At 48.2% G+C, this 72,089-nt stretch overlaps 1 pseudogene; it reads left to right on the top strand.

Annotated features, from left to right (window-relative positions):
* The first annotated feature begins 52,885 nt into the window (after positions 1 to 52,885).
* Positions 52,886 to 57,494, top strand: LOC125757987 (uncharacterized; annotated as a pseudogene).
* Positions 57,495 to 72,089: the final 14,595 nt, after the last annotated feature.

Below are 72,089 nucleotides of genomic sequence, written 5' to 3'. Positions count from 1 at the left end.
CTTTAGGAATGCTAGCCTGTGCCACTCATGGCCATGGTGGCAGGAGTGCACATTCAACTAGCTTCAAGTTTGCATGCCACATTCATGCTGCAGTCAGAAAGCTGCGCCACCCTCTGCCACAAGTGGTAATGGCTAACACGTGCAGCGACAGACCTAACACATACACATGTACAAAAGAAAGTGGACGAGAAGACGGCTGATGCTGCCATAGCTGAAAGGGTAGAGCAGCACATGCATTATGTGGAAGGCACAACCAAGACTTCTAAAGGCACTGAGCTATCTTTTTCTCCACTTCACATTCTTTTTCTTCAGCATTTGCACAATTGAAATAAAAAAAACTGCAGTAATTAACTTTGTTTTCCCTGTTTCTGTGGCCTGTTCCCCTTCTGCTTATCTATGCTGCAAACACATGGAGTTCTGTGCTCAGGGAAGGCATTTCTTCATTTAAATACAAATCTTGCAGAAAACTTTGGGTAGCAAATAAGGGATGCAAGACGGAAAGGTAACCATGGCAAACGCATATGCAACCATTTCCATTCAGTCTCTCCTGCGCTATTTCACGTTACACTGTAGATCCATACTAACTGGAGCAGTCACAGTGCTGACACACCCTTCACTTTTCTTACCTTCAATCTCCACTCCTTTTCTATTTACAGATGCTAAAAGATATTCGGTTATGCTTTTTAGGAGCAAGCAGGTTAACTATATCATATTAACAATATTTTTCTACAAGCTTATTTAACCCGTAATGCACTGCCAAACGAATCTGCAATAGAGTTATTTATTGGAAAACGTATGGACAAATTCAACAGGCTCTGCAAAATCTGCAATGCCTTTTATTCCCTTTAAATGGTGTACATACAGAGGTCGTACACCGTCCAGAATAAGAGCGAACAGCTATTTTTACATCCACAGTAAGCGTACTCTAGCAGTCACCAAGTTCTAACCTTTTTTCACCACAGAGGGATGCCATAACATCTTCAATCTATGTCTTGGCAGTCCTACCGAAAATTTTGAAGTGCCGATGAGGAAAATTTCAAAATTTTTGAGCTGCTCAGGATAAATACTGAATAGTCGTACCACATCCAATGCTAAGAATTGTACTGTCGTAGTATATTACTTTACAGTTCATATACAAACTGTTCAGCACAAAAACATTTTAGTGAACTTGCTAATGCTTTGTTCTCTTTATATAGTCGCTATAGGCCTGACTGGCTGCCCAGGCGGTGCTGCGAAGGATGGATGGATGGATGCTATGAGCGTCCCCTTTGTAACGGGGCGGTGACATGTCTGCCACCAGGCTCGAAGAAAAAAAAAAGCTTCCTTGTTTTATGTTGGCCTAATACCTTATTTACATTGAATAAATCTATGTTATTATACCAAAAAATATAAATTCGCGGTCTATCTCTCTGCCTCTTAAGGCAGAATGACCCTATTTTTCCCCCCATTATATATTTTTGTTCTTTATCTCTACTTTTCTGCCACCAATACTCTAACCGTCTCTTACTTATTTCTATCGCGGACGTGTTCAGATTTCCATTGTTGTCCCTAAAACCCAAGGCTTCATGTAGACTCGTGCCCACACGTATACCTGGGTGAATATCGCCACATTCAATCAGTACATGTTCCATCGTTTCCTTAGTTCCTCCGCAGCATGTACATTGTTCTTCTTCGTTACTGAATCTCGCTTTATAACTACGCGTTCTAAGGCAGCCCGACCTTGCTTCAAACAGTAAAGCGCTTCCCCTTGAATTATCATAAAACCTTTCCCTCCTTATTTCGTTTTTTCCCTTTCGGTAGTTACTCAGAGCCGGCTTCTTTTCCATCGCTGCCATCCAATAAGTCCTCTCCGCCTCTCTGACCTTCCGCTTAATGCTCCTTGTTGCCATATCGCCCGCACTGCTAGCCGTATATTTACTGGTGAGCCTCCTAGTTCTTTTTCTCCACTGCGTGTCAACGCTTTTTCTATACAAATACCTGAAAACCTTCTCTGCCCATCTACTCTTATTCATTTTCCTCAGCCTCTCTTCGAATCTCATTTTGCTCTGAGCTTCCCGCACTTCAAAGCCTGTCCATCCCATATCACCCTTTACAGCCTCATTTGTCGTCTTCCCGTGAGCGCCCAACGCGAGGCGGCCCACCGTCCTTTGATTTACATCCATTCCTGATTGTACCTCTGACTTCATGCACACCACTGAGTACCCAAATGTAAGCCCCGGGACCATCACACCCTTCCACAGCCCTCGAAGCACCTCGTACCTATTGTACCCCCATAAAGCTCTGTGCTTCATAATGGCAGCATTCCTCTTTCCCTTTGCTACCGATGCTTTCTCTTGTACCTCCATATATCTATCCCCCTCATTTACCCATACTCCGAGGTACTTGTACTCGCTTACCCTCGGTATTTTTTGGCCCTGTATAAAGACCGCATGGTCTTCGTGATCATTGAATACCATCAATCCACGTTTTGTTGCACTAAATCCTAGTCCTAAAGCCTCACATTCCCTTCCGCATATATCTGCCAGTCGCTGTATATCATCTTGACTGTCCGCAAATAAGACAATATCATCCGCATAAAATAGACCTGGAAGCTTCTGCTCAACCATCGTGCCGACCTGTTTGTGTGACAAATTAAATCCAATGTTGCTACCTTCTAGCGCTTTCTCCATACTCACCATGTACAGCATGAATAACAGCGGGGACAAAGGACATCCCTGTCTCAGCCCCTTGCTGATTTCAACGCTGTCCTTGCTACTTATTCCTTCCCATTCTATACAAACTGTATTTTCTCGGTATATTTCCCTGAAAAGCTGTATACAGTCGTCACCTATGCCCACTTCTTTCAGTATATCCCACAAAATTTCCTGATTAACGTTGTCATACGCCCCGGTAATATCTAGATAAGCTACGTATAAGGGCCTGTTTTCTATTTTCGATATTTCTATACACTGGGTAAGAACAAACAGATTATCGTCTAACCGCCTGTCGATTCGAAATCCATTCTGAAGTTCTCCCAAAATATCATTTTGTTCTACCCACGCTTCTATTTTTATTTTTACTGCCTGCATCGCCAACCTGTATAGCACCGATGTAATGGTTAGCGGTCTATACGAGCGAATGTTATCATTTTCTCCCCTGCCTTTATAGATTAAGTTCATTCTACTTTTTCGCCAACTGTCTGGTATTTCCCTCTCCTGTAAGCACTTTTCTACGGCTTTCAGCAGTGCTTCTTTAGTGTTATGTCCGAGTTCGTTAATGAGGCTGACGGGAACCCCATCTAAGCCCGGTGTAGTGCGCCTAGGAATTTTTCCTTCGGCTTTCTTCCAATTGAAATTCTCTAGTACTACATCTTCGTCGGTTGCACTCCTTTGCGCACTTTTACTCACCGGGGGAATCCCCTGGTGCTAAAAAGCGCCCCCTACAGTAAGTTCTTTAGTTTCGAGTAGTCAGACTGGCGGCCGCATGCAGCACTAAGCTCAGATGCGCAATGGAGTCGCCGCTGTCGGTTGTGCTGCGCTTTGGATCTCGGCCAGTTGCTGGCGTGGCTGAGTTCTTCAGGCCAAGCAATCTGCGTAAACGCAAGAAGATCGTCAACGTCAAGTTTGTTTACGACGTGCAGAAGATGGAGGAAAGGAACCATTTCGGCGCGCTGGAACTCGCAAGTGCAGCGAATCTCATACGACGTTGAACTCGAGTTAAGTTTTACGAGGCATGCTCGCGCGATTAACGATAGTGCATAAATGAAAAGATTGCTGTTAAGAAAGCCGACATGATTTGCATTACACGACGAAACGGAATCAAGAAAGGTCCAGTGACGAAGGCTAGCCGTCGGCGGCCCGAATGAGCGCATTCGCGTCGTGTGCCGTTTTCTGGCGCATTCATTCGCAAACACACTTTTTCCCCATGCACGGTCGTAATTTTCAACATTTGCTTCTAGGGAATTCGTCAAATTCTGTCAGCGTGCGGTGGCGATCGAGAAGCGACGGCGCGGAATGTTTACAGTCGGCCGCTGGAAGCAGCCGGCTGTAAGCTGCCGGAAAAGCGTAGGCACGTACGCAGGGTGACTCATGGCATCTTTTTTCTCGTTTCCCACGAAATGCCGGCTGCATATCCCCGTGATCGCCGTCAGCAACCACGGCGTGCCGTCTGGACGGCACATAGGGAATATATACATATATAAACGCGTGCACGCGCGTACGAAAACTAATCAACACGTTACGCAAACCACGTTTTGCTCGCGTACTGACTTCACGCGTCGGACGGCACGTATCCAGCGGTTCCGTCGCTCTACTTCGTACGGCTTTCAGGGGAACCAGTAAAACCGCACATTAGGATCCTTACCCCCATGTTTGAGGGAATTATCACGCAACAATAACGGCGGCGACCGCGCTTCGGGACCGCGCGCTGCTCTGAGCCGTCGCCCAGACCACCTGCTTTGGGCACGGTTTGTTGAAACAGGGATCGCTCGTCAAATATGTCAAACTCTGCAGGCATAGCGGACAAGTTCCTGCGTACGTTTTAGGCGCTTTTTGAGCTTGAAAACTAGGCGCACAATTAAGTAAAACGCTCAAAGCAACTGAGAACTGCGTAACTCGCCGGTCGGCATCCATTTTTGACTACCCAAGCAACTTCGGCGCACGCCACCATGCTCCGCCACAGTACTCAAAACTCCAGCGCGTCAGCCCTATTTGTCTTAACGGTATCGAGCTGTAAGCGAATGTCCTTATACAAGCTTCAGCTGAAAGCTGAACACTTTCTCTACTAAGTGCAGATATCCTTGAAAGAAATATGTTGAACTGTTGAGACAATGAATTGAATTCTGCAAAGCTGCACGTGTGATAAAAGATATAAGGAAAAATAAGCTATGAGCTTATTGTTACATGATTGAAGTGCTACATACCCTAAAACATTATGCAAAAGATACCAATTCACCAGGCACCACTACATGATACTTCCCCAACTCTTCTGCTTCTTCTTAACCTGGAACAGTGCACCCAAGCAGCACATGGTGTCTACAATATATACTCGAAAAAGCAGAGCCATGAATTAGCCAATCAAAGCACTGGTGACAGTCACTTCTTATTTGAATGCTTTTTAATCATGCTATATATTTGAATCAAGCACATTTTTGCAATATTATCGTGACTGAAAAAAAACTACGCAGTATTTTTGAAACACATCTACCATGTTTTTTAAATGCTGATGCACATTGCTATCTGCATCTGCTATGCACCAAATTTTGTTTCTTTAGTTTCATATGGTGTGACACAGCAGTATGCATGACTCAATTATTCAGAAAGAGATGAAGTTTAGCTCCCACATTGTTTTTTACTGCTACACATATAGAAAAGTAGTCACAGCCATAGGCGTGCAAACGGGGAGGTGGGGGGAGGAATACCACCCCTAGTGACCCAGGGGGGCGGCGGGGTGGAATACTTTGACCTAGCAGCGGGGGAGAGGTGCGCTACGACAAACATTCCCCCCCCCCCCCCCCGCATGATCACACTGACCCATAAATTAGCTCCCAGAACTGGCCACTGCTTTATAAAGATGAAAAGAAGCCTATGTAAAAGCATACCAACCAATGCCTCCGTTGCCGAAAAAGTGAACAGCCGTAGAACAGCTGATGTTTGGTTATGAATCTGCATTTTCGTGCATAGGTGCCGCTGCTCAGCGTCAATTATATTTGTTGCAGCGATTTAGCTGCATGCTAACCTACAATATATTAATCTAATTCTGTAACACACGACAAAATTTACGAATTGCAGTTGCAACAAACACAGAACATACAGCATTCAACTGCACTGGCGTATTGCATTGCTTTCGCGCGTTTTAAATGACGATTTTGTAAGTGTCGCCAATTTGGTCCAGCTTGCTATGCGTGGCGATCGTACACTGCCTGTGCAAGGAGTGGTACGGGTCCATACAGACAGACGCTCACGATCACATTTACCGTGCCGGCAGCACAATAACGGCTCAATGGGCAGTAGGCAGCCGTCGCATGCAACAAACCGGAGCCGATTATCGCTCATTTGACCGTTGCACAAACCAGGAGGCTATGTACAAACACGCACGCACATGCAAAGAGAAAACTAAAACGAGCCGACAGCTGAAACCCTGACCTTTCGGTAGCTGTGCTCCCACAACGGAAGTTTAAAACTGCAGCTAGGGATCACATCCTCTTATCACATCGCTACAAGAACAAAAAAAATTTGCCATAGCCAAAAGTATGATATTGTTGATAGCAAACTTCAATGAGAGGAAACTTATTGAATCGCACAGTGTCAGCGATCGCAGGCTGCAGCAACTGCGCTCGCCGTGAGTTGACCGCCGGGCGAACGAAACACCGAGCGCTAACAGCATAAAATAAAAACACACAAAAATAATGCAAGAATCGTGATATCTCAAACTGCGATTCTGACAATCTGCCTAGGCAATCGATATACCAACTGCACATAAGCATTGCATACAGTACAATCTTTGCACGTACGCTCACACGATGGTAAGTATAGTTTTACGGGAGTGGATATTCGCCCGGCATCCAGCTGAATTGCGCGAGCGGAACTTGGCCGGCAGTGTCTCCTCATTGGCCGGCTGTAGTCACGTGGTTAATGCCGGCATCCTGTGGCAAAAAGCGCTTTGCCGGCACGGGTATTTGCCGAGTGTCATTTCGCGAGCGGCCGTCAAGCGAAGAGTGCCGGCATTTAGTCAGAGAACAATTATATGCCGGTAGTTCGACTTCCCCACGCCGTCGCCACATCTGAAAACGCACGCCGTGACGGCAACAGTTGTCCGGTTCTGGTTTGGCCGGCAGTTTGCTTTTGCGGCCGGCCGTCAAGCGATGAGCGCCGGCACTTAGCGCACGGGTATTTGCGAGTTTCATTTCGCGAGCGGCCGTCAAGCGAAGAGTGCCGGCATTTAGTGCGGGAACAATTACATGCCGGTAGTTTGACTTGCCAACGCCGTAGCCACGTCTGAAAACGCACGCCGTGACAGCAACAGAGTTGTCCGGTTGTGGTGTGACCGGCAGTTTGTTTTCGCGAGCGGCCGGCCGTCAAGCGACGAGCGCTTAGCGCGGAGACAATTATTTGCCGGTAGTTTTACTTATCCATGGTATAGCCTCCTCTGAAAACAGGCTGTGACTACTACGACGGCACAAGTCCTCCGGTTGTGGTTTGACCGGCAGTTTGCTTTCGCAAGCGGCCGGCCGTCAAGCGACTAGCGCGGAGACAATTATTTGCCGATACATGTCAAGATAGTGTGACGTAGTCCCGTCACGTCGGTGACAAACATGGTGAAATAAAGGGGAAAAAAATCACCGACGATTACGATACCACCTAATATTCTGAGCGCAACTGTTTAGGTGTTATCAGTGCCCTCAGTGATAAAATTCTTGAAGAAGATGTGGAAACAAAGCCAGATTTGCTGAACTGTGGTGTTTTGGATGAGTGCATGGACATCAACCTTGTAAGGCCCTTTTTCAGCAGTGATGCACGGCTCTCTATAACGAGCACAGTGAAGGTGAAACATATCAATGCACCAGTGGGAATGTGAACAGTGTCACGAAGAGCTTGAGAAGTTTGGCTCTATTTTTTGTGATTGGTGTCTCTGCTGGTACCATATACCTTGCAAATTGTTGAAGAGGCAGCCAAAAAAGAAACTGTGGCAATGTTCCAAGTGTGTGACTATTATATAGGTCAACATTGTGCATTGGCTTTCACGTCAACATTGTACAAACAACTTTGTTACTTGTTATTGATGGCTTGCATTGATGTCATTGAAAGCACCGTGTTGGAGCACCAGCATGTGGGGACGTGGTGTTTGCGATGCCACATTAATGTTATCAAAACATCACATGCATGTACTTTTGTTATTTGCACACAGAGATGTTCCTGCCATATGTTCTTTTCACATAGACGAAACTTGTTTGTCATCAGAGCCACCATCGTGCAGTGCCAGTTCATTGAGAAGCTGCGTCTATGGCATCATGTGCAAGCCATTCTGAAATGACCTTTTGTGTACCATGCAACAACAAAAAAAGTGAGAAATGTCATGGAGACAATGAAGGGTCTGACTGGCACTGTAGCTGGTATCATACCCCTCCATCTGATTTGAGGTAGCCAAAGAAGAAACTGCAATTTTCCCACTGCGGGTGACTTTTGACAATATTTATGTGCATATCTTCCATGTTAAAATTGTTTAAAACTGAGACGTGCTACTTTTTTATATCACCTGACGTTACCTTTTGTGCAGAGTAATTGACCTCTACTAATTGCCATTATCATACCCCTCCATCTGATTTGAGGTAGTCAAAGAAGAAACTGCAATGTTCCCACTGCAGGTGACTTTTGACAATATTTATGTGCATATCTTCCATGTTAAAATTGTGTAAAATAAGACTTGTGTTGCCTTTTATAGCGCCTGAAATTACTTTTTGTGTACCGTGCAACAAGAAAAAAAAGCAAAGTGAGGAGTGTGTCGTCAACATTCAAAGACAAATTCAGGATAAGATGGAAGCTTGCAGAGATTTAAAAAATCCTTGAAAAGGCATGTTGCTGGAGCCAACATTTCGACAGGTGGACTTGTTATCATCAAGGCTGCCCTGACAAAGCAGGCCCGTTTGTTGAAATGTTGGCTCCAGCGACATTCCCAGGCCAAGGACTTTTTAAATGCGAAGCATTTCTTAGCGAACCTCTGGCACTTTGGGCGTTTCTATCTACGTATCTATCTATCTATCTATCTATCTATCTATCTAGCCGCCTACGTCTGGGTGCTCTCATGATCGCCTCCTTAACTTGGTGTAGACCAAAATTTGCATGGGAGGGTAAGAGAATTTGACGAATATGATTGCCGGGTCATGACATGAATAACGTTAAAATCCTGCCGCGTACGTCGTCAAACCCTTTCCACTAGACACGTGTGGCACATACCAGTTTACCACGGACCGCGGTGTACGGGTATGCGCCACAGGTGATTGACAATTTATATCTACCCAGGAAGGGTGAGAACAGACGTTCGTAACTTAAATGCTAGAGCGTTAAGGAAAACCAACATCGGCAGCGTTGACTCAACGAATGGAAAGAATGAAAATTAGGGTCCCAGCAGGAATCGAACCCAAGCATTCAGCGCGGCAATTAGGTATTCTACCACTGAGCCACGCCAGGTCTGTAAAGTGGTTTGGAAAAACAGCCTACGCAGGCGTAATATCGGTGCAACATCAATTGTGGCTGTGGTGCTGGCTATCTAATTTTACAAGAAAGCAATAAACACTGCATGATACTCCTACGATACAGGCGTCATATCAGATTAACGTCTGTAGTTCCAGTGTTGGCTCCGCTTTTATAGCAGTATAATAAACTATATGTTTGTATTTCTATTATTCAGCAAGCTATATTGAAGCATTGCTCGACCCCGGAGGAATAAATCAACGAAAGTTACGTATGATATTCACATCATCGCACCGTAAAGTGCACTTAGACCGCCAGAACGACGCAGCATTTCTTAGGATCTTCATTTCTTACGAGGCTGTGCGATGGCCTCATGCTGACCGAGGACGATGCCAGATTGTCTGACAGCCGCTTGGTAGGCTAGGCTATGTAGGCCACATACGCCCAGGTATAGTCTACGAATACGACAAACATCATCCACTGATGTTGGTCTACGTACCACTATCCAGGCCTACCAGCCTCGACGGCCTATACCTCACCAACGCGAAGGGTGGCTTCAGGTTCCGACACGTCGCCGGCTCTGTCGACAGACAATTTGTCGACACAATGACCGAGGCATCCACGAATTCCAACAGCTCTACTGTACCACATACTTCACTACACATGGACCCCTCGTCACCACGATCACGACCGGATCCTATAACAATTCATGACCAGCTGCTGGTGCTCACTGATCACGGTGATGATGCCCTTCCCTTGTTCAAGAACTGTCAAGAACTTCTTTAACACATGCACACGGGTTCGTGAAACATGCGTGTGTTTTCGGGACACGTATAAGCACTACATATCAGCTTACCGCTTCTGGTGTTGGTAATACCCAAGTTGCCATTGGCAGCGTTACCCAACCATAAACAACTGGTTATATAACACATATGAGGCTCTTCAACATATATATGTGTAGGCGTATAAAATTTATACATATCTTTAGCGTCATTTTATAACGTGTCGCTATGTAAAAAACTTACGCCACAGTCACCTACCCGCCGCATGCTTCGCATAATATCGACTCCCGCGGTACGTGAGATCGGCCGAATTTTTCATCTCATAGAAACGCACAAGATGTTCAGTAGCGCCTTTGCTGATATCATACATAGCCCTTCCATATGTCATCAGAGGCAGCCAAAGAACAAAAATATGAAACTTTCGTGTGAGTATTGTGCATTTCAGAATTTTTCGTAACTTCTAAATGTATGACATTTATTTTGGCAACATAGAAATAAAAAATTGAAACACGACCCCCCCCCCCTTTCTTTTTTTCACTCCAATGTGCATTATGAAAGGCAACGGTACACTTGCGAAGTTCGCAGGGCATTCTAAGTGGAGGATATACTGTCAGGTTCTGACTGAGTTAAACGAAGTAACAGCGCAAATGCCGGTCAAACCACAACCGGACGACTTGTGCCGTCGTAGTAGTCACAGCATGTTTTCAGGGGACGCTATACCATGGATAAGTAAAACTACCGGCAAATAATTGTCTCCGCGCTGAGTGCCGGCGCTCGTCGCTTGACGGCCTGCCGCTCGCGAAAGCAAACTGCATGCCGGTCAAACCATGCAACTGGACGACTTGTGCCGTCGTAGTAGTCACAGCTGCCTGTTTTCAGGGGAGGCTATACCATGGATAAGTAAAACTACCGGCAAATAATTGTCTCCGCGCTAAGTGCCGGCGCTCGTCGCTTGACGGCCGGCCGCTCGCGAAAGCAAACTGCCGGTCAAACCACAACCAGACAACTCTGTTGCCGTCACGGCGTGCGTTTTCAGACGTAGCGACGGCGCGGGTCTAAATGCTGGCACTCTGCTTGACGGCCGCTCGCGAAATGAAACTCGCAAATACCCGTGCGCTAAGTGCCGGCGCTCGTCGCTTGACGGCCGGCCGCAAAAGCAAACTGCCGGCCAAACCAGAACCGGACAACTGTTGCCGTCACGGTGTGCGTTTTCGGATGTGGCGACGGCGTGGGTAAGTCAAACTACCGGCATATAATTGTTCCCTCACTAAATGCCGGCATCTTCGCTTGACGGCTGCTCGCGAAATGACACTCGGCAAATACACCCGTGCCGGCAAAGCGCTTTTTGCCTCAGGATTCCGGCATTAACCACGTGACTACAGCCGGCCAATGAGGAGACACTGCCGGCCAAGTTCCGCTCGCGCAATTCAGCCGGATGCCGGGCGAATATCCACTCCCTAGTTTTACACATCCCTGATTCTAAACTCGTCTCGAGCACGGCCAGTAACAGTACGCGTTTAGAAAGCGGGTACTGTCACGGAGGACACAACGGTTGTTCATAGATCGAAGCTTACTCTGCAGCGGGTTCAATGGCGCGCGCACACACAGAGAAATAACACACAAAGGTCATTCGGAATAACTTACCTCAGCTCCTCGGCTTCAAAAGTGCACGTGACCGCCGACTCCGCATGAATTGCGCGGCCGCCGGTCAAAATGGCTACCGCAAGCAACGGAACGACGCCGCTGGCCACTCGAGACGCACCACAGAATGACACAAGCGCGATGTTATTTCGCGCGTTTGTTGTCCCGTGTCGTTCCCTCTATGTAGCTTTCGTCTTCTTGTAGCGCGATAAAGTTTACACTATGAACACCCAACTGGCCCCTACCCTGGCACTCCTCACGCACGCTTCGCTCACTCAGTCCGGATGCTGACGTGCTCCTCCGCCATGCAAGTAGTTCGGAAGGCTATACGGCGCCAACGCGCGCTTAACACGCTTGCTCCGAACAAAAAAAGTAGAGTGATAACGCTAAGCGGGCTATTTCAAATGTGTGTGCAAAAATAGCTTTTGCGAATTCGACGCTTAGGCCAGCGCCTCCTCTATTTTTCAGTGCCTGGGGCCTGGGCGAACGCTCTCCTCGGGCCGTTGAGCGCGAGCTCCGTGTCCGCTCGCCGCTGCCGCGTAGTGGCGCTGTGCAAGTACACTACGGGAAGCAACGTTTCCAGAACCTGGTCTAGAAACGATGATGGGAAGCTGGCGCTGAACGGCCGCGCGTATCACGAAGCTCAGAAATTCGTGTATGCATCCGAGTTTAATTGCATTTGTGCTTCTTGCAGGCTTTCACAGGTACAGGGGGATATAAAGAAACGCGAACACAGCGGCGCGCTGTTTTCGTTACGCTCTAACCGTGGTGGCAATAAAAAGATGCTAGATGTTCTTTTATTGTGTCACGAATGATGTCACCTTCTCATCAATCATCGAGGCTATAACCACTTGGAAATAGATGTGAAACAGCAAACAATGCAGATGCCGCATGTTCTCGCGTCTTTTCATCCCCGCTGTAAGTATTCCGCAGGCAGACTGTCAGGCCGTGCTGCCGGTTCGACACTTGCCCTCGAGTTTGATAGTATTCGCGTTTTGTTTTCTACTTCAGTCTATTGCAACCGCCCCAATGCCTTAGTATGTCACACTGTTGTGTTCCACTCTGCAAATGGTACTGAAAGAAATCACGATTGTCTTTTTTTATTACTCTTTATTGATAAAGAAAAAAAATCTCACAGCTAGGGTCTTTTATGTATTCATCTAAGACGACTGAAAGGCGAAAGTCATCTTCTTTTTCTTCTAGTCAATGTACTGAACGTTTCCTGCCTCCCTAAGAGATGTTTCTGTGCCTAACGTGGTTTTCTTACAGCCTCAAGGATCGGAGGCAGTGCATGCTTTCTGCACATCAGCGGAGGCAGGCACTGCTTCCGTGATCGGACCATTTTGAACAAACGAAGATGAAATATGACGACGTCATGATCTGTGACTTCACATAATGACGTCATCACGTAATTATTTTTTGCATCACTCGTGCTGGCGCACCCGACGGTCAATTTTCGCGTTTGATGAGGCATCTAAGGCTTTCGCCTTAATACACTGTTCGGCTGTCGTTCCATGAAATTCCAGCTGCCGCCGGTGTTCGGTAGAGGTGGCTTGCAGTAATTAGGCGTGATATTGGTCTCCCAACCCAGGTAGCACACATGGTCTAGAAAACGTTTCTTTTAGGGATAAATGGGATAAAACGGATTCTAAACCAATTTCGACGTTTTATAAACGTCACAGAAAATCCGTATTATATCCGTTTTTGATAACGTCTAGAAAACGCATTTTTTAAGACCATTTTGGTCTGAAACGTATATTTCATGACGTTTCTTCGATTCTAAACCAATTTCGACGTTTTAAAAACGTCACAGAAAATCCGTGTTATATCCGTTTTTGATAACGTCTTCAAAACGCATTTTTTAAGACCATTTTGGTCTGCAATGTATATTTCAAGACGTTTGTTCGATTCTAAACCAATTTCGACGTTTCAAAAACGTCACAGAAAATCCGCATTATATCCGTTTTTGATAACGTCTAGAAAACGTATTTTTTAGGACCATTTTGGTCTGGAACGTATATTTCAAGACGTTTGTTCGATTCTAAACCAATTTCGACGTTTTAAAAACGTCACAAAAAATGCGTATTATATCCGTTTTTGATAACGTCTAGAAAATGCATTTTTTGAGACCATTTTGGTATGGAACGTATATTTCAAGACGTTTCTTCGATCCTAAACCAATTTCGACGTTTTAAAAACGTCTTGTTCGTGACGTCTAGAAGACGCACTTTATAAGACGTTTTGTCGCCCAGCAGCGGACTGCGCGCCACTTGGCCCATGCATGCATGGGCATGCATGGACCACCGCGAATTGAAATTTGAACTGGAGCCAGCGCACGCCATCTCTCATTGCGATAAAGAAGGTAACGCGCAAAAGGATATAGGCGTATGGTGTCTACATTGCATCAGCAATAATGAAGACTTCAAAGTTCGTTTACCAGTAAACTTCACGTAATTTACTGTAATTTACTCGCAGCGATAACCGTCTAACTTCCGCACGAAGGCCTTAGCGCTGACTGTATCCATCCGCGCGGCCGTTGCTTCTGCAATGTCAGTTAAACTCGCCGATTTCGCATGTGCGGTCGAGCTCACCGGTCATGCACTCTTTTGCTATATTTCGTGCTTGTGTCGTGGTTCGTGGAGGCTATAAACGCAGCTGTGAAGAAACTATACTTCGCTGCGTGTTAGACTTGTGGACCCGAATGCAAGTATGTCTGTGTGGAGCGACTGTTACGCTGACTGACGGTTAGAGTCCCGTAAGATTCTCTGTGGAAAACTTCACTCATCAGCTTGCGCACGGGACGCGCTCGCAACTTCTTTCTCTATGCTCGAGGGACGGGCCTGGTTACTTTGATGTGCGATTAGTTTTCTGTGGATTTGCGGATACTGTAAACCACGGGCTTCTGTCATTTTTGAAGGTAAGTTCATTTTTACTGCATTTGCGCTCAGTATTTGAGAACTATGACAAATGAAAAAGCGTGTTCCGTTGCATCACGGGCTGCATGTGTGACATGTTTCAGCAGTACGTGATTGCGGAATTTATTCAGCATACATGATAAGGCTGTCGAAACGTAAATGCACGTCATTGTTTCCGTCCATGTTCGAATGAACATGAGCGAAAACCGTATGTATATTTGTTAAATCAATTTCAGCACAATGACTATGTTTTTTTCTTGGCCGCTTGATGAGATCGTTTCAATATATACGTTAGCTTAAGCTACGTGTGCCGCGTAAGAAGCAGTTTTAGAATGGGGCACGCAAATATAGCGTTCGTTGGGCGCATATGCTATTTACGCCACTTAACGTGAGTACGCAAGAGGATGGCGTGCGACGCATGCGGAGTAGCCAGTTTTACAATGCGATACGCAGATAGCGTTTATTATGTACGTAGCGTATAATGCATGCGCAATGGCGATGAACGAACGCAAAGCTTTGCGCACCCAATTTTAAAACTGCATTGTTGGAAGTTACGGCATGTGTCATCTGTTTTATTGTGTCACTGAAGTTTGTGGATCCGAGAATCTTTGCAGCGACAGCGTACTGGTTAATGGTTTCTTCCACAGTACTAGCTGCATGTAACGAGAGGCTGGTCACGCTTCTCCGTTAGTTGCCAATTTCTGAGGGCATGAGTGTCAAAGACGCGTTTCACGGGAGGAGTTCGGCATTTTTTCTCAGTGCTGCCTTGACTATCTCGATGCGCTTTCGGATTTCTGATTTATGTTTCCCCTACTCTGTTAACCTCCTCCTTTCTCGGTAAAGCCTGCAGCTCTTAGCAGAACCAAGAGGTTCTCTTGCGCGTCTTTTGTGCCTGGTTAAGTATAGCAGGCTCGCTCTCTGTCGCCGTACGGTGTCATCGAGTTTTCATCTTTTCACACCGTTCTATTTTAGGTCTAATAGCAAATAATGAAATGATCGTTTCTTCTATTTATTGCAGGTGGTACTGCCCTAGATGTTAAGAGACGCACCTGGTTAAATATAGCAGGCTCGCTTTCTGTCGCCGTGCGGTGTTATCGAGTTTTCAACTTTTCACACCGTCCTATAGGTATATTAGCAAATAATGAAATGATCTTTTCTACTATTTATTGCAGATGGTACTTGCCCTAGATGTTTAGAAACAAAGGCTACACCAACTAAATTATTACTTTCTTCTTTTTGATGGGCTGACTGACAGGTTTTAGTATGAAAAAAGATGGATGTAAAGAGATTGACATTTTCCTCTTTTCCTTGGAAACTTTCAAAAACAAAAGGTCATAGTTTCTAAAGCAGTTAACTTTTTTGAGCGTCTTTGTTTGTCGGCATCTTCAAGAAACCGCACTAGGGCTATTGTGCTAAAATATATTTGACGTGGAACGCTCCCCCATGCTGCTAATGACACAACAGGGCTGGGCAGAGATACTCACAAAAGTATTCCGGAATACAGATATCGAAATACATGAACTGGAAGCCTAAAATACAGATACTGAGATACATTTGCCTTTAACGTAACGGGATATTTCGGAGATACTTTTGCAATAAGACGAAAAAAGTATTCCGGAATACAGTTACAGTGATACAGATACTGGAATACTTTTTTTATTTGAAGGATGCTCATACTGCGCAAACACACTTATTAGTGCAGCATAATGTTGTAATTAAAGTTACAGCGCATCGAAACGTTCAGTTCATTTATTTATTTATCACAGTACCCTCAGCGCCATTAAGACATTGCAGGGGAGGGGGTGGACAAAGTACATAATTAGTAGTAATGACATAATTACAAGTATTAATTGCAATAAAAATACACTATTTCACAGTAACAGTAACAAGGATTGGACACCGAAATCGACATATTTGGCGAACAAACTAAGCTATGCTAGAAATAGCACACTTTAAGCAAATCACTCGAATCACTAATGAACACCAGTGAATTGAGAAAAAGCACACATTTATTTTGAAGATCTGCTTTGCTGAGAAGGTTGCTGTGTAGGCTTCTCAAATAGGCTGTCTTCTAACAGCGTCGGTTCAGCCTCAGCACAAGACGCAGGAAAGAAAAAAAGTCTGCCTACCGCTGAAGGCGAGCACAAATTCGTGTTATAGTGAATAAATATCGCCTTCATAGCCGGATTGCCCTGCAGCGTGGCGGTATCTCTTCTCGGGTGATCTAGATACCGAAACGCTTCCGCCCTCACTTGGGTTGTTCTGACTGTTCAGAATCCGAAGTCTGTCCCCATCTTCGGAATCCTAAGCCGTCTGACCCTGTCGGCTTCAATGAAGCTGTCACCACCACCGACGCTACCAGCACCCATTTCAGAAAGCCGCAACAGGCGAAGTCGGCTCCGGCGGTGGGGGAGCCTGCTACCACAAAGACCGTTTCACGCATGTAATCAATTAGGAACGCACCCTGACATTGCAGAGGTAGCTGAAAGCGCGTCAAAGATAGCCATCTTCTAGTCACTTCCGCCGCGACTACGGGAACTGCTTTTGGACGTGCCGCCGCTTTGAGAACTGAACACACGCGAAGCATTGCAAAGCCTGTTCCAAGGCGGTATCCGCGCGGGGGGTATCCGCGCGAAGTAATTGCTTGCCACCCGAAAAAAATTAGGCGTGCTGCACTGACCTTGAGAGACAGCGACTTTCGTCGGCAGAGGCCGACAACACTGCCCCGGCAATTCTGCCGTCTGCGGCGTCGCGCGCTTTACCACATGGACCATTCTGTGCTTGAGGGGAAACCATCGCCGCCCTATCTGTCGGCGACTGGCGGCGCGCCTTTGCTTGTATTGGCACAAAAAAGAAAAAAAAACGCCATTCCCCCATTGGAAACACGCCTCAACTCATTTACGACACGAAAGAAAAGAATGTAACGAGATACCCGTGTCCTGCATAGTATCGCGATACAGGCGATACGTCGTAAATGTATTTCACTACTGAGATACAAATACATTTTTCAAATGTATCTCGATACAGAAATACAGATACTCAAAAGTATCTCTGAAATACTATCGCGATACTCTTGTATCGCGATACTGCCCAGCCCTGTGACACAACAACGTTCGTGTGTATGCTATTTGTAGTGTTCTTTGCAGACTTCCTGATGTGCCTAGTGATTCCCATTAAGTACCTGTCATGAAGCATGTGTTCAGTCTGACTTGCCACACATTGTGATATTTTGACACTGAGAAATGTGATGTACTAAGTGCAATACCCTGATCTGCCTCTGACAATACTGAGTTCACAGCTGTGTGCTTATTGAGTAAAAAATGGGAAAGAGTCCCAATTTCTTTAGCTGATGTGTCTTATAACATTATTTGTTCTTTTAGCCTGACATTTTCTAATACTGGGTATCATAAAAGAATCATGTTTTTTTTTATCAGGCTGGTATTTTCATATTCCTAATTTTTATTTTTTCATTTTAGTAAGTGGCTCATTCATTGTAATTTTTGCGGTCGTTTCGATTAGTTTTTTGTTCATACATTTTGTTTTCGCGCTACAGTTGGTTTAGTTGAACTTTTTGTTATATGTCGCTGTAATTTACAGTGCTCATATTTTCTGCTAGCCATGGCACATTTGAGCTTAACTGTGTGCTCTCTAAGGATGTCAGACTATAATTTCTGTGCTAAGTTTTGTACGCTGCATTTCCAAGCCTGAAACCGTTACTCCTTTAGTGGGCACCGTTGAAACGCGTATGCTGCATCCACAAATATTTTAGCTAACGTCTAAAATGGCACCTTTTGTTCCCAACGTCTATCTTTCTTCTGTAATGATGCCAGAGCTTTTTCCAAAAATTTTTTCAGTGAGAAATGTTCCAACAGAGGCATGTTGTAAGAACGTTCCTAAAAGTTTCATTTTGTGAGCAATACACTTCAGCAACAGTGATTTTGCAAGCAATTTACGTTCATTTTTCATTACGCATTCTTGGCTCGGTGGGCCAAATATTATTTTGCAGTTTTGTTTTGTTCTTAGTGATTTCAACACATTGGAGACGATTTCCTTTAACTGTGGTCTTAAGTAGCGCTACTGAACGATTGTTTTGAAACGAAGGGAGACACACACCAGGTGCTTGATGCATGCCTCCTTTCCTGCTTGGAATGCTGTGTTGGAGCAAGATGGCGAGTTGGGTTTGTTGGTTTACGTTCATGTTTGGAAAATTAGGTTGAAGCACACTGAAAAAAACAACGTGGACAGTAGAAGTGGACAGGAGTAAGTGCTGCCCTGTCCACTTCTACTGTCCATGTCTTTTAAGACGAAAGTGTTTTATGCCGGGGTCCACCAAGACTTTAGTGACGTATTTCCGTCACGGAAATGACGTCGAAAAAATATACACAATCAGATGGCAAAGAAAAAAAAGGTACCGTCAACGGGTATCGAACCCGCGACCGCTCGGTCCGCAACAGCAGATGCCGCGCACGCTATCCACTGCGCCACGGTCACAGACTCTGGAGGCCTTACGAAAGCGCCTTTTGTATCTACCACTCTCCCAGTCGGCTAGGTGGTGTTGACCTCTGGGAGTGGTAAGGTAAAGTACTTCATCATTACTGTGGCCTCCGCGACTAGCACCTGCAACGCGTTACGCGTCCGCCCCATTCGGCGCGTTTTCAACAGAAGTTCAATTTTGTCAATGCCTTAACACACCGCGAGGTGGCGACCTTTGCCCAGGCGTCTTAAAAGCGTCGGCCTCGCTCAGCATCACGCTAATACAAAGCAAAAATAGCTCTGCGACGCGCGCCTGCCTCACCTGGCTGTAACACGAGTTCCCCGCTCACGCACTCGCCCCGAGAAAAATCGCGGCCGGGGGGTGGCGCGACGCGCTTTGCGTTTCCCTCTAGTCCGGCCGTTGTGTTCAATCACATTTTAACATGCCGCGGGATGGCGATCAATTTCCGCGTCCAATATGCGACGCTCCTCTGGCTATCACACCTAGTTCTCTGATTACGCTTTCACCGCTAACTACTACAGGTACCAAAGGGTTTGTTTAATCTTTTAGCAGGGACGTTAGTCATCGGGATGGAGAGGTACCACCAATCACCAAATTGGGTGCATACACGTTAAATGGCGCCATTAGCTGCCACTCATCAATATACATTGTGCAAACTATCTTATATCAATGTACAGTAAGCATTCAGTTACTTCTGTAAGGGCACGCTTTACTTTCGTGTAATTCCGATACCTATGACGGAGGGATCAACCGTGTTTTTTTGTTGTGTTGCTGTGTTGGCTGTGGCTCGGTGTAGCGTATTCTCATTCACCTATCGGATTGGTAGGGCAGATTCACCAATGTGCGATAACTGCAACTGCATAGAGACTATCGATCATCATCTGTGCCGCTGTATGCTATATCAAACACATCGCCGGACTCTCCAGTGTGCCTTCAGGAGACTTGACGGTCGGCCTTTTCCCGAAGGAAAGATCTTGGGAGTCTGTCTTCATAGCAGATCAGCCCAGAAAACCACACGAGCCCTCCTGCAGTACTTCAAGGCACCAAACTGGGTGACCACCTGTGATACACTCCTCTGTGTGTGCGTTGTGAAATGTGTCTCTTTCTCTCTATTTTTACTCCCTCGTTCTCCTCACGATAAACGGCAGCGCACACCGGGTTAAGACAGAAACACAAAACACGAAAAAAAAGGACGACACAAGCGCTGAACTTCAACTGATTTTTATTGACCACCACAGTTGCTTAAATAGCATCTTGTTGCGCATGCGTGTAGCATCTGGCAGAGCAAGTTCAATAGACAATCCCATGAGCAACAAAACCCTGAAGCCGCGATCAAATCACAAAGCAAAAGCGAAAGAAAAATAAAAAACCCGATAAAACCAACACCAAAAACCAAACCACATCACGTGTTAATACCTAAAAACTTCCGCTCTTTTGAAGATAGAGCAACCGATGGGCAGCTAATGCAGTCTTCCCTCCTTTCCAAAATTTCTACCGCTTCTAAAATTTCACGTGCAATTTTACCTTTTTCCCTACACACCACCCTCGTGTTGCCCAACATGGGTGCGCAGCCGCAGTCCCTGCAGTGAATGGCAAGGTGGCCTGCATCTTTCTTGGAGCAGTGGAGGGAAGCATGCTCGATAAAGCACAGGAACCCTTACGTCACCTGCACCGAATGTGTCGTATATTCTATACCGCTGACGTGTGATAAGGTGTACGTTGGGCAAACGGGTAGATGCCTCAACACGAGGCTCACAGAGCACAGTTATCACTGCTCCAAGAAAGATGCAGGCCACCTTGCCATTCACTGCAGGGACTGCGGCTGCGCACCCATGTTGGGCAACACGAGGGTGGTGTGTAGGGAAAAAGGTAAAATTGCACGTGAAATTTTAGAAGCGGTAGAAATTTTGGAAAGGAGGGAAGACTGCATTAGCTGCCCATCGGTTGCTCTATCTTCAAAAGAGCGGAAGTTTTTAGGTATTAACACGTGATGTGGTTTGGTTTTTGGTGTTGGTTTTATCGGGTTTTTTATTTTTCTTTCGCTTTTGCTTTGTGATTTGATCGCGGCTTCAGGGTTTTGTTGCTCATGGGATTGTCTATTGAACTTGCTCTGCCAGATGCTACACGCATGCGCAACAAGATGCTATTTAAGCAACTGTGGTGGTCAATAAAGATCAGTTGAAGTTCAGCGCTTGTGTCGTCCTTTTTTTCGTGTTTTGTGTTTCTGTCTTAACCCGGTGTGCGCTGCCGTTGATCGTGAATATGACCAACCAACTAGCCCACAAGTACGTTTTAAGCTCCTCCCATGAGTAGGGTAGCAAACTGGACGCTATTTAAGCTCCCTGCCTATCCTCTGTTCCTTCTCCCTCTCTCTCCTTCCTACAAGAAAACAGTTCAGCGGAAGATGAAGCGTTGAGGAAACGTTTCATCATGAATGCTTGTCTTCGTCATGGCCCTGACGGCAGGCGCAGGGCAGGGGCGTAGCCAAGGGGTTGGGTGGTTAAACCCCCCCCCCCCCCCGAAATTTTCTATTTCGCTCATGTTTATATACACGCACACATACAAACGCACGCACGAACACATATAAAGTATGGTTGAACCCTTCCCCCCCCCACCAAAAAAAAAAAATTTCTGGCTACGCCCCTGCCTGACGGAAACTAGTCCCCTTGTGTAGGCGTTGGCTTCAGCGACATTCCCTTTTCGACAATTTCTGTTCACTTCATCTTTGCGTTTGATTAAGTAAAGCTAATGAGTCGACGCCTACATATTACAGAATGGCTGTGCCAGATCCTAAATTTTGTCATATTGCATTCTTAGTTGTTTGACAACAATTTTGCGAATGATGAATCATGCAACAAAAAGTGTTCTTGAAGGTTGGATACTATGTAGCTGCATTTTAATTACCGCGATATTGTGTATTCTTTTCCCGCTTCTGAATAATATTATATAGTCGCATGCTATATCTCATTTCGTGGTTTTTACGTTTCTATGCTGTACAGGAATCGTTGCTGTTTTACATAATAAATTATGACATGACCACTTTTGTCTGTGAATCTACTGAGCTCTCATTCTGTAATAGTAATTACGAAATAAAGTAACTGTAATTACTATAACAGAGGGGGCTTCCTAAAAACGTGCACTAATATAATTGCATGCGCAAAAACAAAGCAGCTAAAGGAAAAGAGATCCTGCATGACGTCTTAAAAACGTTTAGAAAACGTCTTTTCAAAGACGATGCAATGGGATATTTTTATTTTTAAAATGAGATTTTTTGCGACGTTTTTAAAACGTTCTCTAGATCGTCTTAAAAACGTTTACAAAACGTCTTTTCAAAGACGATGGAATGGGATATTTTTATCTCTTTTAAAAATGGGATTTTGTGCGACGTTTAAAACGTTTTTAAAACGTTTTCTAGAACGTCTTAAAAACGTTTTTTAGATCGTCTTAAAAACGTTTTCTAGATGGTCTGAAAAACGGATTCTAGCCGGACATTAGACGAGATATAAAACGTTTTCTAGACCTTTAGCTTCTATTCCGTGACGTTTTCTAAACGTTTTTATTGTCTCGGATAAACGTTTATAAAACGTCAATTATCCGTTTTGTGTACCTGGGAATACATCTTCAAACTACACTAGATTATGCAGCCGTCGTTTACGACGCGGAGATTTCATAGAATATAAGAAGCGACAGCTTACAGACTACCCTTCACGTTTGCAGCCAAGGTAACAACTGAATCAAGCATGGCAAATCCCTAAACGTGACCGTGTTGCGTCCGAACAGTCAACGAATGCATGTAGTACCAGTAGCAACGCTGCCTCGCGATCGCCGCCATGTGCATGCAGCGCTGAGATTATGTCCCGAAGCAGAAGAATCGGAGCCCATGGACACTGCATGCGCTACCGGCGAAACAACCGACAATCATTATGTACATTGTCACTGGAAGCAGCTTAGCGACATTTCATGCTATTTAGTGCATGAACTCATGACTTGCATATAGTGTGCTACACCAGTAGACGGTAGCACGCATCGGGGAACTTTAAGCGCCCAAGCATTCAGTATTAGCTCTTGGCAAATGCTGCTTTCGAAAATCGACTTTCAGACAGTCAATAACCGACTCTCAGTCAAGCGAACATAACGGTGACAAAACAAATTTCCGCGCATCACTGGCATGCGCTCTCTGGAATCGGGCTAGCAGACGACGCGCGAGCGTCTCGATCAAGGAGCCGCCAAAGACACATGCCTTCGAAATGGGCTGGATGCCAAGAACGACAAGGGCTTCATGATATCAGTTTACAAGTTTTCATTATACATTAAACAACGCGAATACAGCCGAAAACTGAACCATATAGCAGCTTCGAATGCAGTCACGGCATTCGTTTCCGTGAGCGACGACGCAACGGCTGGTCTACTTCGGTGGCGGCGCCCTGCGGCTAAGAGCCGCGCTAACGCCGACAGTCGGTTCCCATCGCGCTCCGCTCCTTCGCCCAGGCACAGAAAAATAGAGGAGGCGCGGCTTAGGCTGATCGTCACGTTGACCATGGCCGATGGCTCTGTTCGCTGTTTAGTTCGGGACCAAATGGGCGTGCCTCCCCTCTCTGCCTCGCATCATTATTTTTCATTCTGTTACAAGCATTTTACTTCGGCGCCACTCCCAAAACTTCTAATGCTTGACGATGAGGAAAAAATAACGGTTTGAGTCCTTTTTCCTCTTCGCCGCGAGTTCGAATTTCGGGCATGGGTGATAAAAAGGCGTGTCAGCAGCCAAAAAAAGCCCATCCTGGCTATGTTGTGTTTACAGTATAGCTTGCAAAAACACGCCCTCCGAGATCTGTATCTTCTTTATTTCCTCTATTTATTCTTTCCGTTTTTCTGTGAGCGGGTTCCCGTAATGTTCCGGTTGTGGCGAGAGTATTAGGGAGAAAGGAGAAAAGGAGTGCAGAGCGACGATCTGAGTAAATGAAAGCAATGGAAAAGGAAGGAAGAAACGGGACCTCATAGGCAACTTCCGATCTGCATCCTACAAACTTGCGTTTGTGATTCGTGCCGCAGCTTCCACTGTGCAGAGGAGTGGAAGCTGCGGCACGAATCACAAACGCAAGTTTGTAGGATGCAGATCGGAAGTTGTCTGCGAGGTCCCGTTAAGCTGCGGCAAGGTCTATGTGGGCCAAACTGGAACATGTTTATATAAACGCCTTTCGGAGCATTAGTATGCTGTAGCTTCAGACAGTGGGCAACATTTGGCGGTTCGTTGCAGATCCTGCGCTAACTGCATCCCACTTTTTGAAGAAACGAAACTGCTGGTGCGTGCCAGAGAAAAAAATTCACCGCCATATCCACGAAGTGAGCGATGTTAGAGGAGCTTGCTCGGAGAAGATCGGGTAACCCGCGAATGCTCCGTGCACATTCCTCTACCATCATATATAGACGTGACAACGTTGTTATATGTGCATTACATACACAATGTCTATTAATGTAAGGCTGGATGCTCTACATACATTTTGATGAAGTATATATACATTTCGATGAACTATAAACATTATATATACGCAATAGATGTTTTACGAAGTTCAAGAAGGGCGTCCCTCGATGAGTTCGGGGACTGGTTTCCCTTTAAAGATGATTGCTTTATGATGCATGAACTATATGCATTACATATACACAAGAGATGTTCTTTTACAATGTACAAGAAGGGCGTCCCTCTATGAGCTTGGGGACTCGTTTGCCTTTAAAGATGATTGCTTTATGACCAGTAAATTATGTTTCCAAAGGATCATCGATGATGGAACGCAATGGAAAGTTCGAGAAGGCAACATCGATACAGGTGCCCCTGATGGTGGTGGGACGTTTGCAGTCGTACGATACGCATCGGAGAGTGTAACGTGACATCATGTGTTGGCTGGTTATTGGCAACGCGAGATCTTCCCGAGCTGCTGCTGCGTTGCGAGCAGTTGCGAGCCATTCACGCTGCTGCCGTTCATGCTGCGGAGCGGCAACGAAGAGTGTTCACTTAGTGAGCTCCCGGCGAAGAGAAAGGAAGCCAGCGAAACGAGAGGTGCGTCCCTTGAGCAGTCGCTTGCGCCGAGCGTGGTGTGTGCCGCCTTGAGCGGCGGCGCCATCTAGTGAGCATTCTTGAAATCACCAGAGAGCGCAGCTGCCCCGAGCGTGGTGAGTGCCGCCGCGCCGACGGTCACGCAGGTGAGGACAAGGCGTGAGCATAAGAAGCTTGGCGAGCAAGCTCCTAAGAGAGCACGTGGACATTTGGAAGCGTCAGTGATCTGGAGGCTTGGTCCTGATAAATGCATTAGTGAACACTCCGTTTATCTGCATAACATAGAGTTGGCATTTTTAGCGTAGATAAAATGCTTGTACTATGGTGCGTGACATTGTCGAGAGAGCTTGTGCGCATGCACGTTTTCTGAAGTGGAAGATTTATGCTTCCATAAGTTTCACTTATTAGTCTGCGCTTGTTACTACTTCTTCTTGTGTTCCGTCAATCGCGCAGTTACTTGCCGTCCTCTTTGGCTTCTCCTGAAAGGACGCCGCTTGTGCTGAGAGACTGTGCTTTGCCGTGACCGTTGCCATTACGTATTGTCGCCGAGTGTCGTCAAATAAACACCTTAACAAATTGGTGTAGAGTGATGTGCTCCCAGTCGATGTCCCTGGAGCTTCGATCTCGTAACCTGTCATCTACCATGCCTCAAGACGCCGCCCAGCAAACGCCTCCTCCCACACCAACCACATGTCCCGGTGTCTCTCATATACGCGATCCACCTATCTTTACTGGCGCCGATGCACCGACGCGGAGGACTGGCTCGAAATTTACGAGCGCGTGAGCGTACCCAACAAATGGGACGAAGCAGGCAAGTTAAGCAACTTGGTCTTCTACCTCGCGGGAGTAGCAAGCTTGTGGTAGAACAACTGCGCGTCAGATTTTGCGACTTGGTCGGATTTCAAGACCGCCGTCATCAACGTTTTTGGCCGCCCTGCAGTTCGTAAGCTGCAAGCAGAACAGCGCTGACTCGAACGAGCTCAGCACGTCGGTGAATTTTTCACCAGTTATATCGAAGACCTCCTGGAGGACTTGTGTAAGAAAGCCAACGACACCATGTCCGAGTCTGACAAGATCCGGAACATTATGAAGGGCATTGAGGACGATGCCTTCACCATGTTGCTCGCCAAAAACCCTTTACCGTGGCCGAGGTCATAACACTGTGCCATAGCTACGAGGAGCTCCGCCGGCAACGTTCGATGACCCGTCGCTCTCCATCACGCGATGAAGAGCTTGCTGGCTTGGCGGCCATACCTGACCAGGCCACGCTGCTGGCAGAAGGCATTCGTGCGCGTGGAAATCGCACACCAGTTCTCTCTCCTGGCCTTTGCCCACCCGCCACACGTTCGACAGTCGTCGACGAACCTTGTTCCTCTTCTCCGCCGAGCGATTGAGCGCGAAATCGCGGAGGTGATGCCTGAGTACCACCAGCAACCTCCGGCTCCTGCGCCACTGAGTTACGCTCAAGTTGTCGTCAGGACGCACCAGGCAATCCCTGCGGTTGCACCATTGAGTTACACCGAAGCCGCCGCTAGACCTCCGTCCTTCTAAGCGGGCGTGCCGGCTACGTACGCTGCCGTCATCCCTAGGACCGACTGCAACCCACCATGCAGTCATTTCAGCAGCCGCCCCGTCAATCGCATCCTGCGACATGGGTGGGACCTGCCCCGGCGAACCGATGGCGCACACCCGACAACCGGGCCATCTGCTTTGCATGCGGTTATGCCGGTCACGTGGCACGTTACTGCCATCGCGTGCAGCCGGCTCGAGTCGCGTCACCCGTCACCAGCCAGTCCAACCGTGCATTCTACGACCCGCCTATGTCACCAAGCTCTATCCACTTGCTGCTCTCAGTCTCCACGACGTCGCTCACTGTAATCATTGCGGCCACGTTCTGTCGCATGAGAGCAGGAAAACTTGTCGTCGCAGTCCACGAGGCAAGGGCTGCGACGCTATCGAACTGTAAAAGCCCTCAGCGAAATCCATCGAATGTCATAGACGTGTTTACGGACGGTGTTTGCGCATCTGCGCTTATCGGCACTGGAGCCGCCGTATCCGTTACGAACGCAATACATGGCCGCCTACTCCGAAAAGTGACGACGCCACTTTCTGGGATATCTCTCCGTACCGCCAGCTCCCAGAGTATTAGGCCTCCAGCAGTATGCACTGCTCGCGTCGTCAGTCAGGACGTTCTGTACGACGTCGACTTCATCATAATTGATGCATGCTGCCACGACGTCATCTTAGGATGTGATTTGCTCTACCGCCACGACGCCATAATTCACTGCGCACCAGCCGCCATCAAACTCTCACCGTTCTCATATTTGACGCTGGCAGACATTCCATAGGCATTGACCAAGATCCTCGTCAAGGACGATACAAAAGTGCCTCCAAACTCGTCGATGGCCGTGCCAGTTTACTGCGCCGGTCTCTGCGACCCCTTTGCACTCCTTTCGCCGTCTAACCGCGTTTGCACTAGGAAACGGATGCTGGTACCTTTCGCGACCATGCAAGTCACTCAGGGTAGCACCGCTTAGTATCGAAGCTTGGGCGTGTTGGTTAGACATCGGAGGGGATACAGCGCAAGAGAAGACGATGACAAGAAAGGCGACGAACACAGAGCGCTGACTTACAACACTTTATTGGTAGAAAGGGAAGGAAGAACATTTATACACTTCGCTGACAAGCGCCGCAACCGGGGCAAATGACGATTTTTTTTAACATTATACATAGAGCAACCACCACTGCGCACACGGGCAGTGGTGGTTGCTGCCACCACTGCCCGTGTGTTTTGTAGCACCGCTATTTTTGTTGCCAACCCATCCCTGCACATTGTATCGTTGGTGCGAGGGGAATGTCTCGGCAGAGTGGAGCCCCTCGAAGACGCACAAGTTCTGGACGCACCCGATGGTTCGCACTGCACCAGTTCCCGTACCATCAGTGCCGTTTCCACGTCTGATTCATCACCCGCGGATGTATTTGGGCCCTCCATTGCTGACAACCTTACGTCGGTCCAGTGTTCCCAGCTTCTGTGCCTGTTGGAAGAATTTCGTTCTTCTTTCGATGTCGGGCAAAGTTCTCTCGGCCGCACGTCCGCTGTTAGGCATCGCAGCGACACTGGCGCCCAACCACCCCTGCGGCAACGTCCATATCGCGTGTCTGCCACAGAACGTCGGGTAATCAATGAGCAAGTCGACGATATGCTTCGACGCGACGATATTCGATCCTCGGACAGCCCATGGCCGTCTCCTGTTGTTCTCGTTGCCAAGAAGGACGGTTCTGTGCGGTTCTGTGTGGACTACCGAAGGCTCAACAAGATCACTCGGAAGGATGTTTATTCGCTGCCGCGAATCGACGATGCAATTGACAGCCTCCAAGGAGCAGAATACTTTTCATCTCTCGATTTGCGCTCGGGGTACTGGCAAGTACCCATGGTTGATGACGCTCGACCGAAGACAGCCTTTGTCACGCCCGACGGCTTGTACGAGTTCAACGTCATGCCGTTTGGTCTGTGCAATGCGCCCCGCGACCTTCGAGCGCATGATGGACACCGTTCTGCGCAACTTGTAAGGGCACACGTGCTTGTGTTACCTGGACGACGTCATCGTTTTCGCTCCGGACTTCTCCACGCATCTTCAACGTCTGCGGCATGTTTCGACGCGTTTACACAACGCCGGCCTCCAACTGAGTCTGAAGAAGTGCCGATTTGCTGCACGGCACCTGACAATCCTAGGCTACGTCGTGTCCAAGGACGGAATCCTTCCCGATCTGGCCAAGCTTCGGGCCGTGGCCGAATTTCCCAAACCTACGTCCGTCAAAGAACTGCGCAGTTTTGTAGGTCTGTGCTCATATTTTCGACGTTTCATACGCAACTTTGCCACCATCATATCGCTGCTGACGAAGCTCCTTGGGAATAACGGGCCCCTACATTCATGGTCGTCCGAATGAGACGACGTGTTCGCAAAGCTCCGTCGTTTGTTGACGTCTCCTCCCATACTACGCCACTACGACCCTACGGCCCCAACGGAGGTACACACGGACGCCAGCGGTGTAGGCTTCGGCGCTGTTCTTGCGCAGCGCAAACCAGGGTTCCCCGAATATGTCGTAGCCTACGCAAGTCGTACGCTTACTAGAGCCGAGATCAATTACACCGTCACGGGAAAAAAGTGCCTGGCGATCATCTGGGCCCTTACAAAATTCCGACCTCATTTGTATGGTCGCCCATTTGATGTCGTCACCGATCTCCATGCACTATGCTGGCTGTCGTCATTGAAGGATCCCTCGGGCCGTCTCACCCGCTGGGCACTTCGCCTGAAAGACTACGACATCCGCGTGCTGTACCGCAACGGACGCCAGCATGCTGATGCCGACGCCCTCTCGCGCTCCCCCTTGCCTGACGACAATGCGCTATGGCGACAGTCAAGGCAAAGGCACGGGCTCCGAGCGCGAGCGGCGTTTAGAAGAGAACGACCCACTAGGAGCCGCTGGAGAGCGCAACCGTTAAACAGTACCAATTGCTTCGCGACAGTGTAGTTAAAAATCCTGCGCTAATGTCGCTCTCGTGTAGGTCTTGGTGTAGTAAAAATCCTGCGCTCATGTCACTCTTCTGTAGGTCTTGGTGTAGTTAAAAATCCTGCGCCAATGTCGCTCTTGTGTATGTCTTAGTGTAGTTCTAAATCTTGCGCTAATGTTGCTCTTCTGCAGGCCTTGGTGTAGTTCGAGATATTGCGCTTAATACAGCTCCACTACCATGACACCTGAGAAAGTGCCTGGCGTGGGCAACTCAGCGATTTCCTTGGCAATCGCGCGCTTGCAGTGGCGTTCGCGCCTCTCTTGCGTGGCATGATTATTAGCCTGATGTTTGAGAAACGTTTCTTGCGTATTAGGTAGTTTGTTGTTAATAATTAATGAATATTTCTTTAGCTTACGTTATTTTAGACCTTGCTAGTTTATTTAGCACTGTTTTTGAGCATCGTTGGCGTCGTTTGACGCCTGTATTGACCCTTGCGTGGCATGAGACAGTAAATGGATGACCAGCCGGGCCCCTAAAGAGCTGCGTACTTAAAATGTTGGAAGGGCAGCTATTATTGTATTCCTCATCGAATTACCCAGATGCATACAGCCCGTGTACTCAGTGTCGCCGAAGCGACAGTGCCATCAATCCACTATCTTCCCCATGACACTCATGATGGCGTCAACTCATGGAAATTGTTCAATATTTATGTATCACTTTTGTATAAAACTATTGACAAAGTAGCACCTTGAATTCTGTAGTCACTGGTATAGGTCACCCTGCAGTTACACAGGTTTTTAAAATTGTTAACTTGCAGGTCTACGGCTGCTCTCGATATCGCTGCCTTACTATTAAAAAAAACGCCAGGCCTGCGTGGAAAGTGCCGCACGGTCACAGGAAAGCTGGAAGAGAGCATTTCTAGAGCCCGGTGTAAACACTCTTGGGGCTAAGAATACAAGTGCACTTGCAAGGTAACCACTACGCCAGAAATCATAATTTTGTTAAGTTCAGAAGCACCCACTACGCCATTATTCTTCATTCTGTGGAGAACAAGGTACCGCTACACATCTGTAGACATATTATGTGCACTTTGTTCATGTGCTCGCCGATGGCGATAAAAGATTATGGCTCAACCTTTTGTAATGAGTTGGAAGCACTCAACGACCTACTCGTTGCGCAATTCGCACTGTGTGATGCCTGGTCACACAATTAGCATTTTGTGACGCATGATTGTTATTTTGCTCTTCTACCATGCTATATTACATATGTCAACGGATCCCTTCCTGACATGAAGCCTGTATAGGGTCTTCTTGCGAACCAGTTTCAAGCACCGCCATGACTCGTCGTAGAATACTGGGCTGCAACGCAGAGGACACAAGTTCGAATCCCGTTGCATCCTGGATATTTTTTCTCAATTTGTTTTTATTGCGATAGCAATTATAGGGACAGTCTCGGCTGGTTATTGCCGTCGCCGTCGTCATGCTGCGTATATGTATAAGTATGTAGTATATATATATATATATATATATATATATATATATATATATATATATATATATATATATATATATATATATATATGTATATATATATATATAAGTCCCAAAGAAAAATAATTCCGAAAAAAGCTTCCGATCGCGGAATTGGACCAGCGACTTCTCGATCCGCAGCGCGTGGCTTAAACCACTGTGCCACGAAGCGCAGATCGCCCAGGTGGCTAACGGCGAGCGGCATATACACACCCTCTGCCGCAGTACTCACAGACGGCAGCCGCTTATAAGCGTTTCTTCATTACCAGCGAGATGGCGCTAGGAGCGCAACGGGCGCACTTAAAGGTTTCGGCCAGCTCGCCCCGCTCCTGCGAATGCCATTTCTCTTCGCCCTACAGGGCGTGGTCGCATTCGTGCGCTTATCCGAGGAAAGAAGGGAGCGGGCGGGGGGGGGGGGGGGGGGAGCGGGGAGTTGTCTGTCATGTGCTTTCCCCGCGATGTCTGCGGTGAAGTCGCTGCAGCGGCCGCGTTTGCGAAAGGAGCGCGCTGTTCAAACAGAAATAAGTAACAACTGTGACAGCTAGTTCACGCTCGTCCTCTGTGTACCTGTTCGTTCGTTTCGTGCGTCCTGCTTTAGGTTTGAGCAGTGCGCTTCAAGTGTCGAGCTGTGACGCATGATAGTTCGCGCTCGTCTTGTGTGTGTTCTTTTCGTGCGTCCTTTGCGCGTGAGCGACGCGCTGGAAATTTCGAGCGGGTTTCCGTTCTTCGCGTTACATTCCAATTTGTTGCTATCGCATTCATTGCTTCGCCGTTTCGGCGAAAGTGTGACTTTTTTTTCATATTTCGCGCGATGGTGGTTACGGACACCGGCGGCGGTGGACAAATACACCAATAACGGCTGTTGTTGTGATCTCAAACAGCTTTCGCTGTGAAACTATTCAATTCGTATTCAATTACGTTCTCAATATCACTATTCGCACAATCCTACTTAATTTTATTACACCTTCACTCCAATACCCGTAATGGAACAACTGGGTTTCTCAGCTGAAAAGTATGCCGTGTAAAGAGATCTCATATGTTTTCTGATGAACACTAATCGGCTAGCGTTTTGAACACTACGAAATCCGCTTCCAGTTAAATATTGATTGCTTCGATATCAGCCATGGCGTAATTGTACATGCACCGACTCGTCTCACCGTAAACACTTGCGTGTTTCATATTTATTTCACATAGCACGACGAGATGATCCCTTTTAGTATTCACGCGCTATGGACCATATATGGCAGATTTGTAAAAATAAAAAATGTAGGACGGCATTGCCGAAGTAAGCTTCTCGCGGTCTTCATCAGAGAGTTCATAAAGCTGGCAATTTCGTATTGCCGACAATGGTGAACTCTCAGAGGCTATCAACTGTCCATTCTGTTAGAATCAGGCAGATTAATGTCCGTATGCACAATGACGTAATCGGATGCCATACTTGTAGCTGAAGCAGTGAAATGACACATTTCTTTATATAAAATAGTTCGTGGCAGGAAAGAGGAGCAGTGATAATGGTTCACCGCTCGAGAGTTTCATCTGGCACTAAACAGCTTCACTCATATCACCTTAGTATTAGTGGAAGAAATTACTCGTCTACCAAGCGAAATACACCACCCAGTGGTAATGCGTGCCATCATTTCCAGAACGCGTGAAGTTGTCAAAAAATAGTTGAGACCTCGCTGCGCCCTCATCACACCATAATTGCGTACCAATAATTACACTTGCTTTGACCCATGGTGTAAGAAAATTGTTGACCATGCGCACTGTTTCTTTAATGGCCGTTGGACAGCTCACTATCGTTCGCTATGCCAGTATAATTCATATAGCACCGACGCTGCTAAGGTCTACTTCGATGGATTAAGAACCGGACTTCTGCTTTAAAACGCGCAGCGTTGGGGTGGCGCTTAGATTATTTACGTGGTGATGGCTATGACGCAAGCCTCAGGTGATTCTACTTGCACCATCACGAAGTGTCTTACCTGGACGAAAAGCGTGCCTGGAAAGTAAACGTAGGTGACCAGGCGGGGCGTTGTCTCGTTGAACCTGGTCCTTTCGACTGCTCCCATTGCTAGGCCAAGTCCGAGACCGACAAGCATAAGTAAGGTGAAAGTCCATGACATCAGGAAGGCAGGAATGGCGCTCGCCTTCAGTGGAGCCAGGTCTTTTGAGGCGAGAGGAGTGTGCAGCCTGCCGTCTAAGTACAGAAACAAACAGTCAGAGCCTCTCCACTAATGTGAATCATGACGAGTGGCGAAGCACAGGGTATTGTACCGTTATGTCACCGTACGTCACCTGCGCGCGTTGCCACTGCGAATGTAAATTGAGTGACATAAAGAGTATATATATATATATATATATATATATATATATATATATATATATATATATATATATATATATATATATATATATATATATATATGGATAAAGAGAAGTTCTTCTGGCTACTGAAATAAAAATTGTGAAAAACTTCGTACTGCAATATGAGGCACAAAACCAATATTTATTTTACCGTGACAGTTTCGGCTGTCAGGGTAAAATAAACATTTGTTTTGTTTCTCATATTGCAGTACGAAGTTTTTCACTCTATATATATATATATATCTATATATATATATCTATATATATATATATATATATATATATACATACATACATACAAGTGTATTTATTTAGTTCCTCTTTAATGCTTTTCGATTTTAATCCTCTTTTGATATCGTATATCGTCTTGAGTTCTGGATTCCCTTTTCCCTTCTTTATTACTGCTTTGTGGTCTGCGAAATGGAGAGCCAATGGTTCATGAAGTAGATCTAATCTAAAGATGCCAAAACAATTCTATGCATGTTCCTCAGGTAGTTGTTAGTTGTTTCCAGCCATATGAAATGCATTGTAGAGCATATCGAGACATCACATAGAGCATAATCCAGTTGCTGTCCATAATGCCTACGTTGAAATCGACGACTAGTGTAAAGGGTTTATGCTTGTACCTTGTTTCGTAATCGTAATCGCAACATACATATGTATCGCCTTTGAAGACGAAATACCGCGGACTTCTGAAGTTGCCTCCGACTGAAGCTCTTACTAGAGCATTTCTTCGGGGTTTCTTGCTGAAGACAAACTGTTATGCACGACAGCTTCCACATCCCACTGTGCACATCCTTCAGAATTGTGATAGCCAAATTTGCTGATTTGGGGAACATAGCTCATTTATTTATTATTCGATATCAATCTTATTAAGATATCCCAGGAGTATTCTGAGTTCTGCATATGACTTTTATCTGAGACTTTAAAATTGTAATCGTAATATCAACATAACCACATATGTTCACAGATGTTTCGTCGGGTATGTGCCTTGACGGACAGCGTGGACATACGGAGAAGCCTAGACCCTAAGGTGCTTTGCCACCACTAAAACGCGGAGGTGAATGATTTTCGTGCTAGGGCGGGTCGACTGACCATGAAGCTAAATTTTGATAACTGGGCGTCCATTGCCCCCATATGAACCTGCTCATCATGGGGCGAGTAATCGGAGCACAAGAAGCAGACTCGTCGGCACCGGGTTGGTCCTACCTCAGCACTCGTCGAGAAATAAAAAAATTGGGAGGGACGAAGCATGTAGGGAAAGATGTTTCAGCTCCACTAACGTGGAACCTGTGGAGCGGTGAAGCATGCAGTGTGCGCTGGTGTTTCGCCAGCAGAATCACTGCTAATGGGAAATGCAGAGGAGAGATTAGACACAGAGACCCGCAGTCCGCTTTTAGTTGATGTGCACGCTGCGAATCTTTATTATGCGGAAAACTGCGCGAAAAACTTTGCCAAAGGAAGAAATGGACGACACAAGCGCATACTAATAAATGAAAGAATATTAAAAAAAACACATATGAGCAGCAAGAAAACCACGTGCGCAAGATAAAACAGCAGACAGGAACTACAAGTTCGCATCAAGATAGCCTGTGGACCAGATGAAGTCAAAGCTAAACCATTAAAAGCTTGAGTCGTATAGTTTCAGTTCCACGGACACACATATGTAACACGATGATGTCGACTGGTAAATTTCTAAGCAAGATGAAAGAAGCCATAGTCACCGCAATTCATAAAGGAGGGTCATTTGAAGATTTGAACAATTATAGGCCTATTTCTATACTTTCTATATTCTGAAAGATAGCGGAGCATATTATTATTAAAATGATAACGGGGTTTTTAAACGCCCATAATATAATTTCAAATGAGCAATATGGATTTTCTAAGAGTAAATCAGCCGATACGGCCCTCCTGGGGATTAAAGAAGCAATTCTCGAGATTATAGGAAAGAAATAGGAAAGCCTTTGACTGTGTACAACACGACCTTCTTTTTCGGAAACTACCCTTCTACGGCTTCCGTGGCGCGGTGCTATCTCTAATAAAAAACTACTTAACTGACAGGTCCAGTACACAATCATCATTAACTTTGAATCTGAAACTAACCCTATAAAATATGAAGTACCTCAGGGCTCCATTCTTGGACCGGTACTGTTTTTGCTTCATATAAATGATATTGCTAATATTGAAGGACGTAAAAATATAGTACTGTATGCGGATGACAGGAACGTTTATTTTCCGGGTTTCATGTAGATGACATTTTTATGGAGGCGAGCACATGGTTAGAAAAACTTAGCTTTTGGTTGGACGCTAACAAACTTGAACTTAATACAAAGAAAACCCAATATGTCTTATTCAAAGCTAAGGGAACGGCTTATTAACAAACCCCACCGGTGACATTTTAGGGAACACTACTACAACTGGCACCAGCCATCAGATTCCTAGGGGTAATATTTCACGAGAACCTTTCGTGGACACCGCATGTGGACTCAATAAGAACTAAGGTATCTAAAGCAATCAGGTAAGTGAATAAATTAAGGCACTATCTACCACCTGACGCTAAACGACTGCTTTACTATGACCTTATACAGTCGCGTCTCACATACTCCTCTCTGGTGTGGTCTACAACCACCGAGACGAACTTAAGTTCGCTTTTATCGTTGTAAAAGCGGGCAATACGAGCAGTTGGCAACATTCAATACGCTAAGAGTACAACTCCTTATTTCCGCTACTATAATATATTGCCGATAAAGCACCTACTCAAACTAAAGTTATCACTGGAGGTAATGCGCCAATATACAAGTAATAGAACGCTTTTCGAGGAAAAATATCAGACCAAGCAAACCCCCTATGAACTACGTAAAAACAAAATAGTTAAATCCCGATCACGAACAAACTGCGGTTTACAAAAATTGGCAACATTAATACCAGACATCTTAAACGAATACCCAGGTATAATAAACCTACTGCAAAACAGAATCTCCCCAACACAATTTAAAAAGCAGGTAAAAGAATTATTATTTCATGAGTTTTAGGTTTTTGTGCTAAGTTATGTATTGATGTGTTGTTAAATCCTGTATAATACATATTGTACAATCTCTTTAAACAGATAATGCCACATGTGTACATCTGTTTGTTGCTTTCCATTTTTTCTTTTTTTTCATGTTAGAGCGAAAAGAGAGCTTTCTTTATTGTTGTTGTATTTTACCATACATGTGTTCCTGCAGTTACGTAAACGTGAATGACAGATATCGCACTGCTGCAGCTGCTGTCTGGGTGATGTAGCCTAGCCAGGCACCTTTCGGGCTTTTTGCTGCGTCTCCTAAGACAATTGTAAATTGTCTTGAATAAAGTCTGAATGAATGAAAAAAGAACGCAATCTCCGCCTCGTGCAACGCCACAGATGGCCTGGCAACACAACTATCTCCAGCTTTGAAGATAAAATACGCTTCAGCGATCTCAGGTATTGTATGTTCCGTGCGTCGTGCAGAAAGGAACGCACTGACAGACAAGCCTCTCCGCCACCCACCCACCAATGTGCACTCGGCAAAATAAACTTCCACTCTATGCGATGGGTAAGTAGGAAAGACGCGAATGGAGAGCTCTTCATGGCATTCCAGATGTTCGTGAGGACTCGTGATGCTCTCAAAGGCATTCCGAAATATTCTGCCAGCCATATACACTGTTTGCAAGTTTTCACTGGCCTGTCAGAGCGCCTCTGAGCGGAATGCTCTCGTGTGTGTGTGGTTGTGATTGTTTTTTTCCCCTTATAATTTATTTTCTCTCTCTCGCTTTAAACCCCCTATTCCCCAACCACAGTTCAGGGTAGCATACCGGATACAAACTTCTGGTTAAGCTCCCTGCCTTCCTCTGCTCTTTCTCTCTCTCTTTTCAGCAACGTAAAAACTCACAGCAGCACACGATCGTGCCACCCGCGTGGGCGCTGCATACTTCCGTTGCCCCAAGGAAGAGTGGCGGCGCAGTGAAGCGCACTTACGGGCCCGCGCCCAGGCACGCCGCGAACGCTCAACATAAATTTTTGTTTGTCGCCTGAAACAAAAAACCCTCCGATTAAACTTTAAGAAATAACTCTCCTTTGTTTACCCTTCCCAACGAGACCAAGCGTGCATTTTTACTTGGACTGCATCACCACTCTACATGTGCCTGAACGTGGAGCATTTCACACATTTTTCATTGTTTGCGCCCCTTCCACTTCGAAACTACTCGGTCATCGACTTCAATACTTTTTTGACACGCTTACTGCCAACTATCCAGCCATGTGATATAGTCCTATTTTGTCTGTAATATTCGTAGATTTTTTTTAAAATAATCAAAGTGGGCGCAGAATTGCAGCATTGCTTCACCCCAAAGCACACCGTGAGACAAAGTAATGGTCGTCAAAGGGCAATAATAAGATAGTGCCATTCCTTTTCAACTAAACAGCAGATATTTAAGGCGTTCCGTAAAGTATTGTATTTTTTAGAGTATTTTTTCGCAACCTCTGTTTCACCGACTACGGCAAAATTCAAATCACTGTAACAGACAAGAAAATTAAAAAAAAAAATACTTTCCGAGGGCAAATAGTGCACTGATATCAACGTCCACAATTTTTTACAATACAATTGGAGAGGGTCGAGCGCAATGTCTGGCACGTTTGGCGTGGAATGACCCACAGGTGAACAGCAAGATGTAAGCTTTCGATGCACCACCATGTAGCTCTTGTTCCTTTATATATAGTGGACCTGCAAAGTCCAATCCCACTAAATCAAATGGCCTTGACGAGAGAAGCTGGTCTTCAGGCATCGGCGCATATTGCACATTTACAGGTTTCACGCTGTATCTTCGGCAGAGAAATCAAGCATTAATGATTCGTTTAACTTCTTGTCGACCAGGTTCGACCAGGTACGACAGCGTTATTAGATAATAACGCTGTCGTACTTGCATCGTAGTACTCGCCCCACCACCATGGAAAGCTCTGCAGTGAGCAGTGCAGTGAGTCGTCTTCGTGGTAGTATGACCGTATGCTTTAACACGAAAGTGTTTTATGCCGGGGTACACCAAATACTTCCGTTGCGGATATGACGGTGATAAAATGGACGCCAACGGGTGAGAAATAAAAAAATCAGCAAAAACATCCGCCGCTGGGAATCGCACCCACGACCTTGCGGTCACGACGGTAAGCGCCCCACGTTCAAACCACTAAGCTTTACTGAACACTTCACGAACGCGCCTTATAAATTTCCCACATTCTCTATCGCACGGTGCTCTCTGTTGGCGGTGTAGGCAGGCGGGGCGGAGCGGGATGGTGCCGCCGTCTGTGAGAGGTGAAAAGAAGTAATGCGTCACGATCGACACTTAATGACTAGCGCTTACTCCGAGAGTGCGCGTGATATCGGAGGTCATGGTTAAAGCGTCTCCATAGCAGCGAGGGACGCTGGCCACGCTGGCGTCGCCGAGGCACCCTAGACGAGTTACGTTCTTTGCCTTTTGCTTCGTGTTAGCGTGCGCCGGCTCATCGGAGCAGTGTAGCTTCCACATGCACCAACGGGATGTCTCCGCCGCCGACTGCTTCGATTGCGAGAGCAGTCACTGCTGCTGCAAAGCTGCTGCAATAGGCTTTGCGTAAAAGACACGATTTCTACGGGCGAATGTCGTGCCTTGGTGCAGCGAGGCCGAGGCCAGCTTGACGCACGCATCTGCAGCTCAAGCTACGAACCTCTGCGTCCCGTGTCGCTGAAGTGCAGTGTGGTAGTGTATGCAAGAGCACAAGCGTCGTTTACTCATACTAGAAAGCGCACACCGTATGGTTTCTCTCCTTAATTGACGACGTTTTTAAGAAGTGCATATTGGGCACCATTGCGAATTATGAGCTCGTTGATATCTTTAGGCGGCATTCAGGATTCTCTGTTTCCAAGTATATCTTCACAACTTCAGCTACCACAATGGCTTAATCATCATCATGGGCGTTAGTCATCGCGATGGATGCATGCCATTAGGCGTCAACACGCGTGCATCCACGTCAAACGGTGCTATAACTGCTAAACCCAAATATACATTGTACAAGCTCTCATATATCATTACACAATAAGCACTACTTCTGGAAGACGTAGTCATAGGAATCATTATAACACTTTCGTGTTATAAAGATTCCTATGACGGAGAGATCAGCCATGTTTTTTTCGTCATTCGTAGCTTCGATTCTTTCAAGTCGTTCGCCATTCGAAGATGTCCGCTTTGATCCAGGAAAGGGTGAAGATCGAGCAGCACATACTGTTTTGGCAGAGTTTCTCCGAATTGAAGCTGTTCGATGTCCTTCGCGAATATTTCGAGCTCAACACATCGTACCTAGAACAGTTCAGCCTTGCTTAGCTCCTGTGTCGAAATCGTTTCGCTGAGTGACTTTTGAATACCACGGCATTCATCCACAAATTGAAATACCCAGGCGGTGACACGCAGGAGCTTCTGCAGGTTGCTATTCTTCCTTAAGTCAATCACAGTGTCTAAGTTCTTCCATGCTTGAAAAAAAAGTCACAGTTTCGCCGCAAGGGCGAAGCAATGAATGCGATAGCAAGGAACTAATGCTATACGAAGTGAGGCTCGCCAATGGATACTCTCAGTTTGAACAGCGCTTCTGTTGCAAAGGCGGCCGAAGGAGCGAAGGAAACTAGCGTGCTTCAAGTGTCGAGCTGTGACACTTGATAGTTCGCGCGCATCTTCTGTTTGTTCGTTTAGCGGCGTCCCTGAGCTCGAGTGACATTCGTACGCGCCGTAACATGAGCGCGGACATCACGGTGAAAGCGTGAAACATTCCTCTACCCCGCGCCACGAGAAAACCGCGCGAGCAGACAGCGGAAGGGCAAGCTTCTCCCATGCGCAAATATAAGAAGAAGTGAGCGAGCTCGCCGACGACTTTTAAATGCGCCCGTCGAGCTCCTAGCGCCACCTCGCTGGTAATGAAGAAACGCTTATTGTCGCCTTCTGTCTCTGAGTCCGTCCAGCGCTAAATGGTGTGTATATAACGCTCGCCGTTAGCTACGTGGAGGATCTGCGTTTCGTGGCGTAGTGGAGAGCGCCGCTCGCTGAGGAGCAAGAAGTCACTGGTTCGATTCCGCGCTTCGGAATCATTTTTCTGAGTTATTTTTCTTTGGGGCCTTTATATATATATACATACTTATACATATACGGTGCATGACGGCGGCGACGGCGACGGCGACGGCAAAATCCAGCCGAGACTGTCCATATAATTGCTATCGCCATAATACATGTTGCGTGTCAATGTCTACCTCTTCGTTAATCAGTATGGACTGGTTGGGTTCTGTAGGCCAGGTTTATTTTGGCTGGGACAACCATTCAGCTCCATACTACCAACAGCGACATGCACGTAGAGCTTTTATATGGATGCGTATAGTCATTACATATGCCGTGTTGTCTTCGCCTGGGCAGTAGCGTCATAGCTCTGGTTCAGTAAATTCTGCTGCTTTAGCCACTCTGAGCTTTACGAACTGACCCAGCTTACTATGGTCGCCGCGGATCCAGCTCAGTGTAATCATAGAGTCGGTCCGCATGAAGCAGTGGAACTGCTTTGAATCCCATGGTGAACTGTATTGTATTTTAGCAATCTCGCTCCCACGACTGCGGCAAAAGCTTGAACTTTGGCAGCGTTAAAGACCTAATAGGTGCTACTGTTGACTTCGCTACTATCAGTGGGGCTCTTCGATTTTCGTACTTCTGGCAGTTCTCTGGCAGCCAGAGCTAGCCAAAGGGTCAGCTAGCTAGTTCCGGTTGGGACAGGAAACAGTGTCCTGATCCCGTGTGTGGGAAGCCCGAGACAACCCGAAGCTGCCCGAAGATTGCAAAATCGAACGCTGGGAGAGCCAGCGTAAACGTAAACAAACGCTACCGCCGTGGTAGCAAACGAAACTTTGCGCCGCGTGCGCGTTAGTTTTTCTGCATTGAACGCTTGAAAATATGTGGTTAGGTTAGCTGAAGAGCTGAAGTGATATTCACGAGCATACGCATTTGGGATACGGTCACGTACGTTCGCAAAATCACGCGCAACTCCGCCCGTCCGTGAACAAAACAGCCAGCTGGCGCACGGCGCCACGAAAGCGATGCAATGTGAGCTGCCGCGCCGCTAACGGCTTAACCAGCTCACGTCTGCTTAGTACGTGTAACAGTCGCTGCAAAACACGACGCGAAAATCTCGCGAAAGTGATCGTGTCCCCAAAAGGGCTCGAGGATCTATCGCGCACTACGTCGCACGTACACACGTTGACCAGCTTGCGTTTTGTCATAACTTAAGAGATGCGGCGGTATCGGTACCACGAGTGCACGTTATGTCTAAAATAAACTTCTGTTTGACGCGTCTTCGACTCGTTTTGGCAGATGTTGCCTGAGCCTCCTTTCCAGTCCTAAGTGGCACTCCAAAAATCTGATGTAGCTCAGCTTTTATTTGAGCTACTAGGTGATAACCGCGAACATACTACATGGCAATATTACTACGAGGTGGAAAAAGACAAAGCCGGCGATGAAATAAGCAACAAAAGGATTTATACATTTCTGAATTCATCTCCGTTTTTTCACATCGACGCGTCGAAGCATAACATAATACCATACCTCATATACTGGCCCGTAGATCGAAGTACGCTCGCACGCCGTTCGCGACCAACGAGCATCACACAAAAAATCGCGATCGATTTTAGCTAATCAGTGCATTTTATCAACAAAGTTCTGACGAAGTTCACGCACGCAAACATACCACGGAGCCAAATAACTAGTTCGATCACAATCGTCTTCGTTTAGTGCACAGAAAGCACACACGACACCATAATCGAATTCTACTACGAAAAAATAAACTCGAAAGGTGTCTCGATGCGTGCGTACGAACGTGTACATAACACTTTTGGGACATGTGCGTGCACGACGCACTTAGAACGCCATAGTTCGCCGCGTTGTTCACGAAAGGAAACTTCACGGGGCACATAAGAAAAGCAATAAACAGTAGCTCCAAATGCTCGCCGCAACTCGTAATCGCGCCATCTCGCACGACGGAACGGCTCCGAGCGTAAGCACATGCGAAGGTGTGTAGTCCCTAAGCGCCCGCATTGCAATCCGTCGAGTCCTCAAAAAGATGGCGACGAGCGCGTATCACCGCTTTTCGGAGTCTGCTAGCCCGAAACCTTCCAGAGAGCTTCCACGACTAAATTGTCCTGGAAGCTTCTGGCGACCCTCGGGCTCCCCGCGGGTCGCCAGAACCGTCCAACCCGAGAAAAACGAACGCCAACCGGAAGTGCGCCGCGCGGGGGGGGGGGGGGGGAGCAACCCGAGAAAAACGAGCGCGCTCTGGCTGCCTCTGGCAGCCCGGGGGTAGCCAGAAGTGGAAAATCGAAGAGCCCCAGTGAGGTAGCCGAGTTCCCGCCTCTGTGAAATGCTCTCAAACAGACACATGCTCCATATGCCTTCATGCTGGCGTCGACGAATATTGTCGAGTTCTGCCTCTTCCACTGCTCCATGCAGCCCCGGTCTGACGCAGCGCGGAATCTTTATGTGGCCAAGGTGGATTACGTCTGCACACCATATTGTCCACGGCGTCTTGATCTCCTCGGGTAATTCATCGTCCCAGGAATAGCCTAAAACCTGCAAGCGTTGAAAAATAAGCTTGGCAACGACGGTGAAAGGCGATAGGATGCCAAGTGGATAAAAAATTCGAGAAGCAGCTTTAAGTATAACAGAGAGCTGAGCTAGTTGGTAAGTATTCATTCTAAAAAGACAGGGCGTGCAAACAAGGACACAAGAAAGAAGTCAGGCGTTTGTGGTGTCCTGACTTCTTTCTTGTGTGCTTGTTTGCACGCCCTGACTTTTTAGAATGATCAGCTTTTAGTTGCGTACGTTTTGTGTCGGGCTGCCCAGCGATTAAATATTGGGCCACAGATTTGAAAGAAAACTTCAAGTAATCATTTTCTATATCCCATTGCATTCCCGTGACTGCAGCTGCTTCCCTCGATGCTCCTTCCACTGGCTCCTGGTTGGCGAAAATATTGTGCAGATGATGGTTATTGGTCTTCCATTTCCAGAGGTTCATGCCCACATCTCTCATGATTGCCTTCGACTGCTCATAGATGCGCAGACCTTCATGAAATAAAAATAAATCGTGGACATAAAAGGCCTTCTTTAATACAGAAGCCAGCGCTTTGTCCTCAAACGCGTTATTCAAGTGGTACACTCTAAGAAAAAATCGAGTATTTGGAGAGTATTTCTGCCACACAACATAATCGTTAGCAAGCTCGCGTATTTTCCTCACGTTATCACCGCGGTCCCGGCACTTCCCGGTCACGAACGGCGCGCGCGTTATCAGCGTGACATAGCATTCTTGATAGGAAAGTGACGAGAGCCCCGTTTTCAAGAAAGGAAACGCGAGCAAGCCAGATGACGATTATTGTTGTGTGGCAGAAATACTCCCTAAATACTCGATTGTTTCTCAGAGTGTAATTGATAGTTGCCACGAGCAAGAAAGGGCTTGATATTGATTCAAATGGCACACGCGTGAAGCGCCATTCGACGAACTCACAGTGTTGGCAGACTGGAATGACATCAAACCAGAAAAACCGGAATGCAACTCGGTCAGTCTTCTGAATTTCAATTTGTTAGAATGCCCTTTCGATATCGGAGTTGATGACGACCGGGAACCATCGAAAGCGAAGAAGGACTTGAACAATACTGGATTGAGATTCACTCCTTTGTCAAAGCAATCGTTAAGTGATGGCACGTGCTGAGTGTGTGACGATGCGTTGAACACGACCCGAAATTTTGTAGTTAACGGTTCCTCTCTTATAACTTCCCGGTGTGGCATATATTAGACGGTCCGATCCATAGGAACATCCTTACCGCGTTACTTAACTCCAGATAGCGTTACCTAACTCCAGATATTGCCGGATGTCTGTGTCATATCGCTGTAACAATCCTTCCTTCACCGGTAATATTCGTGTTAGTTTTTCGTGATGTGAGAGCGCGATTTCTCGGTTGCTTCCAAGTAGCGTTTTCTTATCTTCCTTGCAATGCAGCTCTACGATGTATCTGTAGTTTTTCTGCTAATAGTTCCGTGGAATCGAGCAATAGGCTCATGGGAGGGAGATTCCCCCGAATGCCCATTGCTTGAGTTGCCAAAACGAGTGCAAGATCTGTGAAGTCGTTTCGTCATCACTAGTTGATCGCACTTTCAGAATGCAGACCATGAGTTTAGAGTCGCAGTGCAGAAGGGCTTTTTGGCGATTGGGGCCTTTTAGTGTCCATCCAAACACCGTGTCAACCGCTACCAGTCCTACAACTTCCGTGCTCTTTACAATTTCTCCTGACATTATTTGCCAAAGATGGTCAGTTTCGATCAACAAGCTGAATCCATTTCTTGTCTCCGCATCGAACATCTTTTCGTTGGCAATGCATTTGCCTTCAAGACGCAGGTTCTGAATGAAGTGGCTGTCATATTTCGGAGAAGAAATGTCGTGACAGATAACTCGGACCACAACTGCATGAGCTATGCGTGTGTCGGAACAATGTTGGCTGGGCAGGGGAACTTCCACTATCTTTTGTCTTTCCGCAGTACTTGGCGAAGCGTTCCCAAACGTGTTCTCTGCAATCCGTGTCTCTCCCAGTACACGCAAATCCAGTTTAATGGCGAGATCTTCCGTGTCGAAGGATCGCTGCCTGCCTCCATCGAGAATCCCTCGAACCTACCTTCAACTGTCATTTTTGGTGACAAAGGCGCATAAGGTCTGCAGGTACACTTCGGTGTCAGTTCTGTCGCAACCGTCCGAAGAATCTTTGTCGCACAGCATAACCTGTTGTGATGAGACCATTCCTATCGGAAGCGTCCTCTGGTCGAGAAGTGTTCGTTCTCGTGTTCTTCCTGCAGTGAAGGTCGTACATACTTGATGCATGCCTTCCATGACAACCGGAGAAGGTGAGTCTGACTTGGCAAGGCCGGGCCTGATGACCACGCTATGTGCATATGTAGCAGCGCTTGTCCATAGCCAGCATTCCTTTCTTAGAAGCGTGGAGGGGTTGGCGTCGCCGCCGCGTGTGCCATGCTTCTTTGATCCACAAAAAAACACTCGCTCCAGCTGTACGATGCGCTGTGCAGTACAGAAGCGGGGCTGGTGCTGCTGCCTCGAGATCTCTGCGCAGAGTCATCCACAGGTCGCTGTGCGAATGGCTTACACTCTATGCGGCTTTCTAGCTCAATGCGTATAAAAGTAAGCAGTTCCTTTAAATCTGCGTCCCAAGTCGCAGTTGCCACGACTGGCTCTGCGACGTTTGCAGAAGACCCGTGTTCCCTTAAAGCTTGACCGCGCCCTCCGCGTGTATATGCCAAAACGATGTCCTATGGCAATGCCTTCTGTAAAACATCCATCGGCATCGTAGAGAAACTGAGCGTGGGAATGTTTACCGCAGTCAGACATCAGATGCTGTGATGTGCGCGCAGAATATCCGCAATGCTGCTGTGGGATGTGATAGAAGAGAAAGCAGACGACGACGACTACGGCACCGGTGCCCGCGCAAGAATGCGCCAACTCTCTTAGCTGGGGGTTCAAGAAGAAGAAACAGAGGTGGGAGACGGTAATTGGCGTGCGATGCAGTCGGGTGGCCGGACCCGAGTGAGTTGGAGCCAAGGTCTTCGCGTGGCCGCTGACGTCCTCCAACGCTTCGCTTCGGCAAGACACCGCGTTTTTCGGCATTCTTCTCACCCCATCGCCGTCCTCTTCAAGAGTTCCCGCGCCGGTCGTCTCCTCTCGTCGCCCGAAGCATTGGACTCTCCGATGGGTGAGACCGCGTCAGCTCATTTTCTTAAGGCCTCTCGCTGCTTAGAAACTGTTTGTAGCTGATTCTTTCTCTGTTTGCGGTGTTTTCTTTTGTGTGTGTGCCTTTCGTTCATGTTTTTATAAAGTGTTGGTCAAAACCTTCAATCAGCCTCGCCGGTTTGTTAGGAACGTCCACGTTCCTAATATAAAGGTTTTAAGAACCTCACCGTTCACATTACAATGGCGTCCGCGACAGGACGAGGCTGATTGTAGCTACTCTAACGAAACATGGATCTGAAGGACTTAGTAAGCGCAAGCAAGAAGTTAGGCTCAACCAGGGACGCGCTTCGAAAGTGGGTCGAAAGCGTCGAAAGTACCAACACAGTCGTTCGAAATTGCGCAGTTCTTTGACGGACGTAGGTTTGGGAAATTCGGCCACGGCCCGAAGCTTGGCTGGATCGCGAAGGATTCCGCCCTTGGACACGACGTAGCCAAGGATTGTCAGCTGCCGTGCTGCAAATCGGCACTTCTTCCGATTCATTTGGAGGGTGGCGTTTACTCAAACGCGTCAAAACATGCCGCAGACGTTGGAGATGAGTGGAGAAGTACGGAGCGAAAACGACAACGTCGTCCAGATCACACAAGCGTGTGTGGCATTTCAAGTTGCGCAGAAGGATGTCCATGATGCGCTAGAAGGTTGCAAGCGCATTACGAAGACCAAGCGGCATGACGTTGAACTCGTACAAGCCGTCGGGCATGACAAAGCCTGTCTTCGGTCGAGCGTAAGCGTCTATGTGTACTTGCCAGTACCCGAGCGCACATCTAGAGATGAAAAGAATTTTGCTCCTTGGAGGGGCTGTCAATCGCGTCGTCGATTCGCGGCAGTGGATTAACATCTTTGCGAGTGATCTCTTTGAGCCGTCGGTAGTCCACACGAAACCGTGCTTCGCAACGAGAACAACAGGAGACGCCCATAGGCTGTCCGAGTGTTGAATAACGTCGCGTCGAAGCATATCGACGACTTGCTCATTAATTACCCGACATTCTGCGGGAGCTGCGCGATATGGACACTGCCGCAGTGGTGGTTGGGCGCCAGTGCCGATGCAGTGAGTAACAGTGGACGTGCGGCCGAGAGAAGGTAGCCCGACATCGAAGGAAGAACTTCCAACAGGCACAGAAGCTGGGAACGCTGGACCGACGTAAGGTTGTCAGCAATGTAGCGACCAAATACATCTGCGGGTGATGAATCAGACGTAGAAACAGCACTGATGGTACGGGAATTGGTAGAATGTGAGTCATTTTGTGCGTCCAGAACTTGCGCGTCTTCGAGTGGTTCCACTCTCCCGAGACATTCCCATCGCATCAATGTAACAATGCGCGGGAATGAGTTGGTAACAATTATATCGGTGCTACCTGAGTGACCTGCACGGTCGCGAAGGTACCAGCAACCCTTTCCTAATGCAAACGCGGTCAGGTGCCGAATGGAGTGCCAAAAGGACCGCATACAAGGCAGACGGACTGGTTGTCGCGCGTGTGCGCCATCGGTTGGCCGGGGCAAGTCCCACCCATGTCGCAGGACACGATTGACGGGGCGGTTGCTGAAATGACTGAATGGTGGGCTGCAGTCGTGGCCTAGGGATGACTCCAGCATACGTACACTCTAAGAAAAGATCGAGTAAAAAGGGCGTCTTTTTGTCCCACAACAATAATCGTCATCTGGCTTGCTTGCGTTTCCTTTCTTGAAAACTCGGCGCTGGCCACTTTCCTGCCAAGAATGCTATGTCACGCTGATAGCGCGCATGTCGTTCGTGACCGGAAAGTACCGGGCGCGCGGCGATAGTGCAAGGAAAGGAAGGCAAAATAAATGACGATTATTTTTGTGGGACAAAAATACGCCCTTTTCACTCGATCTTTTCTTAGAGTGTAGCCGGCACACCCGCTTCGAAGGACGGAGGTGTAGCGGCGGCTTCGGCGTAACTCAGTGGGTCAGCCGCAGTGGTTGCTTGAGGCGTCCTGACCACAACTTGAATGTAACTCAGCGGCGCAGGAGCCAGAGGTGGCTCGTGGTACTCAGGCATGACCTCCGCAACTTTCGGCTCAACCGCGTGGCGGAGGGGAGGAAAAAGGGTGGTCGACGTCTGTTGAACGTGCGGCGGGTGGGCAAAGGCCAGTAGAGTGAACTGGCATGAAATTCTCTCCCTCACGAATGACTTTACTTCTAGCCGATATAGCCGCCAAGCCAGCAAGCTCTGGGTCGCGTGATGGAGAGCGAAAGCTCATCGAACGCTGCCGGCGGAGCTCCTCGTAATTCTGGCACAGTGTTATGACCTCGGCCACTCTGCAGGGGTTTTTTGGCTAGCAGCATGGTGAAGGCATCGTCGTCACTGCCTTTCAGAACATTCCAGATCTTGTCAGACTCAGCCTTGGTGCCATTGGCTTTTTTACACAAGTAGAGGATATCTTCGATATAACGTCTGAAAGATTAAACTGCCTGCTGAGCTCGTTCCCGTAAGCGCGACTTGCGTTCTTTCAGGAGAAACCCACTTGAAGGCGGTATAGAGCGCAACCCATTACGCAGTTCCAAGGCATCGCGAGAATATATATGCATATATATATATATATATATATATATATATATATATATATATATATATATATATATATATATATATATATATATATATATATATATATATATACATACAGGACACGCACACTTGTCGCGCCGTTGTTTTTCCTGGTCCGAATGCTGACTACGCATAAATGAAGGGAATCCCGCAGAAAAGACATTCAACAATCTACATATGATTGTCGTGGAGGCCTACAGTTTAATTGTAGTTAATTCAATAACTATGCACCAAGTACAAAACAGTCTTCTTGTCATTGCATTAGATGTGTTTTGTCTCATATTTGTGCTGTTTTTGCGGTGAATTCATGCCAACTACCCCATCTAACCACATTTCTGCAAAACTATACGTTTGACTGCAAGAAAATAAAAAAACAACAACCAGGTAATAAGGCACTCCAGAGGACCCAAGAACTGGCGGAACGCCATCACGTTCCCGCCCCGACTCGGGCGTCGCCTATGGTAGCGGCTGCTAGGGTGTACCCCCCCGGATCCCCCGGCGGCTCAACTCCTCAGGGCCGATGAATAAAGTTCTTGACTGACTGACCAGGTGATATTCACAACATACTTCGCCCGCGCACGTGTGCTCAGTTCTCTCGTATCGCACGTGCACTGTCCGTTCGTCTGCTTTCTTTTGTCTGTCGCCGCACACCCCTCGCTTTTTCGTGGTTGGCTCAGAGGGGCCTGAAACACAGCAGCCAGAAACGTACGCACACACACAAACGGGACGTCCCGAGAATTTGGCCTTTATTTTCACCTGAAGACATTAACCACATCCATAGAGGGTATTTTCAACGGCGGGAAGGGTCACCTTCTTTCTGAGCTGTTGCACGGGAGTACAAAAGCTGAGGTCACAGTCTCGGCAGTGCATCTTTGGGGCGTCATGCGTATTAAACACAGTCCAGGTCCCGTGCAGCCTTCATTGACAACGTGCATACTCCTACCACGGCCGCTGGATAAAACGCGCACGGGTACGGCCTGCCGCGTGCCCCGAAACCGGCGTGACGGGCATAGTTTCCCGGAGCACCGCCGCGGCGCCACTGGGCGGGGACGGGTTTCGCGGACGCCCGCGGGATCACATGCGCGGCGCGCTTGCGGCAGTTATGCTTGGGCGCGTGCGTTTTCATGTGACGGCGGAAATCCTCTTCTAAAATTTATCTAGCGTGTACACATCAGTTAATTACCGATATTTTTTGTTCATTCTTGCAGCGCTTGGGAATTTTTGTTCTTGCCTTGCCAAAGAAGCAACTTCGCGCACCGATCGCTTTTTGCGGAAGTAATCGCGTGGGCATATTTTTCTGGTATCCTAGAAGACCACAACTAACCAACCTGGAGGCACTGCACCTTTCCTGATTCATCGAAATTCTTTATTTTGGCTCTGAGTATGTTGATTCAGATTTAATCATTTCATTTCAAAAAAGTGATCTCAGAAACTGCAGCGGCCACTGTTTATTTGACACGAAATAGGATAAACTTCTTCCTTCCTCCAAACATGTTTAGAGTACACATACGGTACGGTATCGCATGTAAGTGCCGTGAAATAATGCTTATCATATGTGCGACCATCTCATAGAAGGAGATTCGAGTCACTTTGAAATTTCAGTGACACTACATCTTCAATACTGACAATTGGGCGAGCTAATACGGATTAAATAATATGAAAACGGTCAGACGGAAAGAGTGATGAAAAGACTGAAAAACACACGAACACAACTGCTTGCATTCCTGCGCTTTTCAGTAGTTCTGTTTCTTCCCGTTACGCCGTGTAACGAATTCAACAGTGAACATAAAATCTGGACAAAATGTGAGAAGTTATTTTATTGATTATGAATTCAGGGCTCATCCCTGCCAGCTGCAAACGGCGGCTTTGCAAACGTCGTTGAAATCCAGCGGCCGTGACACCACCTTCCCGTTTTCTCTTATCTCTCGGTTTTTTTTAGTTCCCACCTTTCAGCCCGCGGCACCTTTGTCATCGGTTCCGGTTGTTTCCGAACGCTGTCGCGTTGCGGAGGCGTGCGTTGCCCCGCAATGCCATGTGGTACTGATGTTGGTTGCCGTGAAAAGCACGTGTACTCCTTTTATTGAGAGAGTTGGGTTGTCTGTGGTCATTAGCGGTACGGGCCACAGACTCAAACTTACCTCAGCAAAACATGCGGAGACAAAAAAGTGCATAAAAGCGGCTGGTGGGCCACGACAAGATTTCATTTCAAACAAATATACGTGGCAGCCAGCACACACATTGCGAGCGACTCACAGGGACAAAGTTAAGGTGGGTCGCTTTTGACAGCTATACGGTAAAAAACAACAAAAAAGGGGGGGGGGGGGCGGAGGTAAACGCTTTCCTTATACTCGTCTCTGTTTTCTTCTTATTTTTTATTATTGTTTTGTTATGCCTCCAGCTTGTAAGCCCAAATTTTGGCTTCCCATGTCTACTTCCAGTCTGTGCAGACCATAAAACCTTTCGTTTTGGTCCTTTGACGTTAGCCGCTGTACAGGCACTGGCGAATCTTTGTTGCACACGAACGTGATTGTCTTCTGGCAGTCTCCGTCACGTGGTCGTCACTTCTAATGAATATATAATTCCGCAGCCTTTTCAACAAAGTTACGAGGAGTGCGTCACTATATTTGTAGAATCCGCTAGTATCAAGCATCCGAAGCTGAATTACTTTTCGGCACAGTATCATGTATCAGACATCATGAAAAAGATTCAACGTATGTTTTTACATGCACTTCCTGTGTATAAAGAACATGAACGTGTATTGCCAGATGTTTCAAATAAATACCTGTCAAGCATTTTCAGAAAGGTGCTGAAGAAATGTCACGGAAATCAATATGTTAAAATAACAAACGATGCATTCATTACACGCACATAAATATAACAACCACTTTTTCACACATTCAGCGCCATATAATGTTGCTACGCGCATTGTGGAATATTCTTTCAGACACAAAGCAAAAAGTTAGTCCTGGAAAAAAAACGTGCCAGGAGCTCGGCACGTACACGGAAATTTAAGTGGCTATTTAACCAGATTACGCGAACGGACTCAACTGAACGCATGATATGTCGTGACTGCGATAGATGAGATGGAAAAAACCGCTTGGAACAGCTGAGTGAAATCGCTGTTGCGACCATCACCAACTAATTTGCTGCGGCTGCTGCCCCAACGGAGCCGCCGGCACCCGTTTCCCCTTCCCCGCCCCGTCGCGCCGCAGCGGCCGCAACTGCAACTAGGGCCAACACGCGCTCTCCCATAGAAAGGCGCCCGACGCGGCAGGCCGTACCGTGCGCTTTTTATCCAGCGGCCGTGCTCCTACTCCCCACTGGACATGTGCGCCGCCGCGGCGCGCTGCCGTCGCCGCCTGTTTTTGCTCAAGCCGCTGGCGCCGCCGCCGAAGTCCTGAGAGAGATCACGCCGCCACCGCCACCGCACAATAATTGCGGCGCGCCGCCGTTAGTGTTTTCTTTTCACCCGAACGGGCAATCGGGACATAAAGCTCTTCTTGATGTGCCTATTGTGGGAACCACGCCCACCGGCTATCGCGAGATAGCGCCACGTGCAGCGCAGACGCGGTGCGCGTGGCCCATCTGCGCGGCTTAAAAGGGGCAGCCTGCGCGCCGCCCAGGAGAGACGTGCCTGGGACGCCAGGAAGGACGGATGCTGCCACCCGCGCTGGCCGATTGCTGCTGCCGTCGATCATGGTCGTCGCCTCGTCGTCTCGTGGGCCTGGACCGACCCCGCCGTATGCAGCGTAGACTTAAATAAATTGTTGTTGTTGGTTGTTACGAGTTGAAGCCTCCGTCTCCCTTGCTTTAACTACGGACGGGACGCAGCAAGCCCAGTACCCACAGTTGGCGCCCACCGTGGTTTTTGCTCCCGCCCGTAGGAATAGCACGGTGGACGTAGGTCCAGTCCCTCGTCTTGTTCGTTGAGTCTCCGGGTAGCGCACTCTCGTGCGTGTTGTTTTGTGGCGCGGTTTTTTTTTCTCTTCAGGGCGCAGGCAGACGGAAAGCATCTCCGGTCCGGGACGATCATGCCGACCGGCGGCAAGCAGGATTCTTCGCACGAGCAGACTGGCCAGCTGCTGGCACAGCAGCTGAACACATTTCAGCGTGTCGCTGAGTTGTGCAACACGGTCATGGACCGCATCGGCACTCGGGCCGGCGAACCACAGCTCCTACCTCCGGCCACGCTACCCACGTACACGGGTTACGACGACCCGAAATCGGTGGCTGACTTCCTAGAGGAAATGGACAGGTATGTCAGAATGACCGGTGCCTCGGAAGCGCACGTGATGGCTCGAATCCTGCCGTTGGCTTTACGGGATGGCGCAGGACGGTGGTGGAGGCTACAAACGCCTTTCACCACTTGGGCAGAATTTGAACAGCGCTTCCGAGAGGAATTTCTGCCCCCTGGGTACGAGCTGCGAGTCCAGCGTGAGCTTGAACTAAGAACCCAGCATCCGGACGAAAGTTTGCTCGAGTACGTCCGGACGATGCAGGAACTGCATCGCCGAGCAGCACCGACTGCCTCGGAAAGGGATCAAGTAGCTCGGGTCATTCGACAGTCATCCCAGATTCAGGCCATTTCTTTATGGGCGCACATTCGAAACCCGTGAGCACCTCGCACGGGAGGCCCGCGGTGTACAAGACGCCCTGTTAGCTGGGAGCACTTACGTGCCACCGCCAGCGCCGCAATCTGCTCTTGAGCCGTCACTGGCTTGGCGCGCCCCCGTAGCCAGTCCCTCATGCGACCTGACGAGCCCAGGCGCATTCACGGCTATCTCCTCCCGTGCCCTGGACCCCTTCGCACATGATCAAGGGCTGCGCGGGGCCCCTTTGAATACCGTATCAGGGGTAAGCTGTCCCTGGGAGCAAGTGTCCGCGGAGCAGCGTCATAGTGCAGAGCGCTCGCTCCTTACTCGAGCCATACAAGAGCATAGTCGGTCGGACCCCCAGTCCCGATACGCCGGGTTCACAAGTCCTGCGCGAGCCGACTGCGACAGGCGCTCCTGTTATGCGTACTCCGGGAGCCACTCCGCCGAAAGGCGTGATTTGAGTGATAGGTTAAGTGGCCAACGCAGACATACGCATGTCGTACGCTACCAGTGCGGTCAAACTGGTCATGTGAGGCGGCAATGCTTTGCGCGCCGTAGCGCGAATGCAGGTTCGGGAAACTGCTTCGGCCGGCGACACTAACCACTGGCGGTGTGTCGCAGCCCACGGCCGTAAATGCCAGGAGCGTGCAAAGCTGTCCGGAGCGTGTAACGGACGAACATCAAGCTGGTGAGTCAATCATCGTCCCCTCTGTTTGCCGCGTAACGCAGGCGCAGTCTCCAGAACCAACGATGAAAGTTAAAGCGCTGGGCATTACCGTACCTGCTCTTCTCGATACCGGTTCAGGAATCTCGTTAATCGGTGACGTTTTGCTTGAGAAGTGTAAAGCTAAAAAGATCAAGTTTCGTAACTCAAATGTTCAGTTGCTGATGGCATCAAGCCATGTATCAAACGCTGAAGGTTGTGTTCGCTTACGGATAAGCTTTAATGGAAAAACGAAGCGCCAGCGATTTGTTTGTTTGCCTGGTCTATCAGTGTCAATGCTTCTCGGTCGAGATTTTCTTGCAGACGAGGGGCTCACACTCGACTTTCCTGCAAGAGGCTACCGCCTTCACGGACAGTCCGAGACAACACCCTTTACGGAGAAGACAGACTTCGTGCCTGTACCAAGACACGCGGAAAGCGTGGCAGCCATGCACACCACCCTGCCGTCAGCAGTCATGCAGTCCCTCAGCAACTTCACGGGAACGAACCACCAACGGAAGCAGCTAGAGGCCGTGTTAACACCGTTCTCGGGAATGTTTACGGAACGTCCTGGGAAGACTGACGTCCTAGTGCATCGCATCAATACCGGCGATGCCCGGCCATGGCGTTGCAACCCGAGACCGTTGTGCCAGTACAAGCGAGCCGTTCTCGATAAAGCCCTGGACGAAATGATCGACACAGGAGCCGTACGACCCTCGGACAGTCCGTGGGCCTTCCCTGTGGTATTGGCCCCAAAGAAAGATGGTACGGCACGTCTTTGTGTGGACTACCGTAGGCTCAACGCAGTCACGGTGAGAGATTCCTACCCTTTGCCAGCAATATCCAGCATAACTTACGCGCTGGGAAACGCAAAGTTCTTCACCACTATCGACTGTTCTCGTGGGTATCTGCAAATCGAGGTTCACCCAGACGATATCCCGAAAACTGCATTCGCATGTCACAGAGGCTTGTTTGAGTTTGTGCGCATGCCTTTTGGTCTCTCCAATAGTCCGAGTTCCTATCAGCGCATGATGGATATGGTTTTGGGTGATACAAAGTTTAATTATGCACTTTGGTATCTTGATGATGTGACGGTGTTTTCGCGCACGTTTGAAGAGCATCTTGAACACTTGCATACGGTGCTACAGCGCATGTCAGCAGCCGGTCTAACTGTTCATCCCGGAAAACTGCAGCTCGCTACTAACAAAATCAACCTTCTGGGGTTTGTTGTCGACAACGGCGTACTAAAACCAAACCCAGATAAACTGAAGGCAATTGCGGATTACCCCCCACCCCGAAATACTAAGAGCTTGCAAAGGTTTCTCGGAATGATTGCTTTTTATCGTGACTTCATTTCGCAGTGCGCAGACATCTCCCGACCACTAACTCAGTTGCTGAAGAAAGGCGCGAAATGGCTCTGGAGCGGTGAGCAACAAGCAGCTTTCGACACGCTTCTGAAAGCAATCACCAGTAACGCCTCCCTTCAGCTGCCAGATCTTAACAAACCTTTTGTGTTACAGACAGACGCCAGCGATTACGGACTTGGCGCAGTACTTTTACAGGAATGCGCAGGTGCTTTGAGGCCTGTTGCTTTCGCAAGCCACACTCTGACCGGTGCGGAACGCAACTACTCTGTAACAGAAAAAGAGTGCCTGGCTATCATTTTCGCATTAAAGAAGTTTGACATGTTTTTGGACGGGGCTCAGTTTGTCATTCAGACTGATCACCAAGCGCTCTCTTGGCTGAAACGATTGCCTAATCCCTCGGGACGATTGGCCCGATGGGCGCTTACCTTGCAGCGCTACGACTATGTCACTGAGTACAAGAAGGGTAGCACTAACACAGTTGCTGACGCACTCTCACGTGCACCTTTGTCTATTGAACCCCAGGTCGAGCCGGAAACAGTGTGTGCGGTTGCGAAACCAGCTGTGACAATACAGTCACGTTGGGGTACTTTGGTCACTAAACAGGAGCTTCTTGCAGCACAGCAAGGTGGTGGCCTTTGTCGTAAGGTGTCAGAAAAGCTAGCGGCTCGTGATCCAACTGACACCGGAAGCGACGAGGAGACAGACTGCTACATGCTCGGAGAAGGAGGCCTCTTGTTCCGGTACTTTCCTCAGGTTGACGATGGTAGTGTGGAGTCACCGTTTCGAGTTGTCATTCCTCGCAAACTTCGCAAATTGTTCATAAAGTACTACCATGACAGTGCTTTAGCTGGTCACTCTTCAGGGCAGAAGACTTACGAGAAGCTGTGTCGTACTGTAACGTGACCAGGGTTGAAACAGGATGTATTACGCTACGCGCGTTCCTGTTCAGTTTGTCAAAAGGCGAAACCACGTGGGGGTTTACCGTTAGGAACAATGCAGTCAGTTGAGAGTACATCGCCATGGCAGATTGTTGCATGTGACGTGATGGGCCCGTTTCCCATGAGTCCGCGGCGAAACCAGTATCTGCTTGTTGTGACTGACCATTTCACGAAATGGGTTGAATTGCTTCCTTTGCGCAAGCTCACTTCGCAGAAAGTATGGGACTGCCTTCTCGAAACCTTCACGAGGTTCGGATTCCCTGCCCAGCTGATCACGGACAACGCGACATACTTCACCAGCAAGGTGTTCACGGATTCCTGTGACGCCTTGGGAATTCGTCACAAGCGCACGTCTGTGTATCACCCGCAAGCCAACATCACGGAACGGGTAAACCGAAATGTGAAATCTATGCTTGTCGCGCATACTGAGCGTCATAAAGATTGGGATCTGAAACTGGCAGAAATAGCGTTCGCAACTAGGACGACAGTTAATCGCTCAACAGGTTTCACTCCTGCTCAACTTAACCTGGGCAAAGAATTGAGCTTTCCGCAGGACAGTGCTTTGACATGTGCAACCGCTTCTTCAAGGCCTTATTCAAAGTTTGCAGGGGACCTGAGACAGAGGCTGACCGACGCGGTACAACAAGCCAGACAGCACCTCGATGTGTCCCGAATGGAACAGGCAGGACAGTATGACAAGCGTCGACAAAACGTTAGCTTTGAGGTTGGGGACTTGGTGTTGAAGCGGACACACCCGCTCAGTGACGCCTCGAAAGGTTTTGCCGCTTCCTTAGCTAACAGGTGGGACGGACCGTATAGAATCACCCAGAAATCCAGGCTCTCGTACATGCTGAAAGATTGCTTAACTAATCAAGCGTGTGGCCCTATTCATGTCTCAGATCTGAAACCATTTTATGCACGGCAAGACTCAGCAGCTGATGATCCAGATATGCCTCACCAGGGCTTGGCCACCCAGTCACCCACACCACCAAGCAAGTGGTACAACCTGCGTCCCCGGTGACAGGCAAGAGGGGTTTGTGAAAATGACTCATTCCCTTTACTTGTACTTTTTTCCAGTTCCGTTTTTCCATGAATTTTGGAGGGAGGAGGAAGCATTCATAGGCCTTCCCAAAGTACTCTAAGGTCCCGTTCGCCTTGTTATGCGTTGAATGCACATAAGTTTGTTCGTGGCGAGAAGGAAATGTTTACTGGTTTTGATTGTCCTCGCTATACTTTAGGGTCCCTGCAGCCGGCCTTTCCGGACCATCCTCCGGTCCCCACCACGTCATTTTGAGGGGGGGGGATGTGTGGGAACCACGCCCACCGGCTATCGTGAGATAGCGCCACGTGCTGCGCAGACGCGGTGCGCGTGGCCCATCTGCGCGGCTTAAAAGGGGCAGCCTGCGCGCCGCCCAGGAGAGACGTGCCTGGGACGCCAGGAAGGACGGATGCTGCCACCCGCGCTGGCCGATTGCTGCTGCCGCCGATCATGGTCGTCGTCTCGTCGTCTCGTGGGCCTGGACCGACGCCGCCGTATGCAGCGTAGACTTAAATAAATTGTTGTTGTTGGTTGTTACGAGTTGAAGCCTCCGTCTCCCTTGCTTTAACTACGGACGGGACGCAGCAAGCCCAGTACCCACACTATGTAAGGGACTGCCTATTTCGGCCGCCACTGATTGGCCGGAGCTCGGCAAACAACGTGCTCTCTGTTTCCGGTTTTCTTCTGCAACGTCATTTTGACATCACGAAGTTTTCACAACTCTCGACAAATATGAGAAGGACGGAATGTGCTTCAACCACGGAGAAAAAAACAGCAGATAGCGGAGGTAGTTGTCAGATATTGATGTTAAAGAGACAGGACGTGCCAACGCGAACACAACAGAGAAGTCAAGAAAATGAAGTTATTTGTAACGTAGACCGCCACGTGCACCCTTTTGATAGGTATCGCCGCTTGCCTGTGAATGCGGAGATAAGTATTTGCGTCTACCTCCTTTTCCGCCGCTGTATGATTTTTCAGTTGTTAGCGGCGCTTGCGGTGCCTTGACTAAACTGTTTGGTTCGTGTTTGTCACCCTGTCCTTTTAAAGGGCCCTAAAACAGCATCTGAAAATACAAGAAATACGGGCAGTTTGGTGTAAGTTGCGCGAAGCTTGGCACATCGAAGCACGGGCCCGTCGCCGCTCGTACTCTCCGTCTACCGACACGTCTAGCTTTGAGATCCGCGGCTTCCTCTTCGAAAGTAGACACACCCCGGTTTACTTCATGCTTTAACTTTTCGGGCGGCAATAAAATACTTTCACGCATTCACAGCGACCACTAGTTGCCAAAGTTAGCCGTTATACACAACCCCTCCCCCCCCCAAATTCCTGGGTACGGCCCTGCGCACATTGTTCGGACGCCCCATGACCCTGGACACGATCGGGCGCAGTCAGGCTATGCACTATAGAGCGGAGGTAGCAGGCGATGTCTCCGTCGGTGGGCATGGCTTAGATACCGCGTATGCGCGGCATCGCCAAGTGGTGCGGTATCTGGTAGCTAGACGACGCGATGCTTACTTCCACTATCTTTCCATCTTTTCTCTCTCTCTCTTCTTCTTTCTCTCTCTTTCGTTGGTGCTCTCTTTGTTTTTCTTCCTTTTCGTTCTGCTGGTCTTTCTCTCTATTTCTCTCTTTCTCATTCTTTCTGTGCTACGCTTTACTCCCTCCCCTCCTCTTTCCCCTCCTCCTCCTCACCGTCACATATCTCCTCCACATGCTCACTTCCTATACCAACCGCCTTGCTACTCGTACTGTACGAGGTTATGCTATGCTCTCCTAGCGTCCCTGGATAGCCGAGTGGTAGGACGCTCGAGCGCCGTCGGATCGAGGGTAGGCGGGTTCGAATCCGGCCTCGTGTAGAATTTTTCCCTTTCCCTTTCTTTATATCTTTCTTTCCGTCTCTCTGTTTGTTACTTTCTGTATTTCTCTCCCTCTGTCTCTAATTCTTTCTCTCCCCATTAGGGTTAATACAGGCCCCAGTCGTTGCGTCTGCCCAAGTTCAGTGGAACATACCCGTTCATGATGATGATGGTTTTTGGGCACGGTCAAACTCTTTACGCCGAGCTAGAACTGCTTCGCTGTTAAAAAACGAGCGCCTTATTCTCTCTTGGCGTTTCTCGTCCTTGTGGCGCACTTAGTGACGCCAGAACGTTGATTCACCTGACATCATTCGGTCACACACTCTCGACAGGTCCACATACGAGATATATCACTTGTGAATTGTCTCCCACCCTACGCTGCCACGCAGTCGCCCACCCGTTCTTCCTTGTCTCGCATGACCATCGTGCGCGATCAACTGCTTTCGCTCCATTCTGTGCGTTTCCGATTGCGTTAGCGGATATAACAGGGTGTAGTGGACAAGCGCGAAATCTTTATAGGCTCAATGCTTAGTGGTGACAACGTACGCGTGTTTTATAAAGAAATAAGTAAAGCGTGTTTTATAAAGAAATAAGGAGATATCGTTTGTAAGAAGGGTAGTGAAGGCGAGAACGAAACTAATGGAAAAGGCGCCGGATTGGTTGATTCATCCAACGGACGAACTTTTTAGGGCGAAGGCAATGCAGCGCTCCAGAAAAAAAAAACGAGCTCGCATCCACGGTTTTTCTATATATTTTTATTGCGATAGCAGTTATATGGACACTATGGGCAGGCTGTAAACTGTCGCCGTCATGTTCCGTATAAAGCCCAAATCCATAACATTGCTCCGCGCATCGTATGTTCTACCCGCGAGTAAAAGCTGCCGAGCGCCGGCGAGGCATACGGCTGCCGCAGAAACGAAACAACCTGGCCATCTCCGTCGCACGGAGGGCGCAATGCGATAACATCAGCCCATGTGCGAGGCCTGCCGTCGACTGCTCCTCAACGAGAAACGAAACGCCCCGCCGTCTTTCGCTGGACGAAGGAGTATGAACGGACGCGCCGGGGGAGGGGAGAATGCGTGGCTCGAGCGGCAACTGTGAACATTCACTATAGGCCGCGGTCGGGAGCTCTGGCGTCCACGCTACCTCGGCAGTTAGCAGCAAACGGCTCGATTACCCTTCTACGCGATGTGATTTCACCACTTCGTGCTGTAACCACCGATACGATAAACTTAACGAAAACCGGTTCTCTCCTGGGTGCGGCCGTATTCCCATGCACTAGCGTTTTGTAGCGTTACGAGAGATCGGATTAAAAAGGTAGCTACTAGCTATAGTTCGTACAACATAACGACATATCTCTGTCGCATTTACAGCTTCGCTTTTTCGTTGAAACGTATTTTTTTAACACGGAAGTGTTTTATGCCAGGGTTCACCACGGCTCCGCTGACGTATTTCCGTCATGGATATGACGTTGTAAAATATAAAGATAACAGTGGGCAAAGAAAAAGAACCAGAAGAAAAAGTTTCGTCACCGGGAATCGAACTCACGACCGCTCGTTCCAAAGCGCGCAGCGCGAAACAATTCAGCCATGGACGGCACGTTCGTCACGCTACTAACGGCGAGCTATTTATATACACTCCGTTCACTGCGACTGGCGCGCCACCGCGCGGCCGTCACAGAAGGCAGACGTTGAGAGCCCGAGCAGAAGCGAACGCTTTCCTGCGCCCGCTAGCACGCAGTTGTTGTAGGTGTTCTGTGACGCAGTCATGAACTGCTGCGTCGTCAGTTGTACCAACAGGTACACGTCGTGACCTGCGGTAACGACGTTGCACCGTTTCTCAACTCGTCCGTGCTTTATTGGGCAGCGGCAATGATCCACTTCCTCGGGGTCTCAGTAAGATTACAATGATTTAGAGCGTAGTGGGTTCCTCGCAAGTGCACTTGTACTGGTTGCCAAGGAAGCCCATAAGCGCATGATCCATTACCTCGGGGTCTCAATAAAGTTCTTCGCCCCCCCCCCCCCGTCTCTCTTAAGTGGATCACGGCTGTGCGACGAAAAAAGTTAGCTTGGTTCCCGCTCCCTCTGCCGTCTTGCGTTCTGCGGTTTTGTTTTTCTTGTGCCGCTAGCATCAGTACATTTCAGCCATGATGGAACAAACTGGGAGTCCTCTCGGCACGCGAAGATATGCAGTGCACATTTCGTTGGGGGTGTGCCGTCGAAGGATGTGTCGTCCCCGTCGTACGTGCCAACGATATTTCCTGACGAGTATCGTAAGCGGTCCGTGCTTGCCGAAGATAAGTTAATAGTCAGCTCTCGTGTCGTCGTAATGTTTCTTCTACGTCCCGTGCTTTACGTTCGCGCTGTTCCTGCAGACATGATTTTACTGCTGGCGGAAGCGCAGCTGTTCAAGTAGAGATGGGCTAACTAGGTGTCGATCCCCTTCCGCCGAGACGTTGAGGGGCAACAATGTCAGGTGGGCGCGGCTCTTCGGAAAGGTCCTAGTATTAAAGGAGAAAGACTACGGCTGGTGTAGCCCTACGGCACTCGGAAGCTTCGAGAGGTCGTGGTCCCGAAAACGTTAAAATGGATTAAAAAAAAACAGTGGTAAACACAGGACACAGTAAGAGGAGACGACGGGACACTCACTGTGTCCTGTGTTTACCGCTGGTTTTTTTTATCGATTTTGACAGTGTACCAACTAGCCCAGTCCAACGCATTTTTGGTACCGAAAATGTTTGAGCACATCTGCGCTAGAGCGTAGCTTGGGTTACACAAGAGTTTGCGCAAATTATAAAAGCGTACTGAGCTCACGCACACGAGAGAGCCAAGAGCACAAGCATTTTAAGTGGTTGATACTTGTAGTAAACAGGTGACCCTGTAATCATTCGGCGTTGATGAAACGAGCAAAGTGTGCTGCATGTACACAAATGCGCACACGGAACTAAAATCGAGGCTGTTTATTTTCATCTTAGATCTGACCGTCGTTGCAGTTTTCTGCGAACGCTGTTGCGACGGAAGCGCAATGTTTGTTTCGAAAAGAAGCATAAACAACGAACGAGGTTGTAGCGAATGAGGGAGACTGATGGTGGCCGAAGTGACCGTGCCGTCGTCGGCGCCACATCACTTGAAGCGAAAGACGAAGCGGGGCCGATCGTAACACGTTTATTTCTCGCCCGCACTTCAAGCTCTTGGCATGAGCCGCGCGAGCGGCGAGGTAGAAAGGATCATGATGAGCGATGATGATGCTGCAATAAGCTCGTTGCTAAGCGCGACAATTTCAAGCAAAATACTCGGTGGCTGCGAATCGACATGACACGAAGCCACCAACAAATAACCACGCCGGCCGGCCACTCGCCGAAGTTTCCGCGGCGAGTAGCCGTGGATGATTCTAAATGTTCTGACCATTTTGCAAGTACACGGATAGTGGGCATGCACCAATAATATTCTAAGCATGAAAGAATGACAGCTTACGTAATAATAATAATTGGAGTTTAACGTCCCAAAACCACGCTATGATTATGAGAGACGCCGCAGTGGAGGGCTCCGGAAATTTCGACCACCTGGGGTTCTTTAACGTGCACCTAAATCTAAGTACACGGGCCTCAAAAGTTTTCGCCTCCATCGAAAATGCAGCCGCCGCGGCCGGGATTCTATCCCGCGACCTTCGGGTCAGCAGTCGAGCGTCATAACCACTAGACCACCGTGGCGGGGCGACAGCTTAACTCGATAGCTATGGAGTAAGCCTCTTGTGTGACGCACGCCTGATGCACGCATTTAGCCGTCAGTACTGACGACGCCGTAGCAAAGCGTTCACTCACGTCAAAAACGTGGCCACTTTCGTGCAGGTTTTCCCCTTTTTTTAATGGTGGCATCGCGGAAGAACAATCCCACTACGATATCTTTAAATCCAGCTCGTAGCACTAACGCGCCAGCCATGGGCGCTTGCGCCGCCATAGCTGTCTGCTAAGGCTCTCAACGTTGCACGCTCGCCGCACCGCAAGTGGCGCTGCGTGAGTCTTTCAAGGCGCCCTCTATAGGTCCTGAACGGAGTGTATACACCATTTGCGGGTGGCTGTACTCAGAGATCTGTGTTAGTGTGTCTTCGTTATCACTAGCGAGATGGCGCGACGGGCTCGAAGAGCGTAAAGCCCCTTGATCTAGGAAAGTAACGACACTCTCCTCCGCGCTCGCGTTTCCTCCTCGATTCTCCTCGCCCGCCGCCGGCGCGCGCTGCGCACGGCGCCATTTTACGCCGGGGCTCCCGCGGACGCGCCGCAGAATTCAATAGGGAACCCAAGCTCAAGTTTGCGGCGCGACGACAGCGCCGCGCCAGCCGCGCTGCGGCTCTGTCGGAAAACACTGAACCGTCGCGCGGCCGACTCAGCCCCTTTCACGGTAGCGGTAGCGGTAGCGCACGTGCGCTCGCGTTCTTCTCTCGGTGCGGGCGTGCGGGTAACTGTGGGGCCGTCAGCTCGGCACGTTGAACCGAGAGGCTTGCTGTGCGAAGCTGCGCATTTCCACGATGGCAGAAGCGACCCCGCGGAAGCGCAAGCGTGGTCCGAAGTATTGCGGTTTAGTGGCCAGCCACAACAGTGCAGACAAGGCACACGATTCACCTGTTAAACTGTATCGGTTCCCGGGCGTGTCGCACGAGAAATAAAGGCGGCAAGCGTGGATAGCTGACAGCGCTGTCTCGCCTTCTATTTTGGCTGTCTGAGTTCATCGCTTTCGTTCGTTCCGACTACCTGAATCGGTAAGTAACGGGGCGCATGCACGCAGCGACTACAGTAATGATTACTCGCTGTCTTCTCGCATTGTTAAAGTCCAGTTACGGTTGTAGGTGAAGCAACTTTGTGTTTTGATTCCCCGTGCTCGTGAGACCTACCCGTCGTTGTTGAACGTTCACATTCGCGTTATACCGTTAGCGTTGCGCGGTTGGTTGAATTCAACTGAACTCCGCACATTGTCAGAAGTTCGGCGCCTGCATTTCACGCGTCGGGAAGGCTGCTTTATCACGCCGGAACGGACGTCTGTGCATTTTCAGCAAGCTTTGACATCGTTCTGCAGGTTTGCTTTGTTTTTGTCACTTTATTGGGGTGATATACATTTAAGCCGCTAAATATAACTGGCACTTCATACATGCTTTGCAATTGCAACCTTGAATTAACCACCTTCTGACTTTGTGCGATTTTCTAGCCGCGTTCACGCAACAGGTTTTATACGCCTGTCAAGTCGGTATCATAAAAAGAGACTGCAAGCATGACGCGAGAGCCGAAAAAACGAGGCGAGCAGTTCATCTTGCTTTACAGTGGTTGAAGCTCAGCTAGCTGCCTCGCGTCTTAATCGGCGGGTGATTCTCCAGCGGCACGGAGGACTTGACTCTAACCTTCTCAGGAAGCAGTGCCATGGCCGTATAATCTTTTTTTCGCACGCCGCAAACGTTTGTTCACGAAAGTACACGGCTGCTACTGTAAGCATGCCATATCAAAACAACAATCATATGATTCGTAGTCCACGCCGCAGAACATCGATAGCGTGTACGGCTTCATTTCGGAGTGCATGTGGACCATTATTCATCTTTAACGTGACAGAATGAGACTTACCTCGAGGTATACGTCCTACACGGTGTAATCGCGACTTGGGAAATGCATTTCGCTTTGAGTCGGGCGTGGTTGTCGTCGATCGTCTGCTCTTCACCGTTAACGTGATTGACGAGCTTTCCTCATTTTATCAAGTTCGCTTTGCGGAAGTGCCAGTCAAGCTTGAAGATCCTTTTGAAGCCGCACTGCACGCGGTACATTGTGAGACGCCGCAAGTGAACCGCGAGAGCTCTGCACGTGCACGGAAGCGAGCGGCAACGCGGTGGCGAGAAGGGAAAGCGCTCGCTGATCACGCCCCAGTTTCTCTTTTTCTGCCAGAGATGGCGCTGCCTGTCAAGAGCAGCAGCGCCGCTAAGCGTTGCTTGGGAAGCCTATAGAGGCGCGTGATTTGGAACCACTTGCGCGCCCCAGTGGTGTAGAAAACTTTGAAACATGGTGTTAACAAGATCGAGAACACTGAAATGAACGTTCATTAAAAGATTAGTTTCTTCCTAAAGCCGTGCAAATGGGGCATGCTAATTTAAAAGGAGTTTTATGGAGCGTTCCCTCATGCAGACGTTGTTTCTGCCGCATGACAACATGCTATACATCTGCATCTGATATAGCTTAGCTTGCGTCATGTCCGCCTGTGTCCGGATTTTTTGTCGCTTTCCTGTACGCTCATGTGCAACACAGGTGCTTAAAGCGTCGCATCTTGTAATGACTTCGTGGAGAATATATTGTCAATCCATGTGTTATCTTGACGTGAAAGTACGTTTACGCGGGTGTCTCCTAACTGACCAAGACGCTTGCGCAGTCTCGGCACGATCAAGTAGGGCCAACAGTAACGCATCTACCGCAATAACAGAAGCGCCGTAAAAAGATTTTTCAGAATAGTATTTTGCAGTTCGTGTCAAAAAAACTAGTACTCGGTTTACCTGTGAGAGGCGACATTCCGTACGTTGAGGATAAGTAAACGCCTCTAGTAACGTATTATGATAGTTCACACGAAAATGCCGTTGCAATATGTAGTAACAGAGTTGCAATTGTGATTTTCATTAGGCAAAAAAAAATTATAAGAGCCAGAATGAGAGTGCAATATCAGCAGGATGTTTTATTTTCATGCGCGCGCAACTCGTTGGTTGATACGTAACTAAAAAGAGCGTCGTATCATAGTCAGCACCAGAATCATTGCTAGTGCATAACTATGTTATGAAGTAGTACTGTTTCAAAAAATACAATGTCAAGAAAATAGAAAAGTGGTAATAGTATATCACTGCACAAATATACACCGATTTAAACATGACACAGAAGTTTCACTGCGACAAAAGTTGGACGTAAAAGACGATATCTCGCACTATCAGCTTGTTGTTTACAAACAGCGCCTTTATATTCTCGGAAGTGACAGTGAGGAGAGGTAGCACGTTTTCTTTTGAGCCGAGCCACTTTTTGCAAAGAATATTCCACGCGGATATTCGTGCAATTGAGATTGACTGCGCATTCACAGTCAAGCCAATAATTTTATGAGCTCGATAGTCGGATACAGCCCAAGAAGCACTTAGAAAATAACAGTCTACATGCAGTGAGCATTGGTAGACGTGGTATCCCGTGACGCAAACAAGCGCTGTTTTCGAAGGTCCATTCAAAGTATACAGCTTAACAGGGACAACTGCAGTGCCTTTACGATAAGCATAGGCACTCATCAGGTGAATGGTCATAAAGCAGACAACACCGTAATCAATTCACGCGGGCACTTTTGATCGTGATCGGGGCCGACCCGGATTAGGCTCGATCCGGATCAGGTGCTGCTACACGGTCACTTTGATAGCGATCAAGTTCGATCGCGATCGAGACCATCGTGATATACTCATCGACATCTGGCTCCCACAGATTGCGATTGGATTTACGTTTGCGCCATACTCGATCTGGATTAGTTTGTACCGTAAAGTAGCGATGATTGTTGACTGCGATCAAGAAATTCGATCGAGGTTGACTGTGATCGCGATGAAAAGTGCCTGTGTGACTCCGGTACAAGAGATAATCTAGTTTCTTATCGGTAAACGGACAGCGCGTTAATGCATGCAGGCGTATTGAAAGGGGTTGCGTGACTGCAGGCGTGACTAAGACGAGCAATTTCGGCAGCAGCATGCTAGATAACGGCTCACTTATCACGGTGTTATTGTTTTTGTGTTGCGCAGTGCTTGTTTTTTTTTTCTTGCGCCGGATCGCATTTATGTTATTATTTTTTTGCATAGACACCCCCTTCCCCCTCGAAAAAAAAAAAGAAAACAAGAACGTAAAACGAACGCCAGTAAGGGTCATTCGTCCAATCGTTTCTTTCTTTTTTCACCAAACATTCACGTTAAGCGGATCCTAACAATCACGACAAGCGCGATCGAGAAGCTGCATTGTTCGCAGCGAAAGCAGTTTTTGTAGTTGTGCATTTCAGACTGAATAACAGTTACCGACATGCGAAGTGATGGAGTCTCAGCATATTATTCAGCATATTGAGAACAGCCCCATTTTTATACAACGCGTAAATAGCCGAGAAAAAGAAGAACGTTTATGAGCATCCAGAAGAATATTTAAAACGCTGCATTCGGCAATGCTTTGACACGAGCGATAAAAAAGGCGCCTTTCCTCGCAAAGAACACTGTTCCTTGTCGAAACAAAGTTTTTCGGCCGATGTTTTGCAGCCACTGCTTCTTGCGCAAGCCCTCACACTTACTTTGGGAAATCGTAAAAAGTGCAAACCGTTGTTGCAGTTACAGGCGCAACAGCGCGGCATAGCGCCCACGCAAAGCACAGAAAACAAAGCGCGCGCAAGGTTCGCTACGCGGAGCCCCGGCGTAAAATGGTGCGAGCGAAAGAGAAAAATACCAGCAAAACACAAGATCCACGCGTCTCTAAGGGCAACGGCGAAGGAGACCAATCGTCGCCGCGGAAAGAGCGGCGGAGAACGGGAGGCCGCGAAAGGGGCGAGGAGGGAGGAAGGAGGACACTCACGCGGCGGCGAGTACAGTGAATGGCGGTACTTTCCTAAGATCAAGGGGCTTTAGAAGAGCGTAGAAGAGCGCTCTCGAAAGGTCGTCGCCGCTGCGACGAGCGACCGCGTCTACAGGGCGTGGTCGCTTGTGCGGGCGCTCATCTCGTGATCGCGGTGGTTTGTACGTCTCGCGTTGAGAGCACGAATGTCACTTGGCCACTGCAGCGGCTGCTTTTGCGAAAGGAGCGCGGTACTCACGCAGAAAAAAGTTACAAATGTGACAGTTAGTTCGCTCTCATCCTGTGCATGTTCGTTCCGTGCGTCCTTTCTGCTTGAGCAGCGCGTTGCAAGTTTCGAGCTGCTTGCCGTTCTTCGCGTGACATTACAATTTGTTGCTGTAGCATTCATTCCATCGCCCTTGGGGCGCAAGAATGCGCAACAAACGCTCAGCTACGTCTGTGAAGACACGTTTAACTTTCGTGTTATACCGATTCCTATGACAGAGGGATCATCCATGTTTTTTTCGAACTTCAAGGGACAAATTTCTCTTCCCACGAACTCTCAAATCTAGCCCCCTCCCCCCGCGCACCGCGCCGCCGCCGATCCGATAAACCCCGCGCCGTTCACGCGCCGCAGCCGGAGGTGGAAACACCGCCGCGCCGCCGCCGGCGATTTTGGGGCAGGGCGCACATGCCTACAGTCCCCACGCTATCTCGTCAAAGAGACGCAGAGGGGAGGCAAAAAGAAAAGACGTACAGATGGTGGTGTGTGGTTTGAAATCAGAAAAAGACACTGTCCCCTGAGGTAAAATAGTTACCGTATAATGCTACCTTTAGGTAGCAGCCATGCTGCATGCGAGCAGCTATGCGTTGCGGAGAAGGTGATGCTCGGGCCAATTTTAGTATTTTTTGACGCCGCCGCCGCAGTGAACTGGATTGGCACTACTTATCGACAGTCAAGTTAATTACCGATCTTCGACGCGCCAAGCATGTCGATCGGCGACATAGTGGGCATGTCGCCTGCAGAAAGACAGTGCAGCTTCGCCGCATAGCTGTGGTTGCTAGCCAGACCTATGGGGAACTCTGCTACATAAAGGTAGCATATACAGTGACTCTAAGGTAAAATGTTTTTGAACGCCCCACTCGGAGAGACGGAGAACTTTCAATTTCAACGCTTTCGTTTTGTTCGTCTAGGTGGCGCTAGAGGAATATTTCCGTCGTAGTCATAGGAATATTGTATATTTCGCAGTATTCCTACAGTACTTGTGTGTGATTCGTGTGCATAATTATATCAAGAGACCGTAACTACTATATTTTGAGCTACGGAAGCTGAGACTTCAGCCCTGTTTGCAGATTACACCGGTTTTGTTGACGTTTGCAGCATGAAAAATTAAGACAGTTTACGAGCTTCGTATCGCGTTTCTGCTTGCTTTATTGAAAAAACGCCACGGTGAAGAAATAGATCGGGGACTCTAGTTTCTGTACGTGCAAATTCAGCCACAGAACTTCAGTAGCTTTCCACGAAAATGGGCCAAGGTAGGTCCCTATATTAAAGAACATTGTCAAATTTAGATGAATATAATTTAAAAAGTAGCACGTGGACATCCATGACATCGAGCATTCAGACGGAAAATCTTATGCTTACATACGCCCCGAAAATGAACTTTCTCCAGCGAATAGTTACTAGACAGTCTGCTGCGAAAGTTATTAGATTTGGCTGTTTTCAAAAGCTAATCAACAAAACGGTAGAAGTCCAACATGAATTCGCTACTTTGAGAAAATAGGCAGATATGTCTTGAATGTGCTGCGCGAAAAACAGTGCTGTAACTGTAGCATATTTTTCAAAAAATGGTCACTGCTGAAGCACAGTCAGCCAAAACCGTGTAACTGCGCTTCCCCTAATACTAATGGTTCACGTGTTTAGTAAATATATTTGAGATGTACAAAGACCAAGCTTTTCAATTATATATAAGACTACTACATAAAACACGGGGAACAGCCGCCGCGTCACCTGGAAAAGTCACAAAAACGATGTGTCCGTGTCGCCGGAGTGAGACCGCCACCTTAAGTCGCACACCGTGCACAATCTCCCAAGGCCGCTTTGGACACAGGGGCGACGACGCACGATCTGGGAAAAACTCGCAATGCACTTCACTAATGCGTCGCAACACTTCGTAGGGCCCAAACGTAGTGACTGAGCAGTTTTCCTGAAAACTAGTCAACACCCAAACGTGATCGCCAAGAGCGCACTCGGACTACCAAATTACACACGCACTGACCAGCTCCTGCAGTTGGGTATCTACAATACTCTGGAAGAGATTGCAGAAGCGCAAGAAAGGGCGCAGATTGTCAGACTCTCCGGCACCAGGGCGGGCAGACGGCTTCTCATAGAGATGGGCGTCCCGCCCGCCAAGGTTGAAGACACCTACCAGGGCCTTTCGAAAGGGCTGAAAGACAACGTCATCATATCCCCCGCCCCGCGCAATATGCATCCCCAGCGCAACGTGGAAAGAAGGAAGGCCTGGGCGGCGACGCTCCTACATCGGGCGACAGAACTTCCTGGCGGCAGCTGCTTCGTAGACGCGGCCCAGTATGCCAACAGCAATAGTTTTGCAGCTGTGTCGATCAACCACAGGGGTTCGACGGTTAACGCCACTTCGGTACGATGCTCGTCGTCGTGTGCGGCCGAGCAAGTGGCCATCGCCTTGGCCCTTGTGGAGGATAAACATGAACATATATTCAGCGACTCCAGGGCAGCCATCCGCGCCTTCAGCGTTGGCGCCGTGTGTAAGGAAGCCTATCGCATACTGGAGGGTAAAAGCATCACCACCCACACTCTCACGTGGTTCCCCGCTCATATGGGATCCATCAGGGGAGGCTCCACAAACCTGAACGAGTTGGCCCACTCCACGGCGCGACGTCTCGCTTTCCGCGACCATGGAGAACTCCTTCGCCGGCCCGCGGTTTTGGAGAACAGAGATCATCCGACCACGTACAACGAAATTACGCAGCACTTCTATCTCGGCAGAAGAGACTTTCCCCTTCCTAACAAGAAATTAAATCGAGCGCAGGCATTGACTCTCAGGTTACTGCAAACGGGTTCGTATCCCAGCCCGGCTTTATTACATAAAATTTATCCCGACATTTATCCCAATAGCTCCTGCAGGTACTGCAACGAATTCGCTAGCCTAGACTACATGCTCTGGCGTTGCCCCTCGTTACGGGGCACGGACCAATTCAATGAAGACAAGTGGCTATCCGCTATCAAGAGACATCGGGCTCAACTATGGGCTGTCCAGAGGGCCCACGATGCGGCGGTTGGGCTTGGCCTGACTGTCCCAACGTGGGAGCGGCCCGCTGCGCGTTGAGTCGTGCACCTCAGGACTTACAATAAAGTTTTGCATTCATCCATCCATCCGGATGGTATTACACTGGTCGATGGCGAGCGTTCAGTGGCGTACATGCGCACTCTGCTGGTGCGTAATCTGCAAGCGCGCTAATTGACGAGCTTTTTCGGCGTACTGGGCATGTTGTTCAGCGTCAGCTGTGTGCAAAGAGTCGCAATCATGTGGAAGCATCGCATCCAGCATAGTCTGGACCTCACGACCATAGAAAGACGAAAAGGCACGAATCGTGTAGTTTCCTGGATTGTATTGTAGGCGAATGTGACGTAAGGTAGGACATGATCCCACGTCTTATGCCGGACATATACGTACATGGATGACATATAAGTGATGGTTTTGTTCAGTGACTCAGTCAAGCCGTTCTTCTGCGGATGATATGCTGTGGTCTTGCCATGACTTGTGTTGCTGAGCATGAACATGTCATGAATAAACTGTGCCGTGAAAGCTGTTTCTCTGTCTGTGATTACGTATCACGGGGCGCCATGCCGAAGAGTGATCTGGTCTATAAAAAAGTGGCAACGCAGGAAGCTATAGTACGTTGCAGTGCCCTTGCCTCAGCTTATTTCGCCCAACAGCCTGTGGCTACTACCAGTGCTGGGCAATATCGAAGATACATGTATCTGCGATACTATCTTTTGTGTATCTTGTATCTGTATCGCGATACGTCTCGCAAGACGTGTATCAGTATCTCTATTTCCGAGACATTGAATAATGTATCGTGTATCTTATGATACAAGATACTGTGACTGCA

This window comes from Rhipicephalus sanguineus, chromosome 3 (genome assembly GCF_013339695.2).
Source record: "Rhipicephalus sanguineus isolate Rsan-2018 chromosome 3, BIME_Rsan_1.4, whole genome shotgun sequence".
Classification (NCBI taxonomy): domain Eukaryota; kingdom Metazoa; phylum Arthropoda; class Arachnida; order Ixodida; family Ixodidae; genus Rhipicephalus; species Rhipicephalus sanguineus.
This window is presented reverse-complemented; position numbering and strand designations above follow the sequence as displayed.